General features: G+C 38.1%; 1 protein-coding gene across 1 annotated transcript; it reads left to right on the top strand.

Moving 5' to 3' along the window:
* Nucleotides 1–27224: 27224 nt before the first annotated feature.
* LOC5574730 (facilitated trehalose transporter Tret1) lies at nucleotides 27225–58621 on the top strand. The gene is made up of 5 exons (XM_021845018.1): nucleotides 27225–28087; nucleotides 56304–56667; nucleotides 56730–57076; nucleotides 57144–57358; nucleotides 57908–58621. The coding sequence occupies exons 1-5, from the start codon at nucleotides 28012–28014 to the stop codon at nucleotides 58337–58339; spliced, it is 1434 nt and encodes a 477-aa protein (XP_021700710.1). The 5' UTR covers nucleotides 27225–28011; the 3' UTR covers nucleotides 58340–58621.
* Nucleotides 58622–72089: the final 13468 nt, after the last annotated feature.

Below are 72089 nucleotides of genomic sequence, written 5' to 3'. Positions count from 1 at the left end.
TATCTATGATTGGCGCGCGTGGTGAGGTGTTGAAATCATGTTGCTGCAAGAGCGATGGCCCTCTTGGACCGTTCAAATACCGTGTTGTTTGTCGTTAGAGCTGATTTTTTTCCATCCTAGTTTCAATATCGAGCTTGAAGTGTGGTTTCGATATCGAGCTTTGGAACATCGATTCATAGAGGTATTCAACATGTACAAAGTTATTCGAAAACTGTGTCTCATTTTCAGGTTGAAACGAAGACTGATTCCCTTGAGGACATGGCTGAGAATGTCGGCGAGGAGGAGTTGGTTGCGCGGAAGCGTCAAATTCCGAAAGGAAAGGATTCAACATTCATGACGAGTCCTCAATTACTTCGGAGCTAATCGCCGCCGATGGCCAGGCCGCTGCTTCCGATAGATTTGGCTGTACCGTCGAGTTCAAGATCGGTCTCAAATCGCCTTCTAAGGAAGTGGATACTAACTCAGGAAGCAAATTTACTGTTGAGGTGGTTACAGTCTGCAAACCAGGAAAGTTTCCACCATTCAAAGGGTTGCCGGTACTGTATCGAGTAGCACTCGCCACTGGTTCGCAAAATCGAGAAGTGTTTGGTGGTGCTGGTAACCAAGCACTGCCATGAGGAGTTTCTTGCGACGTGGTATTTTGAACGGCACGGAATGGGAGTTGAAATCCATCCGCGGAAAAAATTTACTCTTGAAGCGCGTTCAATTTCGGCCTGCAAATTGTTCGGAGCTGGCAAGCGACTGTCCATCGAGTGATTTTGGATGATCTGATCAGCCCAGGCCAGACGATGCTCACGGTACTGGCCGGCTTCAATCCGATTTCCAATGATTGATTCCCGTGAAAATTCGGATTCTCCCCTCGGAGGTGTCACCAAAGTTCTTTGGGAGTTAGAGGTCAAGTTCTGGACCATACGGTCGTCCATGTTGGTCTGTAAATATCAAAATGCAAAGCAAATTCAGTGGTATGTAAATATAATAATAATAGTCACTTAAGAAAGAAAAAAATAAAAGAAAAAAAAACTTATGTCTATAGATAGAACAGCACAAATAAACAAAATTTAATCCTAGAATATTAAGCTCACGAATTCAATAAAGAAACTGAAAGAAAAATCCAAACTAAAACTAAACCAAATCCAATAATATAGTTTCCAAACTAATTCAACGAATACGAAATTTACAAATTTTCAACTTATTCCGAAAAACGAAACAAATTGCCCAAATATCTCAGGGCCCCACGTTGGGCGCCAAATGTAACGCTAATGTTGTGCACACAACGTACAGCAGTTTAAGCGCCACTCCCGGGTTAGGAAGACTGCTGACGCTTTTCACAGGTCCGGCTATGAGACTCTGTCCAAGGGCGAGTTTTACTAGTGGCTCAAACACTCGGTCTTATCCGACAACCCCAACCAAAACACTAATTTTGAAATGAAAAAAGGATCTCCGAATAAAAACAAGTGTAAGCTACAATCAATTAGGTAAAGGAAGCGATAGTCTATTCATGCCTATAGGGTGATTTTACAATTAGTTTACAATTTTGTGTGGGAGGGCCCTACCTTGAGCTCAAAGGATCTAATTTTAAACTTACGGTTCTTAACAAATTGTGTGCTGGCGATGAATTCAACTGTGTAGCACCGGCGTTGGTCGTGCGATGGATAAGCCGCACTGGATGCAACAAGTTTTCTTTCCGGCGGTGTCACGCGCCAGCTTTTGATACGATCAAATGTTGCGTTGGCTCTCCTCGTGCGTGAACCGTGTAATGCGACGAATCTGTTCCAGTCAAGAGCGTTCCACTTGAGCGTACCCTGGCGCCGAAGGACGAAAGCACGGGTGAGCGAGGATCGTCAGCGTGACGAAGGCGTCGGAAGGCGTATACACGTGGGCAATGGGAATAGTACGCAGCGTTGCTGGCTGAGGCGCATGCGGCCCGAGACGCTTGGTGGTGAGGATTATACGCGTAACACTTGATGTTTTTTTGGAACTAAAGAAAAAACCCTTCGTTGAAGGGAAAGCTACCCGACAACGATATTAGGATTTACACCACTAATGTTTAATCGCTATGTTGCTTACCACAGCTTTTTTAACTAAGCACACAATTTAAAGAGGCTAATTTTCGTATGTATGCTGGTATCCTGTGTTCTGCAAACTACACAATTTTATTTTGTGAGATATTATCTGACCAGAAAATTATCTTCTCACCTAAATATGGGGAACTAAATCCACTGAATAGGTTTAACTACGGATTACCTAAGTTATAATAAGCCACAATAACTTCAAGGCACTAGCAAACTTTAAATCACTTCAGTCTAGCTCGCTCGACTTCACAAAACTGATTGAGGGCTTCCACCCAAAAACTACCTCATCTAGGTTCAACCATCAATTCGCGGCCCAACGGATTATCGTGCGATGCATCGGATGATCCTAATGCAGACAAAAAGTGGCCAATCATAAACCGCCACGTGAAACCACGATCCGGGGATTCTCTTTTTCTCCCAAGAGTAGGTGCCGCGATCCCTATTACGATCCATATCGTTTGGGGGTGAGCCATCTCATCTAGCAAGCACTCATACTCAATCCGTTATGCTACCTGAATTTGGGGTACCGGAGAATTTCGAGTGGAGCCATACATTCCGTAACGCGAGCGTAGCAATCTCCCCCTTTCTTGAGGGATAGTACTCAAAATGCTGTCAGTCGTATTTTCTGCGGGATTCCTATGGAATCTCCAGGCGGATCAGTAAAAAGTCGTTGCAACAGTATTTAGAAATATGGCGTTTTCTGTTCTCTTTACAAATTGTGTTGGATTTTTCTTGAAACAAATTTTTATAAAATTCGTCCTTCTTTTCATTTTAACATATTTTTTTTATAGAATCACTTTCCGAGTTGAGTCTTCGTTGAGTCTAGTACATGATATTGAAGACGGGCTTACAATGGAGATCAAAATACGCGTATCTGTCCAAGGATACACACTCTAGTGGAATTAAACGATACAGTACTAAATTCAGCTTTCATTCACTTCAAGGTATTCTACTACACTACTTGAAATTTAAGATTATCAAGAAAGTAGGGTTTATCCACAGAACTTGTTTATATAGAGAAGCGCGAATACTGGAATCAAAGAACTGTCAAACGCGGTTCCAATCGAGCAATAGATCTTTTCACGAGATGTTTCAAATAAACTAATTCGGAAGGTCTTTGACAGTCTTGTATGGAATTGACGATCCCGTGTATACACCAGTCCTCCACCGATAGAAACGAATGGAAACACGGACCTGTCTCATGAAAAGGCCTGTCTAACGGGCGGCAGAAAGCTGTTACATAAAAACAATTGGGTGTGAGTTAGTGCAAAGCGATATGAAAGTGACGTCACCGGCTAGCTTGGTCTATTATGGCAACTCACAGGATGACACGCGCACTACAACATTGCTCGAATCACCTCGAATGTGATAGAAGAGTGCATGGTAATATTTAATTCCTCTTTTCTGTCCATCTCTCATCACGCTCAATTGACTGTCATGCTCTTTGACATTCACTGCTGGAATTGTTGACATATTTTTTATATGGAGTTTTTAAGTTATGTCAGACGTGCAACGATCTATTGTTATTGCCTGTGTTGTTTATAAATAAATTCAAAATGCTCTCAGCGCTTCTCTAGTATAATCATATTCTCTGGGTTTATCATTATAGTCAACGCTCCATGATTGCTCTGATAATTGAAACGATGATCGACTCATGGTAATATCGCGTTATGTACAGTAATACCTTGGAAAGCTGTTGTTGGGGATAATTACAGTGACTCATGGAGGTTTATAACTGTGGAAGTGCTCATAAGAACACTAATCTGAGTAGCAGGCTTTGTCCCAGTTGGGACGTAACGCCAGAAAGAAGAAGAAGAAGTCATGGAGGTTTCACAATATACCAGTGCAGAGATAGTTCAATGTTATTTATGTAGTTATAAACCGAAGCATGTCAAAATTAAACGATCATTTCATGACTCATTTTTGTATTGAGCAATTCTCGCTGAAACCAGGCCGCCATCGGCACCCATCGTTAGAATTCCAATTTTATGTCACTGATCGCTAGCTTTCGATAAAACTTAAGGGTGGTCCTTTTTGTTTTCTCAAATTGGTGGACCCCTCGTACGCCAGCTAGCTAAACAGTTTGCAAAAAAGCCCATTTTTCGATAAATCTTGGGTATTTCTTCACGTGATATGTCTCATATTTCCCTTGGAACACATACCAAACTTAATGGCATCGTATAGAGAAAGGATATAGCTTTCATTTGAAGTTAAAAAAAATCCGGCGGCCATTTTGAATTTGGCCGCCATCTTGAATTTTGTTAGAAAAATCGTTTTTTCACCATTAGCGCACCGCTCGTTTTGAATTCTGAGATCACCATCAGAAAGCTGAGGAAAAATTACGTAAGATAGGCTACAGAAACTAGGTGTGCAATGGTATTTACCCTATGAAATGAACGATTTTCTAAAACATGTTCCACGATTTTGACGTATATGGCGAGTGCAATCAATGCAAACATCATTTTTGGTACAACAAAGATACAAGTTTTCAATAGTTGGTGTACTTTTCGAGTCAGATGAAGAATAGGAGTATTATTTAGAGTGACAAAATCTGGCGGCCATCTTGTATTTTGACGCCATCTTGATTTTGACTAGTAGAATGAATTTTTCACCTTCATAGCACTCAGCATGTCGAATTTAGAGGTTACCAGTAAAAACAAGGTTACGTATACTCTTCTTCTTATTATTCTTCGTTTCCTGACGTTACGTCCCTAGTGGAACCGAGCCTGATACTCAGCTTTATTAGTTATAAATACAGGTTATTAAATAGGAATTTTCTTTTATAATACGATTTTTAATAACAGAATATTTCTTCGACATATCATTGAATTCAGTTATTATGAATAAATAAATTTAATGAATAAAAACCGTCCAAAAACATTGATTGAAATAAACAATTTTTTTTTACCATATGCTTTTTTTGTCATCGAATGAAGTTTATAAATTGTGCATTGGGACATTAGTAAGTTTTGTGTAATATCTGTAGTTTTAACGTAAAACATTTCCAAAAGTGCATTCATTTAGAATGTAAATCTTAAATTTTTAAGAAAACAAAATCCTTGATTTTCTGAATCATAAAGTATTGTTTTTACTAACACCCAACATGCATGTGAAAAATAGCGAAATTGAAAGGTGAGAAGCAGGCTTTGTTCTAATGTGGACGTAATGCCGAAACTTAGGTGAATCATTTTGAGTTTGGAAAATCTGGTGGCCATCTTGGATTTCGACGCCATCTTAGTTTTTAGCAGTAGAATGATTTTTTACCATCTCAGCGCTCTTCATGTTTAATTAATTAAAGATCTCCATTAGAAAACAAACAGATTCTTTATTTCTTATCTTATTTTAGCTGTTCAACAGATTGTTCATTTCTATCAATGGTTTTAGACCAAATAAATGAAAGAATTAATGCTATTTTTCAACTTGCAGATATGCAGAACAATCATTCAGGTGGCAAATAAGCGTTAAACAATTCTACTTGTTAATTTATTTTTGAAGCTTAGGGGCTGGCTCTATTCCAGTAGGGACGTAACGTCAGGAAAAAGAAGAAAGAAGAACAAGAAGAATAGTAAGTGCAACGGTGGCATTAAAATTCAACATGTTGAGTGTTATCAAGGTGAAAACTCATTTTACTACTTAAAACCAAGATGGCGTCAAAATCCAAGATGGCCGCCAGATTTTTTCACTCAAAATAATACTCCTATTCTTCATCTGACTCGAAAAATACACCATCTATTGAAAACTTGTATCTTTGTTGTACCAAAAATGATGTTTGCATTGATTGCACTCGCCATATACGTCAAAATCGTGGAACATGTTTTAGAAAATCGTTCATTTCATAGGGTAAATACCATTGCACACCTAGTTTCTGTAGCCTATCTTACGCAATTTTTCCTCAGCTTTCTGATGATGATCTCAGAATTCAAAACGAGCGGTGCGCTAATGGTGAAAAAAACGATTTTTCTAACAAAATTCAAGATGGCGGCCAAATTCAAAATGGCCGCCGGATTTTTTTTAACTTCAAATGAAAGCTATATCCTTTCTCTATACGATGCCATTAAGTTTGGTATGTGTTCCAAGGGAAATATGAGACATATCACGTGAAGAAATACCCAAGATTTATCAAAAAATGGGCTTTTTTGCAAACTGTTTAGCTAGCTGGCGTACGAGGGGTCCACCAATTTGAGAAAACAAAAAGGACCACCCTTAAGTTTTATCGAAAGCTAGCGATCAGAGACATAAAATTGGAATTCTAACGATGGGTGCCGATGGCGGCCTGGTTTCAGCGAGAATTGCTCATTCATATTATTTAAACAATAAAATATAAAATCATCCTTCAACATTGATTTTATTATACACTTTGTTCTTCATTGATGCTATATCATAACAAATTTAGGAAACACTTTGGCATGGTGTGCGAAACGAATCTTACCAAAATCTAACAGTAATTATGTTGTGAAAAATTCGGTTAGCCGACATCTCGGTAGATTATGTTCCGAGATTCGATATTTAAAATTACCGAATTCTCAGCTCTTGGGTACTTGGCGAAATGTTTCGCTGAGTTCGGAGACCTAATATAAGTGTGTATGGATCTTCATTCACCTGTATATCGCGTAGATATAGTGCGTCTTATGTGAGGAGAACTGCTTTGCGTTCTACGAAGTCTTTTCACGCAAACATAATCAATGTATTCATCAGAATTTCGATTAATAGGCTAAATATAAAAATAAGATTGATCAATTTAAATCTAGATTTTGAACGATGATGAACCTTATATCCCTTGTTTTATTTTGTGCTTGCCTATCAATTCACTGGTAGAGAAGTATTTTAACATTTGACAAAACGTGCACTGATAGCCCAAATGATCAGAATCATAAGATGTTCAGAAAATATTACATAATTCCTAAGGTTATGCGATATAAGTATTTTCAATGGCGATACGAAACGAAACGATATGCGGAATTTTCAAAACCGTTCGTAGCGAAACGAAACGAATAGTTGAAATATTCCGTAAGAACCGATACGAAATTCGAATCCTTACGAAATATTTCGAAACGAAACGAAATTTTCCTGAATATTTCGCGAAATTTTTTTGTGTAGTGATAATTTTGGTATACAAACACGTAGCGTTATCAGGAAAGGAGGGTCTTTTTAGAACCCATCGGGCTTTACATAATTTATAAAAACGTTGCGGCACTCGGGCGTAATCTTGACCACTTTTGTAAAATATTTTAAAAATTTCGATTGTTTTTAATTCTATTTTGATGTCATAATACTATGAAAAAGTTCAACAGAGAAAATACTATTTTTTCTGCTACAGCCAAACACACATTGTGTACTACTGCGCAAAATCAGTTGCATAAACGGTATTCAGCCAAACCATGCTAAAGGTAAACGGACCTCTTTCGGAAGAATTAGATGCCCATCCATGAGTCCTCTCGTGGTGTAGAGGTAACGCGGCCTATCTAATGAACAGGGAATCATGGGTTCAATTCTCGTCGAGAAAATGTGTAACTTTTTCGAAAATTTCGAATCAATTTGTTCATTTAATCCAATTGCAAAATATGTGTTATGTTTATTTTTTCGGTAGTTGTTAAACTTCCACTGGACTGGTTAGCCGTAAACCACGAATCATAATTAATTAAATACAAGTATGAAATAATGGTTTTCGGTTTTAGGCATATTGGACATATGTACTTATGCTTTGTGCGTTGAGCAGAGCTGGATTCACAAATGTGGGGGCCACAGTCTTCTTTCTTCCTTCTTTCTTTTCTGGCGTTACGTCCCCACTGGGACAGAGCCTGCTTCTCAGCTTAGTGTTCTTATGAGCACTTCCACAGTTATTAACTGAGAGCTTACTGTGCCAATGACCATTTTTGCATGCGTATATCGTGTGGCAGGTACGAAGATACTCTATGCCCTGGGAAGTCGAGGAAATTTCCAACCCGAAAAGATCCTCGACCGGTGGGATTCGAACCCACGACCATCAGCTTGGTCTTGCTGAATAGCTGCGCGTTAACCGCTACGGCTATCTGGCCCCCATACAGTCTTGGGGGGCCTTTTTCTCAGATTTTTTTTTTGATAGATGCTATGTGACTTAAAAATAATATGCCATATTATTTATTTTGGGTAAGAGTCAGTTCAAACTGCTTTGAAATCCTGATAAATATAACTTCTTTTTAGAAAACTTTTAGCGACGAGATACCATTGAATAATACAATTTTAAATTTAGAACCAAACCGTGTAAATAAAAAAAAAATATTTTGTAAATTTGTGTGCTGAATTCATATGTTCTACGCATTAAATTCAATGTTTGTACATATTGTGTATTTCTTCCACTTCTGATGATGGATTGGCTTTTCAGTCTTGACAAAAATATGTTATTTAATTTTGTCCAACGTTTCGGTTCGTTTGGGCTTTCCTTGTTACAGTTCTCTTGACCAAAACATTGGACAAAGAAAAATAACAGTTTTTGATTTTGTCAAGATTGAAAAGCAAATCTATCATCAACAAGAAACTACAGTCGACCAACCAGCGATATTTCTTTCACTACTGGACGGCGAAGTGCGGCTTCATAAGTGCGGCTATTGGCACTTGATTTTGAAGTTTGTTTAATCAAAATTATATTTTTCGAGATATGAGAAAAAATCTGTAGCTTGAGATATAGACCGTAGAAAAGTTGATAGGAACTTGTAAAAAATGATGCAAATATACCCAAAACATGAACAACATGTTGTAAGAATTTTGCTGCTAGTAAATAGGATAATTGCTGACATCATTTTTTATGACCGTTTCTGTTGTTTGAAACTGAAGAAATCGCTCTGATCAGCGGATGGTTAATCAAATCACTTTCAAAATACAACATGAATTTGTGTTCACGCTTAATTCCTTGATCCAAGCCATGTTTAGACCTTTCTTAATCCAGGAAAGAATAACCGTTCGATATGAATTTCTGAACCAAGTAAATTCCTGTGTTTATCCATACTTCATTTGGCATTTAAAATATTCACATTTTGTATGAAAACATTGCAGAAAAAAAATTGCGAATCATATTGAAAATAAAGGCGTATCAGCCCCAATAACACAGCGTAACAAAAATGACACTTTCGCGTGTCTCAAGGATCAAATTATGTGTCTCTAGTAGATTTTGGGTCGCTGAATCTGATGCCGTTCTCAGAAATGTTCCAGCACGTCACAATTTTTAGCTACAGGTCGCCAAAGTTGTATAAAACACTGGTTTTATTGATGTTTACATGAAATTTTAAGTATGATTTATCAAACTTTTTTGTGATATAATCTACCAAACATGCTAAATAGGACTTGAACTTTCAGTTTAGATACAAATCAGTTGAAATTTTACGATAAAATTTAGGTTAAATCTATTTTTTTCAACATGTTTGCAGTCTTCATATAAAATTCTTCGTTTCTCTTATATGGCATAATACAATACTTTTCTGAACCACCAAAAAATAACATTTTACCATCGAAAATATTATGAACTTTGTTGATAATTATTGTTCAATGCATAAAGTTTGAATTCTGTGACAAATTGAGCAAACGAATTACCGTACAAGTTGGAAAACTTGCATGCAAGTTGGCTGAAACAGTCAAATTTAGCATTTTCAACCGTCAATATCTCAAAAACTAGACGTGCCATGATATTTCTGAAAACGGCAATGGACTCAGCAACCCTCAGTTTAGTAAATAGCGGTGTTTTGGTTCTTGAGACAAAACGGTGTTCCGCAGTGTAATCAATACTAAACATGGCTAATTTTCAAGTTCATATTTTTTCCTGATCAATCCGGCCAGAATATTGTGCATCCCGATAAAATTCAGAAAGAGAACTTCGCTCATTTTCCTCTTCTTTATCAACGAATTTAAGGTAACACACAATAGACTCATCGTGGCATCCATGAACAATCTATGTTCAAACTATCGTTGAAAAGAAAATATTTCTATTTTATATCATATCGGTCATTCGGTGATCTATCGGATCATATGCTTGCTAGCAACAGGCATGTTGATACACTTTCAGTTCATCTCTGTCTGGTAGAACCGATATCACACCCCGAAAACTGCAAAATTGATAATCATTTATGGATAGCAAACAGTTGCACCTTAAGCACCGCCAACACATTTTCATTCGGAAGGATTTTGGCGCGCTCGAACTGACAAATCCTCCGTTGTAGTGAAACTTCTTCCGTCGACGTGATGTTGGACAGTTTTCAAAAACAGTCGAGATAAAAGCCGAGCCGGCAGAGCAATGACAGTTAATTCGTTCAAAACTTCGCTTCGGAAGTCCAACCGGCGAACCATAGATTGGTGCTGCGAAGTCAATAAATAGTCTATGTAGTGACGCTGAATGATGAAACATGACATGCAAAAGTGCACTTAAAATTATTTAGATTTAAGGAAAGGAATATAGTCTTCAAAGGAAGAAAGAAACTTCGAGTGACATTTTCTCAATGCTTCCTTTTTTAAAAACTATTATATTTTCAAGACCATAAAAATTTGAATGTTTTTATTTTCAGTTTTTATTTTGAGATTTTGTTCAATCTTATCTTTTTTCTAATCAGGTTAAATATTTTCAAATTTTTGGAATCACCTCAACTATTTCAAATTTTTTGGTATGGTTAAAAAAAATCCGACGGTTTCTAGTCGATCTTAAAAGATTGGTTATAAATATTTTTTATCATGATTTGTGGTGAGCCTTAAAATGTGAGGGCCCAGGGGCCATAACCCCATCGACCCACCTCTAAATACGGCCCTGGCATTGAGAGAATGTGAGTGGGAGTGAATATGAAGTCCATAAGTGTCCATGAGAACACTCTTTGGAACTTAACGCCAGAAAGAAGGAGAAAATAAAAAGAACGGAGGAATTCACGGAATAATTGCTGTAGTATTTGCTGAAGTATTGAATTAAATTAAAATTTGAGGAATCAATGAACTACACTTGATAAATCAATCGAGATAAATTTGGAAGAATTGCAAGAGCAAAAAATTCCAAGAGATATTGCAGGAGGAACTTAACAAGGATTACCTAGTCGAGTTTAATTGTGAATTAATTCTTGGAGGAATCACTCTATAAATGACTGGGAAAATAAATGAAAAAAAAAAACCAAGAAAAGAAATTTTTTAGAGTAGGGGAAGGGGTGGTAAAATGAACACCTTAAGGAAATCATCTTGTTTCTGATAGAAAAACGAGGAATTTGTATAGTTCAACCGCACAATATCAAAAATAGGGATATAATCTATAGCAGCTACATGAATTCAGACTAAAATAGCTAAATTTTCACATATTTTCATCGCTATCAAAAAGCGATGCAAATGTTCATTTTACCTGCACTTCTCCTAATCCATGTGGAAAGAACTAGAGGTATTTCCGGTAATATTCTTAAGCAAATATTATATAAATGAGCCTAAAAAATGCACTTTTTTTAATTGGGGACCGCGTAAATTTTGTCACGCAATAAGAGGGGAAGACGTGAATAAACCTAGCTTGATTTTTTTTATGCAAAATAATGTACGCATCTCCCATGTTTGAAGTGAAAATGATTCGAAGGCATACCTCAAAATATCAAGAGCACATATCTAAAGAAACAGACAGTGGTTTGTCGTACAATGTTGTTATCGATTTATACCACGGATTTGGTTAGGCATGAATATATCATGGAACGCATTACAAACCATAGGTGACTCCCAGATCCTTATCCCACTAGCCCAATATCCTTTCCAAGACAGCTGTGAAGATGCAGAATATTCTTCGGTCTTGTCTAACTAACAATACTTCCCTTCCCCGATCGCCGTAAGGACGTAGCCCGCGCCGTTGTTGAGTTTAAAGTTTGAGCTCTCGATTTGTGCACTTTGAGAATGGTTATCTAATCCCAAACCCCATTCATTCAATCTCTGTGCAACTTCGATTGTTCTGGTCAATCACGGAGTAGAAACTACGAATTGTACGATCATCTGTACTCATGCTCATGCTCAACATTGAGGACTCTTGACCCGCGATAATAATGCTAAAAGGTTTTTTTTACACTTCGGTGGGCAATATACTACATAGGAGTAGAAGCGTGTGCTATGCCGTTTTTGTTCGAAACAAAACTTGAAATTTCGCGAAATTCCGTTTTATTCCGTTTGTTTTTAATTTTCCGCGGAAATATTTTTACAATTTAACGAAACGAAACGAAATCGTAAAATAAAAATTCCGCCTGTATGCGTTCCGTGGAATTCCGCGGAATTTCGTTTCGAAGCTTGTTTGACGGAATCATTCGGTATTTCGCATACCCTTAATAATTCCAAATATAATTGCCCATAACATGTCAGCACTTCACTTCAAACACTAAGAGAGCGTCGTGAATATGCAATGATTTCATTTATAAACGATATTGTATCCCATAAAGTTGATTCACCAGAATTATTATCTAAATTAAACTTTTATGTACCATCCAGACGTTTACGCCATCGAGAACTATTTGCAATCAACTATCACCGTACCAATTATGCAAAATTTGGGCCAATGAACCAAATGATGACTACTTATAATAAACATTATGATTTAATTGACTTAACTTGGTCCAAAGCGAAGCTAAAACAATACTTCCGCACATTATCTTAAGAAGAAAAAGTAGGTAATTGAATGTAGTAGTATAACTAGCGCATAAAAAACTCTCTGTTACGGTCTACAAACATGATTGACGACAATAAATAAATTAATTTCTTTTTAATGATTGCAGGGCTATAATCCCGTATGAAGCTAAATAAAATCAAACAAACTCATGAATATCTCTTCTCCTATCCGTTGGAATGAATTTATCTCTTCAGCAAATTACTTTATTATAGTTTGAAGAATGAGTTTTTACTATGTGATGATAAGTTTGTACTTACAATGTAGTATTAACGTGTGTGGAACATTTTTTAAAATTTCTCCATAGTAATTTGCATATAAACCTACATCGTCTTAGGGCCACCTTTTAATAACCACCTAGATAACTGAAAATTTCACAGAACATTATATTTATGGCAATTGTAGTAACGAACATATGCGAGATTGGATTTTCAAACTTTTTTATATTATGAACCGCTCTAATAATCATTAACACCGTGTTGTGGAAAAATTGCGAATCAAACGTCTCATCACATGTTTAGTCCTTGATCTACTTTACAGCTTGCCCCGATCAAAATACAGCATGTTCACAAGCGCCATTTGTTGGTAGAATTTCAAGTTGGGTGGCCTATCACATGGCATATCACCTACTCAACACTTTTGCTGAAGACGTCAACTTTCTAAGTAATCGGGATCCTGAGATATCTGTGTTCAAAAAATGGCATACTCACTAGTGCCATCTGGTGAAAGAATTCCGAATTAAATAGATCATCACATATTACTCCTTGAACTATCGAACAACTTTGCCAAAAACACCATATTTCTAAAAAATCGGGATTATGAGATACTCGTGATTGAAATATTGCATGCTCACTAGCGCCATCTGATGGCAGAATTTCAAGTTAGATGGCCTATGATATGATAGTCCTTGACCTACTAAACAACTTTGTCGAAGACCGCATCTTTCTAGGTAACCAGGATCCTGAGATATCCGTGTATGAAAAATTACATGCTCACTAGCGCCAACTGGTGACAGAATTCCGAAACAAGCAGCCTATCACATGTTAGTCCTTGATTTACTGAACAACTTTGTCGAAGACACCATCTTGCTAAAAAATCTAGATCCTGAGATATTTGTGATCGAAATGTTTCATTGCGAAATGTCCACTTCATCGGTTCCCCCGGGACATATTCCGATGGCCACTGAAGGGTGAGGATGTTTTCAAAGTTTCATTTGTCCACTGACCGATTGGTACAGTTGAACTGAAGAAATTTGCCGAAGACATCAATATTCTATCTTGCCTAGTTTTAGATTTATAATTAAAATGCTCCGCGTGTACTCAGTACACGATGCGACCTCTCGTGTGACGGGTTAGGTAAAAATAAGTTACACGAGCGGTCGCACTGGTGTACTGAGTACACGCGTAAAAACTTAGGTTAGAAACACGAAGTTTTCGAATACTTTTCATTGATTTTTTCGAAAAATGTCTTCCCTACAAGCAAGAAGAAGAGTAGATCTTGGAATAGGACCAACACCCGGATCAATATGAAGGGGTTTTCATCGTGTTTTTCGAGTTTTCGCAAAGTGCGTGTACTCAGTACACTAGGGCGACCGACGGTGGGTTAAAGAATAGTTTCACATTTTGTTTCTTATTAGCCTTGTGAGAATGTCTAAGGACTATCATTCCAGAAATAGTATGATCGGTTCTCTATCTGAACATGTGATTTTTTCGAAAAAAAGGAGATTTCTTGATTTTACAAATACAGAGTTCCATGTTTGCCATTTTTCATTGGAATTGACCCTCAAAATGACAGAAAAATTAGAAAATTTCAGGTACAGAACAATCTGAAGTAGGCAGATTTTACTCGGATTGTGGTCGCACCAGAAAATTTGTTCATGATTTGCGTCCGCTTCTGGTACTGAGGTTTCGGGCTTAACAATAACAATATCTAACCTAATGTTGTTTACTTGACAATCCAGATAGATCCTGTTGCTTGCAGATTTTACAGCGATGCACTGCCTCGAAACAGTTTATCTCCCCAGCCAGCGGTAGCAACTGGTGAATCAAAAAGCCGCCCGATATTGTGTTTATTTACCTCATTAGCCACTCACATCGTATAGGCCCCGTCGAACAAATGGGTTACTCGAATTCAGACCTTGTCCAGTTATTCATAATTATACCAAGATAAGGCAGATTTTCAATAGTAGAGACGGCGTGGGAATTTCGAGTACCCTTTCTCAAAGCATTTCTTGTTTCGTTTACTCTGCGCAGATGATATAAGCTCAACAAGGTTTATATGTCCGCTTTATTACGGTGGATTAAATGATAAACTGTATTGTACTACTAAACAAATATTCAAGCCGACCACAACAAGGTGAATCCTTGATAGAGAACCACGTTGAAAGTCATTGAGCTTCTGGAGAAGATACAACTGATTATCTTTATGGACATTCTGCTTGCGTTACCAAAACTTTCCATGCCCCAGTGGATATCTATTTTTGGATAAATTGTGTTTGTCATTCAATCACACTTTACTTGCAAATTGAAGGACAAATCTGTGGGTTTCATGTACAACACCAAAATCAATTACGCCTTTCTGTAACACAGACCATATTAATTTAACAACTTCAAAGGATATGAGTGATATTATGACAAAATATTGTGTGTAACAGAATTTTCAAAATTAGAACTCTAACAATCGCTTGAATCTGAAAAATTGTAAGGATTTGATATTCAAACTAAAGTCATTAAATCACGATAAGAATTCTGAGCACCTGACGTTCTAGGCTCAATAGTGTCGGTGTGACGTCAACCAGTGAAGAGATCAACTCGGTCAATTTACTTTCGCTTTCTTGTCCACATACCATGTAGCAGAGGTTTTCAGACCTTTTTGCTCGCGGAGCACTTTTTATGACTTATTTCGCTCATGTCATTTTTTCGCTTAAATTGTAATAAATCTTTTTTAAAAAATATTTGGTTCTAGAGAAATAGGCAATGGAACCGAGCAATCAATCTATTTAATTTACTGCCTGAACAGTTAATTTATGCTCAAGCTTTGTGCTCTAAAAATTCAATATGTGGTTTGGTTAAGTTCTTATTTTTAACACAATTTGTGATGTATTTTCGAGCAAACAGTTATGGTATTAAGAACATAGGTACCAATTTTTAGAAGTGTCGTTGAGCACCTACCAAAGCTTTGCAGAGCACCAAGTGCTCCAGGGAGCACGATCTGCAAACCCCTCCATATAGGAATGGCTGATAACAACTAATGACATTGGTGTCATGCTCTATTGTAAACTTGCTAAAGTGTTAGGTGCGAATCAAGTGTGAAATTGTCCTCGGTTTGCATTAACTGGAATGTATACCTAGCACAGCCAGCAACGTTGCGAAACTAGAGCTACGGCAATTTGGTCATCGCTCCTTAAATCATTCATGATGTGGGCTTTATGGAGCGGTGTTATTATTTTGTGCTTGTCGTGGACACTTGGAACTGGATGAGCGATGAAACATCTAAAAATAAGCCAGTTTAATGAAAGTATAATAGCCAACTAGAATGACCGTGGCAGTCATGAAACCTGAATTAAAAAACGGCTTTCTAACTTTGTTTATATAAACAAGGCCGTTCAAGAGACACGAGTGCTTCCAAAAGGCTGAACTTTGTCCTAACAAAATACTTGCTATTATTTACTACCGAATTTTATTCAGGTCTGTGGTGAGCAATCAGTAGTGTTCAAGCATAGTGAGTTTCTATTCTTTTATGAGTTCTACAGAAAGCTTTAACATATCCCAAACACAGTATAGTGCAGTATTGATAGTATAAGAATCTCAATCTTAAAACAAAGACAATATGAATGTAAAGCTCACATTACGGTTGCAAATTATCATCGCATTAACTAATTTTGATGACATTAACTTTTGAAATAGAACAATCTCGATAAAATTGTGTTTGGTCCTTTGGTTGTTCGACTGTAATTTTTAGAATCAATATTGTTTGAATTGTGATTCACGTACTGTGGTGAGCCAGTAACATCACGAACTCTGGATACATCATGGACAGTATCATCAACCACAGTTGACTCCTTGGTCTTAACCTTATCACATTAATCTTGTCCAACGCAACAGTAGAGATAAGCAGATTCTTCGGCCTTTATTTATACTACAAATATATCAAAAACAAGCTATCAATCCATATTATGCATGAAAAATATTGGAGCTGAACTGAAACCCTTTTTTTGTTTTGACAATCATGTTGGTCATATAAACCACCAGAGCCAGTATCGACCAGAGATTTAGATTTGGTTCCAAAATTGGCCAATCACATTGATTTCTTAAAATAGTGGCCAAATTAGGAATATCCTGGTAGGATTAGGTGTATCGGAGTTGAAATTTTAAGAAAAAAGAATTATTTTTCTTATGTTTTGAATCCATTCGGACGAGCAAATGAATGTATCTCTATTATGTGAATGTGATCTACTGAACACAAAACGTTTCATGCTGAAAGACTTAAGACTTACACAGTTTTAGTAAAATACATTATGGCTACGACTGGCCAAAACCCTACCCTAATATTAGTTGTAAAAACATTTTTTTCTTTCCTTCTGATCACCACAAAGACATGGCTATTAAATTATTTGCGCTCGATTTGAGCACATAAGAAATGGTTAAGTAACCCGCAAACCCATTAATTGGATCTCTGTGTAAGTCCTATGGGGCCTTCTTTAGCCGAGTGGTTAAGAGTCCGCGGCTACAAAGCAAAGCAACGAGGAAGGTGTCTGGGTTCGATTCCCGGTCGGTCCAGGATCTTTTCTTAATAGAAATTTCCTTGACTTCACTGGGCATAGAGTATAATTGTACCTGCCACACGATATACAAATGCGAAAATGGCAACTTTGGCAAAGAAAGCTCTCAGTTAATAACTGTGGAGGTGCTCATAAGAACACTAAGCTGAAAAGCAGGCTCTGTCCCTGTAATGCCAAGAAGAAGAAGACATCTGGGATCGCATCACCAACCATTGGTGATTCCCAGAGCCTTACCTTTTTCCACTAACCCAAAATCATTTCCATGACAGGTGTGGAGATGCAGAAGATTCTTCAATGGTTGTCTAACTAAAATTTCTACGCTTCTCCAATGACTGTAAGGACGTGGCCGGCGCCATTTGAAATTTTGAAGTTCTCAATTTTTGCACATTTAGATGGTAAGCTAATCCCAAGTCCCATCAATTCTATCTCTATGCAACATTGATTGCTCAGGTCTATCACGGAGTAGCAACTATGAAAGTCAGACTTGGTGATCTTTCGGCTTTACCTGCAATGGGGAAACATCCGCAAAATTTCACCTAGTGTAAATTGAGAAAATCTAATAAAATATCACGAATTGGCCGATAAAACTTCTTATCGGGCGAAGTCTATGACACTTATTATGTCATGCTTTCATGGTCAACATGCGGTACACATTCTTGCCATGAAATAAATTGATTTGACAATCTTTTTATTTGCAGGTATAATCGTGAGACAAACAAGCATCCTCTGGCCGATAATATTTTTTATTGTGTTGTTTTGGTTTCCGATTTCTCGCTAATTAGGAGCAGAAATTAGAGGCTTAAATAGCAAGTCAGCAATTGGCGGCACATTTCGGCGCCTTTATGGCAAACAAAGAATGTAAACATTGCTTTTCACATCCTGTCCTATAAATAACTAGCTGAACAAGCATTATTCGATAAATATGAAAATCAATGCATGCTGTATAAGATAATTCTCACGGAACTTTTCAAAAGGACGGACGTACCGTAAGACGGAATAACTATGGTAGTCTTTGAAAGAATTTTTCTTATATCTGCATTTTGCTTTAATGATTTTTATTTTATACTAGTGGTCAGCCTACTTGATAGCAAACTTCGTCTTGCCATCAAGTAGGCTGTTGAAAACCGCTATGAATCGGCCATACAAAATGACAGTTCCGTTCAGTCCTGTTTTTCCTACTTTCCCGGTGAACATCCTGGAACTTTTATACACACAAACACGTCGGAACCCTTGACGAACAAAATGGAAAAAGATTCATCCAAATCGGTTGCCCCGTTCATGAGCCATTTCGTGACATACAAACACCATTCCATTTTTATTCATATAGATTTTTAAAATAAGCACTAGATTCTTAGCTAACAATTGCAAAAAAGGTTGCATAACGATTAATTTTGAATGCGCCATTAAATCCAGAGTTGAACAACTGTTTGTCATCATTGCAGTTGGAACTAGATGAAAGAATGTTAATAAAGTACGTGAATTGAAAAATACTCGTACAAAATTTATAACAAACATCACATATCAATGTATTTTAACACTTCAGTCGTCGCGCTGTTGTATTTTGTACAACACTGCTGAAAAAAAACCTTGCTTTACATTCACAATAGCAGCGCGGTGCTTCTGACGGTGGCAAACCACGCGACGACTGGAAGGTTAATGGAACCAAACTTTTTTTTCTTCTTGGAATTACGTCCTCACTGGGACAGAGCCTGCTTCTCAGATTAGTGTTCTCATTAGCACTTCCACAGTTATTAACTGAGAGCTTTCTTTGTCAAAGTAGCCATTTTCGCATTCGTATTTTCGGTGGCAAGTACGAAGATACCAGGGAAGTCAAGGAAATTCATTTTACGAAAAGATCCTGAATCAAACGGGAATCGAACTCAGACACCTTCAGCTTGCTTTGTGGCTGTGAACTCTAACCACTAGGTTAAGGAAAGGCCAAAATTATCCTCTTTCATTTAGTTTTAATTGTTCTATTGGTGGGAGTAGACCACTGTTTAGTTTATTCACGATTTCAAAAACAAATTTTAAAATAGTAGCGGAAAATTTTGGAATATTCCGGATTTTTTGTTCTTTTTAACATGGACATCGTGAATTGACTTGAAGTGTAAACAAGTTGAAGCTCAAATAGGTTTCTGTTATAACAGCTACAATAATGAACAAAATAAAGTAAACACTGCCTTGTTATCGAATATGTTGTCACACTGATAAAAATATTTAAATTTAAATTTAAATGTAGTGTAAACTGAGATTTGGAATCGAGTTTTTAGATCGTCTCACGCTTCCAAGATCCAATATAGAGCTTCGATCTACTTGGGCACAAATAGCGCTTTCCGTCTCAGACTTGAATTGTTCCACTTCGGCGGATATAAGAACTTACCAACAATATAGATTCATTTTCCAAGTGTAATTTTGTAAATGCTGTTATGATTCATGATTGTACATCAAAAATTCAATATAACTACTGTATGTTTTTCTATGCATAATTTTCGATCAATTATCACTTTCCATTTTTGACCAAAATTGTATTTTTGACCAAGCGAAATCCGTCTAGAGAAAGAATAGTTTGGCATCTTTTTGTACACTTAAACCTCAATTTACGAAGTCTTATTTAACCTCCATTCAAGTTACTTTTTACGAAGTAAACTCAATTTACGTCACAACTTATGCAATATGGATATTTTCGGAACAGGCAAGACGAGAGGGATGACGAAAATCGATGTCTTACGACATTTTGGAATCCTAGATGGCGACCTCTGGTTTAGAAAAATCATTAGAAACCCATGCAATATGGGTATTTTTGGAACGGGCACAACAAGCGATTGACGAAAATCGATGTCTGACGCCATTTTTGAATCCAATTCACTAGAACCTCAATTAACAAAGTCTGTATTAGGAAAATTTATTTGACGTCTCTTTTTTACGAAGTAAACTCAGGAACATCAGTACAGATTAGTTAATTGATCCATTTGCTTAAATGAAGTTTTTATGCTATATTTTAGTATCATCAACATACAAATACTTGCGTTTTTAGATACTCAGGCCTATATTTCGTGGAGTCATTGGAAGTCCAAAAACATCGACACAACTCAAAACAATACTTTGTTTGTTAATATGGTAAGTAAGGGGCCTTTGAAATATTGAAGAACTATCTATTGATCACGTTTGTAGATTCAAAGGCCTATTTTCGATTAAGTATTTGAAGAACCAAGGGTATCGCTAGGGGCCTTCCTTAGCCGAGTGGTTAGAGTCCGCGGCTACAAAGCAAAGCCATGCTGAAGGTGTCTGGGTTCGAATCCCGGTCGGTCCAGGATCTTTTCGTAAAGGAAATTTCCTTGACTTCCCAGGGCATAGAGTATCATCGTACCTGCCACACGATATACAAATGCAAAAATGGCAACTTTGGCAAAGAAAGCTCTCAGTTAATAACTGTGGAAGTGCTCATAAGAACACTACGCTGAGAAGCAGGCTCTGTCCCAATGAGGACGTAAATGCCAAGAAGAAGAAGAAGAAGGGTATCGCTACAAATTATAACAATACTCATTCACTGCTATGAATAGATAGGGGCCTGTGTCATATCAAAGAGCATCCATATTAGATATAGATATTGGAGGAACTTAGGACATCCACACAAATTAATACATTACACCGTAAATTCACAGGAATGGTTACGGGCCTTTGAAGTATTTGAAAACCAACCTCTAATCAGTTATTACTGTCGTAGATTACAAGGCCTATATTCTATTGAGTCCTTGGAGGACCAAAAACATCCGTACAAACAAATAAAATATTCCAATGACTTAAATGAAGTCCTTGGAGGAGCTAAGATATCGGTACAGATTTTAACAGTACTAATTTAGTGCTATTAATAGATAAGGCCGTAACAAAAAAAACATCAAAGGGTCGTATTTAGCCAGTACATTGCAGGTATGTATTCCAGGAAGTTTTTGGACGAATTAGAACACCTGTTGCACTCACTTAGTTACCAAACTCGAACCTGACAATACAAACTCTTTTTCAAAATATAACAATCTTCTAGGGACCGGTATTGTGAGACGTTAGTCTACATAGAAATAATTGAAATTGATCTCCGTTAACTCATGTAGAATTATATGCCCAAACTCCAAAGAATTCTTGGAAGACCTTAATTTGTACACAGGAGATGAATGCAGCGCAGGCGGTCATGCTGCACCAAGGGACCCGACAGAACATGGAACGATATAGACGGAAACAGCAACAGCAGACAGGGGGGCTTTGGGGAGAAAATACTCTGCCTGTTGGAGACGGAGTGATCGAAAGGTAGAATCAGCACTTCGAAGAACACCTGAATGGCGCTGAGAGCACAGGCAATGAAGGTCAAGACAACGCACGAAATTCCTTCATCAATATTGTGGACGATGGAAAACAACCAGCCCCACTTAGATGAAGGTTAAGAATGCAATTCATCAGCTCAAGAACAATAAAGCTACTGGTAAGGTTGGTATGACAGTTGATAGCCACCGCTCACAAACGTCGGACGTGTTCCTTTACCTCGCTTTGTCGTTTTGGATATTTTTTTTCTTCGCTATGAGTTCTTCTAACACTATTATCGTTGATTTCAATGTGCTCCCAGTGCGTCCGGATACATCAAAAGTCCACCAGTTTCTGGAGAAGGAAGTGAAACTTCAACTTGCGGACGCGAAAAGCATTCAATTGCATAATATTCGCAATTGCGTGTACATAGAAGTGAATGATAGCGAGACTGCTGCTCGCTATCAAGAGCTCCATAACAATAAACACCTTATATATTATGGAGACAAAGGCTTCAAAATTCCGGTATTTGTGGATAATGGAGCGGTGCCGGTTCGAGTCCAAGATTTACCACCGTCTATGAAACACGCTACCGTGATCAAATTTTTGCTGCAGTACGGCGACGTTATATCCGTTACGAGAGAACGCTGGAAGAACTTTTTCCCTGGCGTCTACAATGGCGTCAGAATTTTGTACATGAAGATCAAACGGCCCATCCCTTCATTCGCTACAATTGGCGGATTTCAAACGTCAATTGTTTACCCAGGGCAGATCAAAACCTGCCGGCTGTGCCCTAATGCTGCCCACCCAGGTCAGAAATGCTTGGAAGTAGCGAAGGCAACATGCAGCGCTGTTACCCCTGACCAAAATCCAGCACCAAAAACAACTTCATCGGGAAGCGACAACCAATCACTCTTCAACAACGAGGACTTTCCACCTATCCCAACGGAAAAAAATTCACCACCAGTTGAACCAGCACGACAGGGAGAAAAAAGTTCCACAAGCGTACCTACTACGACCGACAACCAGATCACAACTTGCAGTAACGATAACAACGACGACAGCAGCAGCGACGACGACGGGAACGATAGCTCATCATCGATCACAATTGAAGCCAACAACAAGCGGAGACTATCGGCGAAAAAGGAAAACGAAAAGAAGAAGATATGTTCGAATCCGTCTTCTCTGAACGCCAATTCGATCAGTGTGGATAATAGATCACAGGGACCAACTCTTCGGTCAAGGAAAAATCAAACTTAGTTTTTTTTACTATACATTGTTAAATACTAGTAAACATGTTGCGCGGCTCCGTAATGCTCTCGAGGGCGCCCGAGCCTTTCAAATAAATGAATAAAAAAAAAAAAAAGGTTGGTATCGGAGCTGAACTCATTTGTCTGCATCGGCTGATAGGCACAATCCGGTGAACATAACAGCTGTTGGAGGAGTGAAGAAAGGGGTTATATGCCCCTCTACAAGAAGGGCGGCAAGGAAGATTATGAGAACTTTCGAGCGATCACCATTCTAAACTCGGCCTACAAAATGGTAAGCCAGATTATCTTCCGTTGTCTGTCACTTATGTTAAACGAGTTTGTGGGAAGTTGACTAGATCTTTACTGTACGGCAAATCCTCCAAGAATGTCGTGAATGCCAGGTCTCAACGCATCACCTTTTTATCGAATACAAGACAGCATTCGATAGTATCGACTAAACAAACTATAAGCAAAGAAGCGAAATGTTCCAATTGGAATTCCAAGTTTACTGTTAATATCATTCCAATCAAGCAGGAGACTTGTCAAACACTTTTCACACAAGCTGAAAACGGCTCACACAAAAATGTTACCGCCCACGAAAATTTTGCTTCTTATGAAGTAGCATATTTTCTGAATACACGAGTGTCGGTTGCAATTTTCATGCTTTGCATAAAGCATGCTCTACTCATCACATTAGTTTTCCACACATTCAGTCAATTTTTCATTCGTTACCCAAACCTGTGTAAATTCAACACAAAAAACCTGTGACACACTTTTAGCGTGGGATTCAACATTGGCAGTGCTGCGTAATAGATTTATCATAGTTGCTAACTGATTTATTTTGAACATGATTAGATTTCGTCTCTTTGAATTTTAGACTCTTTAGTATCGACCACGTAGAGCTATGGAAAATCATGCACGAGAACAGCTTTCCCGAGACGAGACGATAAGAGGGACGATGGAGGGTGTACAAAATTATGTGAAGGTTTCAGGAGAACACTCCAGTTCGTTTGGATCCCGCCGGGGACTACGACAAGGTGATGGACTTTCGTGCCTGTTGTTCAATATTGTGCTAGAAGGTGTTATACGGAGAGCCGGGCTCAACAACCGGGGTATGATTTTTACGAGATCCAGTCAATTTGTTTGCGTCGCGGATGATATGGACATTGTCGGCCGAATATTTGAAAAAGTGGCAGACCTGTACACCCACCTGAAACGCGAGGCAGCAAAAGTTGGACTGGTGGTGAATGCAACAAGACAAAGTATATGCTAGCTGGTGGGGCCGAGTGCGAAAGGGCTCACCTCAGAAGCAGTGTTACGATAGACGGGAATACGTTCGAGGTGGTCGACGAGTTCGTCTATCTTGGATCCTTGCTGACGGCTGACAATAACGTTAGCCGTGAACTATGGCCTCCACAAGAAGCTGTGGTCAAAAAAGATTCACATTTCAGCTTTTTTGGTGGTGATTTGAAGACCCAAAGACGATGAAGGTTTGTATGCAAATTTCTATGCAAACTTTTAAAAAAATATACCAAACACGGGAATACTGGAATGTAAGTACATATGGTGAAAACTTATTCTTCAAACGATAATAAAGAAAGTTGCTGAACAGAGCAATTCAATCAGATGGACGGGAGAAGATATTCAAGATTCATGAATTTGTTCACTAAGGGATATGGGATTATAGCCCTGCAAACATTTGCAAAAATCCAAAACAAACAGATCTCCAAAAGCATTTGATTCTTCTGGTACATCCTTCGTTGAGATTTGAAGAATGTATTTTCACTACGAGATTAGAAATTTGTACTAACATTTTTTTTATTTTTTTAACGAGATTTTTAGCCCTGGGCTAGTTCATCTCGGGACCAACGGCTTTACTTCCCTTCCAAAGGAAGTCGTCACTACAACTTTTTACGTCATAAGTGACTATCTCGGGGATGAGATTCCATCCCAGGTACTCGGCGTGAGAGGCGTGAGAGGCGTGAGTTCTAACCACTACACCAGGCCCGTCCCCCTGTATGTACTAACATTACAGTACTAACGTGTTTGGAAGATTTTTTAAAATTTCTTCAAAGAATCTTCCATATAACCCTACATTGTTATTGGGCCACCTTTAAATCACCACCGAAAAAGCTGAAAATTTCACAGTACACTATTTTTATGATACTTACTTACTTGATACTTGATGGGCAACAATTCCTTGCTATTGCGTTGAATCAACGCCGAATGAAGAAGCCTTCTCCATTGGACCCGGTCCTGGGCCAATCGCTTCCAGTCGCCCTGAACGTTAAGCGACCTTAAATCCTCCTCAACTGCAAAAAGGCATCTGGTGCGCGGCCTTCCACGGAGGTGACGGCCTCTCCCTGGTCTCTGCTGAATATTAGTTTAGCATGACGTGCATCTGACATGCGAGCTACATGCCCAGCCCACCGCAGCCTGCCGTGTTTTATACGCTTAACAAGATCCATTTCATTATACACTTGGTATAACTCGTGATTCATGCGACGCCGCCAGATGCGATTGTCCAATTTACCGCCGAGTATTGTTCGCAGCACTTTACGTTTAAAGACCTCAAAAGCTCTCCGGTCGACCTCTTTCAACGTCCAAGATTCGTGACCGTACAGAGCTACCGGAAGAATAAGAGTCTTGTACAACGCGAGTTTGGTCTTCGTCTGTAAGCTGCGAGACTTTAGCTAGTTACGAAGTCCGTAAAAAACCCGACTCGCAGCTGCAATACGCCTTTTAACCTCGCGGGTAACATCATTATCACAAGTCACTAGAGTTCCAAGGTACACAAATTCTTCAACTACTTCAAAAATATCACCATCTATCACCACCTCACTACCAACATCACCTATGGACCCACGACCTATGTCTACCATGTACATGTCTACCTATGTCTACCAGCGACCATGTACTTTGTCTTCGTGGTATTGATAATGAGCCCAATTCGCGTTGTCTCCCTTTTAAAAGGCACGTATGCCTCTTCCACGGCTCGGCGATCAATCCCGATTATGCCGATATCGTCCGCAAAACCAAGGAGCATATACGAACGTGTGATAATAGTGCCATTCCTATGCACGCAAGCTCTCCTTATTGCTTTTTCTAACGCTATGTTGAACAATAGGTTTGAAAGTGCATCGCCCTGCTTCAATCCGTCTAAGGTTACGAAAGATGTGGAAATCTCATCCGCAACCCGTATACTTGATTTCGATCCTTCCAACGTTACACGAATCAGTCTATTGAGCTTCGTCGGAAAACCATGTTCCATCATTATTTCCCACAACTCATTTCTTTTAACTGAATTGTACGCCGCCTTGAAATCAATGAACAGATGATGAGTCTGCAAGTTGTACTCCCGGAATTTATCGAGGATCTGTCGCAGGGTAAACATTTGATCCGACGTCGATCGGCCCTCACGAAAACCAGCTTGGTATTCGCCGACGAAGGACTCTTCAAGCGGTCTCAATCTGTTGAACAGAATATGCGACATTATTTTGTACGCCGAATTGAGGAGTGTTATTCCTCGGTAATTGGCGCACTTCAATCTATGCCTTTTTTTGAAGAGAGGGCAAATGAGGCCATCCATCCAGCTAGCAGGCAGTTCTTCTTCCTCCCATATCCTTAGTAGTATATGGTGAATTATTCTATGCAGCTGCTCACTACCGTGCTTGAGAAGTTCGGCCGGGAGCTCATCCTTCCAAGCAGCTTTGTTGTTCTTCATGATAAGGATGGTGAAAAAGAAATGGGAGATTGGATTTTCAAACGTTTTCAAATTTGGAACCGCTTGATTTTTCACTCGCTGGTGATGTCCAATGTATCATTTTTTTTTTTTTGGGAAGGTTAAGCCACTGCGTCCATTGGATTGAACTTTTGTTGGCTTGAATTAATCTTCATATTAAATATGTTTTCATTTTTTTCCTATAATGTCCTCATATTCTTCATTCCAGAGCTTTCTAGAAGATTCGAACTAAATTTAAACAAACAAGTCCGTAGTAAACCGATTTCCTTCGCTTTATGTACAAGGCTTTACCCGTTTGTATGTGGATGTAATAAATGGCTTCCCGTGAAACCGCTGGAGATAAAACGTTAAAAATAAGGAAGATTCTTCCTTCCACTTACAGCGCATCGTAATCAGTAGTAGATGTACCTGTTTACCACGCATGAAGTGTATATAAGCGTCCCAGATTCTGCAGCCTGCCTCAATCGGAGCTCAATATATTACAATCAGAACTTTTAGTCGTTCCTCAACGTTCGCAACTCGAACCACCTCTCGGACCAGCTTAATTCAAGCGATAGCCAAATTAAGTTACCATTAAATGACGTTCAGTGGATTCACTATTCATTGTGCTCTACCACTACTGCGGATTACTTAATAAATTTTCGCATTTGCGATCTGATTCCTTCGCCCGCCGCCCTAAGCGACTAAGCGACGCTGGAGAACTATCACAATCATTCGTTTGGTACCCGGTGTCCGAGAAGCATCATCTCTCGCCAGCAGCAGCGCTCGAACCTCGAATATCGCAAACTCGCAAAAACAACTCCAGAACATCCCGGTGCGCGAAGTGCTAATCGGTAACATAAACGTTATATTTCGGTACCAAATCGAACATTGTTGTGTTGATCAAGTGATTCTTATCCGGTTGAAGTGATAATTTTCAAGAAATCGAGAACAATTAATCTATTCCATGACACATAGTTATTCGAACAATGTCTACTCAGTGACAACCGTTCGATCGATTGAGCTTCTGTTGATCACCATATAGACGAATCTGATCACGTGCTAAAACCGAAAAGTGATTTCACCGCAATAGAAGAAAGAAATAATCACCAGTGCCTGTTGCAGAAACGACGGAAGTGTTGTTATTTAATTGCTACGCATTGCGCGCCAAACCGCTTTGCGGTGATAGAACACAGTACCAGTGAACGGATACAAAAACCTAACAAAGTGATCTGAGAGCAGTTCGATCGCCGATACGCCGATAGCTATCAGCAATGACAGAAACAAAACTCCCCATTACGATAAAGGCGAATCGAAGACTCGTCCATCAGTACCTGGCGACTCTTTGCGGTATGTAACTGAGGTTTACAGTGAAGGTGGTTTTCTATCTTTTATTGTTGAGGTATTAGATTATGCTGATTCGATTATGATGCCCTCATTGAATGTGATTAGTTCCAGATTGATTGCTGTTTACAATTCTCGACAAACGAAACCATAAAACTATCACACTAGAACAGTTATCCAAGTTAACTGAATGCAATTTGAAATTATTTAGGGTCACTTGCGGCCTTGTAACTCATATCGTGAGGCCGACACAACTGTAATCAGTACCAAGGGAAGCCGACTAAGGAAATTCAATTATTCTTGATTTGACTGGGGCATTTTCGGCTTAGTTTTGCTTTTTACAATGTTGTTCTGAATAGTACCATGAAGATTTTCATACAAAATGCCGAAATTGACATGCTATAGTTTTGTTGTCTTTCAAAAAATCGAGCTTATTTTTTTCTCACAACACTATAAATAAACTTATGTTTAATTCTGTAACCACTAAATCTCTTTTCCATGCCCCTGCCGGGAAGTGAGATATGTACTAGGTGAAATTTTTCAAATTATGGACAAAATATTTGCAACTTTTTTGATTTTCCATACAAAATGGTCAACTTAGAGGGTTGTATCTTAGTCATTTATGGATCGAATTGAATTAAATTTTCACAGTTCCTTGGAAATAACTTAAATTTTAACATATAGTTTTGAGTGATTTTTCCAATCACGAGTTCAAAAGCAGTAACGATTTGACTGAAGAGATTTTTTTGACGAATGTTTTTAATTGACGTATCTAAACAAATTTAAGGAACAGCTTAATGCTACGTTCAGCAAAGTTGTAGATTTTAACCTTCCAGTCGTCGCGTGGTTGATAACCTTGAGAACCACCACGCTGCTGTTGTGAATGAAAAGCGAGGTTTTTTTCACCAGTGTTGTACAAAATACAACAGCGCGACGACTGAAGTGTTAACAAGTTGAACAAGTTTGCTGAAAGCAGTTTTTGTGCAGGGCTATTATGTTTGAAGATAATAAGTTTCGAAATTTTCTTCGAAAACTTTACTTAAGTTAAATTTTTACTACTTTTCAAGTAGTGATTCGAAAAAATATCTAAATATATATGTTAAATTCAAGTTATGATTGATGTTAGGTGTACATTTCATTCGAATCAGGTCATAAATAATGGAAATAAAGTTTTTCAAAATTGATCATTTTGTATGGAAAATCGAAAGAGTTGCATATGTTTTGTCCAATACTGTATGTTTCTTAATTAGGTGAAGGTTGATAAGTGCTATAAAATTTTGGAATTCACTGAAATTAGAATTTTTAAAGCTGCTATTATTTCAAACAATTTTACCTAGCAGGGTGCAGAGCTACTTGGGTACATCCATGGTTCACTTTGGCATAGGAGGTTTTTCTCGGCCGAATTGTCCTAAACTTTGCAATAAGAAGCACTTTAACCTGACGCATGTTGTAGTCAAATATGAGCTCAGTAGCTTTTGAAAAACCCTACAGCCGAAAAGAATCAATAGTGCCAAAAATTGGATCTGGCTCTCTATCCAACTTTCCATCAGGAGCTTTAAAAAGAAATTAAATTTTCTGGTTACAAAATTGAACATGGAATTTGCGTATTTTCGGCAGTCTAAGTCAATGCCACGCTTCTTTTGTAATTTTCTCGGATATCAGCAGAAAAATTACGTGTTTGTATGTTTACATTCTTAATCAATTCACAGCGACAGACATGTTAAAAACTTTTTGGACACGTTTTTACAACGCTTCGAACAGGTCTTGCCAGTCTGACTATTGTCGGCAACCTCATTCTCTTCGGCAGCTTTCCAATAGGCACTGCTGGTGAATCTCTTCGAAAAATCCTAATCAGTCGCATTTTAATGCGTGTTCATTTAAATTGATGACATCTCTGGCGAAATTTTTGTTCAGAAAATCTCGTCAGCGGGAAGCTGACAGAACATAGAATCATCTGAATGTTTTCATTGGTTTGTTTGATTGAATGAAATTTAAAACAGTATAAATATAAAGAACAGCCTATTTTTAAAAGAAGGCAAAATTTATGATTAAACCACTAGAAGATTGGACGCCAAAAAATATTGCGGCATAATTAAACGAAAAGACATCAAAAATTGCGTCCAGAATCATCGAAGTGATTGTGCTACTTTTCCCCGAATGTTGTTTCTCCGAATGTCGGTTCCCCGAATGCCAGTTCCTCGAAAGACCTCTTTCCCCGAATGACCCGTTTTCCCGAAAAGTGGTGCAGTTTGAATAGGTGCTATAAGAGTCTTCAGTTTCTGGATGGTGAACGAGAAAGAACAATAAGCAAACAAAACAAGGAGATATTCTGTCATTATCGGCTATACACATGTTGGCAAAAATGCTAAAAACGGTAAAACTCAAAATAACCGCCAATTAAATAAAGAAGGGTGCATATCAGATGGCCAGTTTGTTCTCCACCCTGATATGTATGAAGTTACGACAATTATGAGTGACACAAACTTTTTGGGGGAAGCGAAATATTGGGGAACTGGCATTCGGGCGTTCGGAGTAACGACATTCGGGGAACCGATATTCGGGGAAAAGTAGCATAACCCATCAAAGTAACTGCAGTAATGATTTTTCTTTTCGCTCATAACTTCAGCAAATTGCCGCCCTTTTGTCAGTTCAAAACGTAAAAAAAATATTTTAGAAATATGACATAATTATTTGAATAAATATAGCTCTTTACTGTTCTTTAAGTCTATGTATAAAAGAAGGTGATAATTTTTTAATTTTCAAATCAACAGTTTATATACCTATAATTATGGTAACATCAAATTTATAAGAAAAAAACCTAGAATCTGCTTTCAACATCACTAATTTTAAAATACACTCAAAATTTTGGCCACGAAATTAATATTACGATTAATATCGCATTATGAAAAGAAAATCATTAAATATTAGAAAAAACTCAAAAACACCAAAATATACCTCTCTGAAAATTTTACGTCCGTTTCATCAAGTATTGTTCTACGTTGCCTGAAAATTTGAGCTTGTGATTTTTTGCGCTTTTGGAGATATTAAGGCTCAAAAATTGCTCTATTTTTCAAGTTTTTACATAATTTCTTAATTTTTATGCGACGTATTATTATTTTTTTCCATCCACCAGAGCTTGTGTTTGTTATATACTTATCAGCAAACAATATTATATGACATGGTTCTTAGGAAAAATGTCAAATTCGGTGAAAAAAATCATTTTTTCATTCATTTTCTCTAATTTTGCCAATAACTCGAAAACAGTAGGCTGTGGAATTTTGACGTCTTCGAGAGTTGTTTATTTTATCAAAATAAACAACTTTGTCGAACATGCCAAGTCTCTAGAACATCACAGTAAAATGTTAGATTGTGGCGTCATCTATGCGGACGATTTACGAACTATCCGTTTATGTCAGTGAATGGTCCTCGTTGTTACAAAAAACTTTGCTGAAGACACCTAATACCGGAAACGCTTCGTTACCGAGTTATTAATTTTGACCCGCCAGATTGCGTTCCTGGCCCATAGTTGCACTGAAAAAGAGTAGAATTAGTTTATGGAGAAATACACTTGAAACTTATCAGAGGAATCTCTTGAAAGCACTTGGTTGAATACTCTGAAAAGCTTGTGAAAGGCGAGGGATATTCCCTGTGAAATCTTGAAGTATTTTTTTTTTAATTCATACACTTACATTGAATATCTTCCGTACTGAAAATTCAAGCTTATACATATCGGTGATGTGCAACGATATGAGACAAAATCATTAATGAATAAAATTTCTTAAAATCCATGCAAACCACGAAATTTGTGAAAATCTTGATTTTTGCGTTACTTCCATAAAATAAGATTTTGCTAGGCTCCATTCAGAAAAAAAAATCCTAGCTCCAATGACGAAAAAACACGTGTCAATTGGTCGGCGTTAAGTCAGAGGGGACCAAGTACAAAATTTGGGAAAATTGGATTATCCTATCATTAGATGCGAAATTACCTTAGCTTCGTTTCACTTTGATCAGATTTGATAAATGATGTATATAGCGAGAGATATGCAACAAATTTACTTTGAATGATCAATAAAAATCGATAAAAGTGTGCAGTCAGAGTAGACCAAGTGCTTATTACCATATCAACGAAAATGATCAGCGCGCTGAAGAATGCGAGGAAACGAAAAACATTTCAAGAGATTTGTCATATTTTTGGACATCGAATGATTCTTCTACTATCAGTAGGAATTTATAAATATTACTTAATTCGATGCATTTGATTTTGATTTTTGATTATTTACCATATTTGGATGGGTGGTCAGAAATTGCCACAACTTCTGTGCAGATAGAGTGGACCAAGTGTTGAAGAGCAATAAACTGATTTATTATTGCATTTTTTGAGTCAATTCCAGAGTCCGATAGAAGTTTAGGGTAGTTTTATGGTGTATGTATGGAATGTGCTAGAACCCGCTTATTGGATCAGTATATTTCGGTCGGTACTCAAGATTTTCACTTGGTCCACTCTGATTGAATACATATTTGAATATTTTTGGCCTTCAAAACCTTAATTTTCAAGCTATCGTAATGCCACTGATTTCGGTATTGACGATATGGATTATTGAAGAATTTACGATACTGGTGTCGAAGGGTCTTGATAATATGCTTATCTAAGAGATATGCACCCTGTTTGACCATGCAAGCATTGAATGAATGTTATTTTCCTAGAAATTGTTCAGTCAGAGTGAACCAACTCACTGAACGGTCGTCTTTAGTTCAGTCAGAGTGGACCAAGTACACGTAGTCCATCAGAAAATCGTTCTAGCAAAGGTTCGGATTATGATTTTTCATGATTATCACTTCACATTATATTGTTTGAAAGTAACACAAAGATGTGTAGAAAAAATCAACCAAAATTTAAACGGGTTCAAATATTACAGAGTGTTAAACTTCAAACCCATTTTTCTCAAAATATGAAAAATGTCACTTGGTCCACTCTGACTTAACGCCGACCAATTGTACAAATGAAAATTTAAACTGCGAAAATAAACCACGTGTGAGTGAGAGATAACTTGCTTCTATCTTCAACTCTTAATCTATCACACTCAAACTTTCGTTCATAGTAGGGTAATTCGGGTTGGCGCATTATTGAACCATGTAATACGCCTCATTTTATTTTCAAGGGACTGAGACTTCGTTTTCACGTAAATATTATAACAAACCTTATATATCCGCGAAAAAAAATAGCTTTGACAATTCCCAAACATCACAATATTTATATTTGCTTCCGTTATTCATTACATTATATCACACACTTATGTCAAGAAAACAATTAGAGGGTTTTCTTCAAATACAATTTAATTTTAGTATTTGAAAAATTATTTCTTTGTTGAATTATTATATAATGTATTTTAACAGAAGACAGTTATTCACAGAAAGATCAAAATAATAATAATTTTGTGTATCCAAAGCCCTATTTTCGCATCTTAGGAAACTAATTGGCAGATTACTAAGCGATGTAGGATTTTTTCTCCATACAAATGTATCACATGATATTTCGATATATCGACATTTTAAATCAATATATCGGTGGTATCGAGACTTTTATTCGATAATCGTATCGAATCAAATACCGATACCTCGGAATATCGGAACGACTCTAATATAGACCTCCACTTTTGAACTAATATCTGATATCGTATGCGACTGGGCACTTTTGTTAAACTGAATTAGATAACATTCTTGAGAAAAACCTTTTGTAACCTTTAAAGTACAAGGTCCTCTGTACAAATGTTAAGGTTTTTTATCATAAGTGTAAATGTATGCCACTTCCTTCAAGTTGTTATAGGCAGCATCCATAAGTTACGTAACATTTTTTGGACTATTTTTGACTCCCCATTAGCGCTGTTCAAAATTTAAAAATGTTTGAAAATCCAATCTCCCATATCTTCTTAACCATGTTTACCATGCAAATAGTATTGAACCAATGTTGGCTGAGCAGTCTTCAGGGAATTAAAAAGGTCCCAAACGGACCGAAACGTCGAAAATCAAAAATTAGCATTTTTAATTCCCTGAAGACTGCTCAGCCAACATTGGTTGAATAACATAACTTCAGTCGAAGCTCATCCAAACATGCAAATAGTGTTCTGTAAAATTTTCAGCTTTCTAGGTGGTGATTTAAAGGTGACCCAAAGAAGAAGAAAGTTTGTATGGAAATTACTATGGAGAAATTTAGAAAAATGTTCCAAACACGATAGTACAAATTTATCATCCCATAGTAAAAACTCATTCTTCAAACCATAATAAAGGAAGCAATTCTATCCGACGAATAGGTGAAGAGATAATCATGAGTTTGTTTGCTATTATTTTGCTTCATATGGGATTAAAGCCCTACAAACATCTACAAAAATCCCAATCAAAGTTTGCTTAAACGCGTTTGGAACATTTTTCAAAATTTCTCCATAGTAATTTCCATATAAACCTACTTCTTCTTTGGGCCACCTTTAAATCACCACCTAGAAAGCTGAAAATTTCACAGAACACTATTTTCATGATAAAGATGGTAAGAAAGATATGGGAGATTGGATTTTCAAACATTTTTAAAATCTGAATCACCCTACTCCCCATCCATCATGTTTGTGATAATAATCATATTCAATGAAGATTGGGAAGTGACATTTTAAGATGTATTTTTTCAAGGCGGTGTCCAAGAAGAAATATCACCACCAATGAAAATTTAATTCCTTCAACGGATTGATTGTGGGATTCGTACTAGAGTTTGCTAGTTTGTTACCATATTGAGTATTGCAACTGTTCAAAAAATAAAACTCAATAACAAATAATTTAAATTAAAATCTCCTCATTTCTCATTCAATGTTTGTAAGAAAATTGAATGGCATGTTTGTAAAAGCAAATCAAGTGGGTCATGGATTTGAATGAAACAGATGCATTCGAAAGTTGTTTTCGTTGTTGGTACATAAAAAAGAATGAGGGTGTTTTTCCCGAACCATTGTCGGTTGGTATTGGGTTTCGCTTCGAAATATAATAGTGGAATAAAAATATGATCAAAAATGATTATGATTGCATAACATTATTATTTGCCAAGAGCAAAATATTTTTACGTTACCATAAGGTTTGATGGGGCCTTCCTTAGCCAAGTCCGCGGCTACAAAGCAAAGTCATGCTGATGGTATCTGGGTTCTATACCTGCTCGGTCCAGGATCATTTTGTAATAGAAATTTCCATGACTTCCCTGGGCATAGAGTATCATTGTACCTGCTACACGATATACGAATGCGAAAATAGCAACTTTGGCAAAGAAAGCTCTCAGTTAATAACTGTGAAAGTGCTCATAAGAATAAGCTGAGAAGCAGGCTCTGTCCCAGTGAGAACGTAATGCCAAGAAGAAAAAGAAGATGAAAGATTACTAACGTAACGCCAATCGGGATTGATTTAAGTACTTCCTACAAACCTGAATAATTCTCTAGGAGTAGCTCGCGCAATACCTCTAAAGCTCCTTTAGAATTTTTGAAAAAAATCTTTTCGTTCTTGATCTTACATTCCCCTGGAAGAGTCTGCTTCTCAGCTTAGTACTTTCACAATTCTTAGCAAAATTTCGCTTTCCAATATAGCCATATTTGTTTTCATATATTGCGTCGAAATTATGGCGATACTATACGCTGAGAGAAATAAAAGAAGCATAATAATTACAGAAAGATGTTTAATCAACCGAGAATCAAATCTAGACATCTTCAGCTAGGATGTGTTTCATACCCACATACATAACCGCAAGGATACGGAAGGTCTTTAATGACAACTTGTTGAAATTGTAGAGAAAATAATAAGACATTCGTTTTCCAATGTTAAACTTAACTACTGAAATGAAGAAAAAAGGAATTTTTGAATTTATACACGATTTAGCATCACAATCATCCATAAGTGATTTGAATATATATGTTATAAGTATAACTAAGCTAAGAAAGAATTTCAGCTAATGACAAAATTCAATTTAAAGTTCTAAAATGCGTTGCCTTACAACTGCGAATACTAATAGCCTTATTTTAGTCTAACAAAAAAGAACTAACACAGAACACCAAAATAAAAAAAATAATGTGATGTTTGAAATGATACTGATACAGGAATTCAAAATATGCAACATCTAAATGGCTTTCCGAATTAAATATTCATGAGCGTAGAATGATTTATTTATGCTCTCAGCTTACAGTTTCCAAGTAAGCACGTCATTTTTGACATTTGCTCTGATAAATTTAGAATCACTCACAGGAATCTCCTCCCAGAGATCAAGGTAAACCATGACGTTGGCGAGAATCCAAGATACCTTTAGGAAGCTTTCGGAGAGAGTTGGGTGGTTTTCAAGCAGGTCCAGAAATGGTTAGGGGGATAAGGGGTAAAAAAATGGCCAAATTTATCGATACATAGTTTATAAACGATCCCTATAGTTATGATTCTATTCCAATTAGTCACGATTTTTCTACAACTCAGTATCAAAAATATCCAATGGACCAAAACAGAAGCCGGCGTGTGTTAATACTCAGTTACCCTACTACAATACTTTCCAACTTTCAAGCATACATTGGATCGTTAACCCAATATCTCATTTGGTGGTAAAACCCAATAAAACCGAAACATTGGAGCAAGATTAAAAAGCTTTTCACTATTTGCTTGGCCAAGACGATAAATACAACCACCCTCTTCTACACATATTTTGGGGAGCAATTATTAATCGACTTCCACTATACCTAAGCATGCCCTAAGAATCAGAAGGATCGTTGTACATAGAAAAAAATCAAAACAGATCCTGCAGACTAGTAAACGTTGATAACTTTTGTTTGCATCTTTTTTGTGCTGCAGTTGTTTTGACTCGCCAGGATTGGGAAGTACCTACGAGGACCGGTTTCACAATCTGGTTGATGTTTTTTTCGCTCATGGACCAAAACAAGATAATTTGGTGGGAGCGAGACTTTTAAGCCTCGGAGTGAATGCTTCGCAAGCATTGCCGAACTTCGCCAAATGCTCATATTTATGCCATTTTAATGCGAGCGAATATTTGATAGTGGCTACAAAACAAATATGTTTTTGTTTTGAAAACGAAGAGCCGAACGGCTTGTCGCAACAACAAAAAAAAAACCTACCTCAAGACTTGTTTTGGAATGCACCACGCTTTTGCAGGAATTGTTGTGTCGCACAAAGGTCAAGGAGCAAAAGCGCGATACTGACCTATCAGAATGTAAGGCGCAATTGATCAGCATAAGGCGGGTACACTTACACTCAGGGTCAATTTTATATTCAGGAAGGACAAATAGTATTTTGTTTTCGATATTTCTAACATTTAAAAAATTGAAGAAACAAATTCATTTTGTTTCATTCATTCTCGAATAGAAGGTAAAGTGGAAAATATCCCAGACACCCAGAAATCGCATGAAAGTTCACGTTACAACTCGTTTATTCATACTTATTACATCAAACTCGCTAAACACCGTGGATAAACTCGTCAGATTGATGAGTTTCTTCGCATAAAACACTTCTTTTCTGAGTTCATTTGTACATTTTGTTTCGTCCCGTACACACGTACAAAGTAAGTCGAATCAATCCGTAGTAGCTGTCAAATCATCATTTGCTATCATAAGTTAAGTCGCATAAGATCACAGGTTAGTTCGGTAGAATATTTATACACTCGCATTGTTTGTTATTATTCATCACATAATATATGCACGCATATCACCTCCACTTTTGTACGTAGAAGGCCGTTTCGCAACATCTTATTAGTAAAATTTTGCACATATAGAGCCTCCAGGTGATTTCGTTATACGTACATTTTGGTTACCTGGGATGTACTTTACGTATATTACAATAGGGCGATTCAATTTTTTTTAAATGTTTTAAAATCCAATCTCCCATATGCTCCATACCATTCTTACCATAAAGATAGTGTTCTGTGAAATTTTCAGCTTTATAGGTGGTGATTTAAAGGTGGCCCAAAGACAATGTAGGTTTATATAGAAATTACTATGGAGAAATTTCGAGATATGTTCCAAACACGCTAGTACTGTAATGTAAGTAGAAACTTATCATCCCATATTGAAAACATATTCTTCAAACCTTAATGAAGGATATTGCTGAGGAAACAAATCCCTTTTGAGCTAATTTTGTTAGGGATTTTTGTTCATGTCTACCGGGCTACAATCCCATATTAAGCTAAATAATAGCAAATAATGGATATCTCTTCTGCTATCCGTTGGATTAAATAAAATAAATAAATAAATAAATAATTTCTTGTTCTCAAATATCCAGAAACCATATAATGGATTTAATGATTATCAGAACCCCTAATCTCCCTTCATATCAATACATGTATATATTTATTTTTTTCTTTCTGCCATGGCGTTCCAAATGCGATACACCCAGCTTCTCAGCTTGCTAAACTTTTCTTTTGATCTTTCACAGATATGAACAGAGAACTATATCTCTTCAATTGACGATTTTTTTAAAAGTAAATGGATTCAAGTGACAGTTTGATCGAGTTGTACGTCTAATAGATGAACAAACATAACTTATTAAATAATGACTAGCTTTTTGATGCCCATTCAATTAGTATGGAGTAAAATAAGCAAAAAAAAAAACTTGAAGGCTGATTTTCTTATATGTAGTGTTTTGTCACCTTTTTACTTAAAGACACTTCATTTGTTAATGAAAAATCAAGTGAATTTTCAACCCATGAGATATAAAATTACTGCCTTTAGCATGGTCCTAATGAACAGCTGTGCGCTTCCCGAGCAGAATAGGATAACTGGATGATATCAAAATGATAACATCTTTTATTATCGCTGTTATCATTTTGATATTATGGTTAAATATTTCCTTATATTGTTGGACCACCCTAATATCACTTAATGTCAATATGCAGTTCTCACTATATGTAACAATTTTGCAGAAAACAGTTTTGTTCTAAAAAAACATCTTCATAGTCAAAATATTTTTTTCCTTCTAATCTTGCGCTCTAGCCCAATGTGGAGTGGTAAGAGTCCGTGACTACAAAGCACAGCCATGCTGAAGGTGTCTGAGTTCGATTCCCGGTCGGTCCAGGATCTTTTCGTAATGGAAATTTTCTTGACTTCCCTGGGCATAAAGTATTATCGTACCTGCCACACGATATACGAATGCGAAAATGGCAACTTTGGCAAAGAAAGCCCTCAGTTAATAACTGTGGAAGTGCTCATAAGAACACTAAGCTGAGAATCAGAGCAGAGAATGCATGTTGTTTTGAATGAGCTCTGTATATAAGTTTGTGCAAAATTCTTAAAAATCGATCACATGTTTGTATTTTTGGTCACTATGTTTACATTATTGGCTTGAAAATCGGGAACATTTATATGGTTCCAAGTTATTTCAAGTAACTACCTCTCGTAGCAGAGTATTTGAGTAGCATGACAAGTATAAGTAAAAAAACGGTTTCGATCAGCTTTCAAATGTTGTTGGCTCTCCTCCTTTTATTCAACTTGTTTTTTGAGGCAAATTCGAATGCCATTCTCACATATGTTCTGCAAGTCATTGAAGAATTTGTCGAAAAATTAATCCTAAACGAGTTGCTTTTATAAGTGATCTGATATACCTAAATGTGATTAACATCCATGCATCTGCTTAAGTGTTTCCAGTATACGTTTAAAACTAAACACCGGCATATTGACGTCTACAAACTACTCGATGATATGCGCTTCTAAGTCAAGTTTAGACAAAAAATATCATGCGAATAAAAAAACTCCACCAGATATGTGTGCATCCCCCAGCTGTCATTATAGTATATTTTTAGAACGGGCAGGTAGCTTCCAAAACTGCTCTACTGCGTTTTATATTCATCAACATTGAAAATGTTCCATCTACATCATCGGATAGCCAAACGACTGGATCAAGCGATATTGTGTGCTTGCTATTCTCAAACCCCGCTTTCCTCAAACTTTGCCCATTATGATTGTTTGATCGTGCTGCTCCTAACCCTTGGCGTGGGGCTTCCCGCTTCTTGGCATTGAACTTGCAAGTAGACGAATTTAAGCAAATCATTGCATTGTTGTTCCTACATCTACACCTAGGTATGTGAATCGCAACCAACGAGGCAAAAGTGCTCGATTTCGCGGCCAGATTATCGCGAGAGCTGTGTTTATAGTGGCATTCGCGTTTAGATACGCGCGCGGATATTAGTTAACATCAGTGTGAATGCTAAAGCAGTGCATCAACGTATGATCTAAGCTTCTAATCAGCGCAGTGAGAGTTCTTGTTACGAATGAAATTCCTCACGTTCACGATTTGATGGCTCTTTACTTTCAATTACCTTGATAGCATAATAATAGATAAATACTTGTGCGATTTTCTGTGTGCCATTAAACTATTTCTCAATATGAATACCCAAGATTTCAGCCCACGAAGCACTTTTCGATAAATGTACATAGATTAATGATTAGTTTTAATTTTTATTTTATCGAAATTTTGTGTCAAGAAAGGTAATTTTTTGAATTTATTTATTAGTATCATTCCAAACATTAAATTCACTTCTTATATTTCGGTATTCTGTGTTACAACACTATATTATCCTGATTGAGTAAAATTAAATCAAGCATTAATTAACATTTTGTTAACAACATATTACATTTCATTTGCCGTAGCTGTTCAGATTTAATACAGCTGATTTGATTTCAGTCGTTTATAAGAGAACAACCAAAAATGCATTTAATTATCTTAACTAGATACATAACGCATTTATCGTGGCAATAGAAAATTGCAACAATTTTTGTCTTAAATTGTTAATTATTTTATTCGAAATTTGTTCCAATGTTTCAACACTAAATATTCTATGTAAGTCATTAGTTCTATCCAGGGAGGGAGATTCAGAATCATTTTCAATTTTTTTTTGAACTCTCTCCAGAGCTTTCTTTTTAGTATTGCAACAGCTAGTCCATATTGGTACAGCATACAACATGGCTGGCCTGAAAATTTGTTTGAAGATCAAAAGCTTGTTCTTAACCTTCGGGCTGTCGTGCTGTTGTACTTTGTACAAAAGTTGTGATTTATATGCTATCATTTTGTAACAAAGATATCTATCGACACCAAACCAAAATGTTTTCCTCAAGAATCTTCTTAAGAACAATTCTCGACAGTTTTTGTTTACAGTATGGCCCTTTATAATACGATAAAATCAATAAATGTACATGGAAGTCGCATAATAATGAACGCACTATGTACGCTTCGAGGAAATCACAGTTTGAAATCGTCATATCTTAAAATCCAGATAATATAGAAACTTGGGGTCTTTAGTAAAGTTGTTCTGGATGTGAAGCGCTATCTGATGATACCTCATTTAATTCTGGATTTGATCGCTAGTTAGCACTAGTGGGCATGGAAGTTTTACTTTTGTTTTGCAGATATTTCAGGATGCTGGCTATTTAGAAGCATGTCGTCTTCGGCAAAGTTGTTTAGTAAGTTTAGGACTATCATTTTTCGAGCTAGTTGATTCATAATTTTGCCACTAGACGGCGCTAGTGAGCATGAAACTTTTGTTTGCAGATATCTCAGGAGCCTAACCACTTAGAAAGATAGTGTATTCGGCAAAGTAGTTCAGTAGCTCAAGAGCTATCATTATTTGTGCCAAGAAATAGGATTTTTTGTCACTAGACGGCGCTAGGGAGCATGACATTTTTTGTTTTGTGGATACTAGAGAATCTCGAATTTTAAGACAGCCTTCTTCGGCAAAGTTGTTTAGAAGCTCAGGGATTATCATTGTTTTGCAAAATCTCGAACTTTAAGGATTAAACAAAGAAAGAATTTGAGAAGCTGAACAACTCTGCCGAAGACACCATCTTTCTAAGTGTTCAGGTTCCTGAGATATTTACGAAACAAATGTTTTATGCTCACTAGCGCTGCCTAGTGGCAAAGTCCCGAATTTCTTGGCTATAATAATAATAGCCCTTAAGCTACTGAACTGAAGAGGCCGGCGTCATCCGCAAACAAAGATGTTTGACATCCCTGAGGTAACTCAGGTAAGGTACAGTGGGGGAAGTGTATCAGTGGGGTAAGTGGATCATTTGTCCATATTAAGCATAAATACTTGAAGGTGTTGAATGTTTTCGCACCATTGCTTCGTTTTAGTTTTTTCAACACATGGTGAGCATTTCAGTTCTAATTTAATGAACATCGATAAAAAATCTGTGATTTTTATGAATAAATACAGATATATTGGACATGGTACTCTTACCCCTACTTCTTCATGGGGTGGGGTAAGTGGATCAAGTATTATTATCATTTGTTGGTAGACTACTTATAAGAAATTAAAAGAGTTTCAATATCCACAAATTTTGTTTTCCTTTAACTTTGTCCATTCCTAGCTTGAATTTGTCAAATTGGCCATAGAAAATTTGAATTAATCCACCTTAAAGGTATATCAATCTTTCTGGTATAAAAAATATAAAATAATGATTATTGCAAAATTCAAACAAAACTTTGTGTGGTATATCTTTTGTTTTATTGCAAAAAAGGCAAAGTATACAAATTTTTCAATTGAAAGCATATTAAGGAACCTTATTTGACCATATTAATTGTTCTAGACAGATGGAAATAAAAATAAAGAATAAAAAGATTTCAGTATGTTAATCAAAAGTAAATGTAACTTATATTTTTAAATTATGAATGTTTTTCAAAAACATCGTTAGGAATAATCCTACAATACTTCTGTACAACTTATGAGTATTAAATGGATGATTTTTCTCCAAATTACTCTAGTTACAATATTTTTTTTGATCGAATTAGTGTAAAGTAATGTTTAAATATTTTTCATGATATTTTGGTAAAATAAAGTTACCTTTTTAATTTTGAAGGTATCAAAATGTAACATAAATAGCACTAATAACAATAACAAGAGTAATGTCATTCATACTATATATAATGACACCACATTTGTTTTGAGAATTGATTTTTTTATTGGTGATCCACTTACCCCACCATGGTGGGGCAAGTGGATCATTTGGCGCAAATTTTCAAGTTCCTCATACTCATTACATAACAATAAAAAAAAATCAAAATATGTGGTGATTTGAAGTATATTAGTCCCTCACTTCTCATCCACAGAAAAAAGTTTGATTAACATTATTGACGCTAGCTGTACATAACAATGAAGTTGGCTATTGATTTTTCTGTATCCACTTACCCCACGGTACCTCATGTGTTCGCCACCGCAAACGGAACAAGGCTACAACCCTGGAAATAAAATTCACTTTCGGTTTCATTTGTCCTTGACCGACATCAACCACCACAACACAGCAGAACGATTACAGCATCAAACAATCATGAAGAGCTAGATCGTAGGTAGCAGATCATCATCACCATAGCATCGTCCGTTATCAGCCTGCGCGATAAGGAGAGCTGAGAGATGTGGTTGTCGGAGTTCGTCCGAAGCAGTCCACACTGAGAGACACACTGGCAAGACGGCCTCAACTGAATTGCTCTGCGAGACGATCGGCAGAATCAATCATACCTCGGTCCGGGACGGAGCACGTCCAGTTTCACGGTCGTCCTAATTTTAAAGTGGTAGATTTAAGTGTACATTAGATTTAGAATAAAGTTTGTCCAGTATGTTGTGTGTACGTGTAATAAAATGAAGTGTAGTTTGTTCGCGGAAATACATGTAGTTTTGAATGTGCTTCTGTGTTTGGTGTCCCAAGAACGGAATTTCTGGCATCTCTCCGAAACCATAAGGATGGCATTGGCAACATCACCCATGGCGAATGTTTGACCGGCTAAATAGAAGCACCGCACCCTACACCTATCTCAACTCACCTCTACTCTCGATGTTCGGTGGATTGTCCCTCATCAGCAGCTATCAAGGAGGAATTTGGAAAAGGTAAAGGGACACAACCGTTCATTTTGGTCCTTCGAACCGGATTCTGGACCGTCATCAAGGTTGGCCGATAAGCACCATCGTACAATGCTTCGGTTGAAAGAAGACTCAGACCGCCATCGTTGTGCTACATCACAATAAGGTCAATGAACATAAGGTCACTACACTTCAACTACTGCCATCGCGCTTCTGGATAAAGCCCTCAACTTTCGATTACGGCGTCGCTTGGGCTTGAGCGCCATTGTGTATAGGCTTGGCTGAGGATAGCCATTTAGGAACTGGACATCATTTATATTCGCATGCGACAACATCTATGGGGCCATTGCATGATACCCACCACTGCACCTAAGGATTAGCTATACATATTTCGGAATTCAATTACGGCTTTCACAATCAACTCGGAGGAAGACCACGCACACCGTGAGGACTGGGGATAACTCGAACGCTGGACTGGCGCAACGCTTTCTTTCTAAGTAAGGGAAACCGTCACGTCGATGAACTTGGTATTCCGCCAAATTCGGATTGGAGCTGGTGCCACAGCAAGTGAACATCTTCGAGATACTGGATTCGGTTTTCGGCTATAGTCTCTTTGCTGGAATGGAAGCATTCAACATCCAAACGCTGTGAGGAAGGATTGAACTGCCTGGTTGGTAGAATTCGTCAACGAAGGCTGCATGTTAGACCACCTAGGATTACCGGCATGAAGAGGTAGCGCCATCTACAGTTTTCTCGGGTGAGTGAACATATTAGTATACTGCCGAAGCTAGACGCAGAAAATACACGATTGTAAAAAAATATTATCCTCTTCGACTTTGCCATTTTATCGCTGAGCCCTGAATATACTTTTGAGTGAGCTTTTGGATTCGTAAACGTTGTTCGGACTTCACCGGGATTTGCACAGCTGCTGGTTCCTCCAGGTGAGTTACCGCAGTATATGCCCGGCCGAAGCCGACATTTATTTGGTTATTACACTCGAATTCTCCTCTTCGCATATCTCTCTGTTTGAGTCATTGCTGGCGCAATCGATTGGACTGACGTCACAAGGTTGTTATTCGGAATATCATGATGTCACTGTACTGAAGCGTAGCTGTTTGTTCTGTCGGGTAATATAAAACAGTATATGCCTTGCGAAGCTAGGCCTGCACTCTGCCTACTACACCGACCTTTTTCCTCTTCGAATCACATATTTCCTGAGTTGTCATCGATCTGAAGTTTTGAGGTGTGGCGACAAATGTATGCTGGCATATTCTACGAAATCTTGGAGCATCAGTACTCGTTTTTCCGGGTAAATTTATGCAGTATATGCCTAGCCGAGGCTAGGTCAACTCGTAGCGTACTACACCACACCTCTCTTTCTCCTATGGTTCGTTTCCTGTTGGCGTGAATGATGAAAACGATGAAACCTGACATCAAGAAATCACCGACGATGAGGGCATTGACTGCGAGGCTGAAGGAAATTCAATTATCCTTCAGTGATATCGACCGTTTCGTTAGATTGTATAAAGAAACCACCACAGCTACCGAAATTGAGATTCGACTGGGTAAGTTGGACGAGTTTTGGGACAGCTTCAGTGAAGCTGTGGTGGATATCTTCTCTCACGAGGAGTACAACCCGGAAAGTAGTTCTTTGGAGAAGGAGCGCATGGAGTTCAGCGATCGATACTACCAGTTGAAGTCCTTCTTGGCGGACAAACTTAAGGAACTACAGCGGCCACAGGAAATGGAAAACTCAATCCGAGTAGGTGACGGATCGGCGCATGGGAATATGGACCACGTTCGTTTGCCCCAGATCACTCTACAATCATTCAATGGAAATATCGACGAGTGGTTAAGTTTCCGGGACCTTTTTACGTCACTCATCCATTGCAAGGTGGAACTACCAGAGGTTGAAAAGTTCCATTACCTGAAAGGGTGCCTTCAAGGGGAACCAAGGGCACTAATAGATCCTCTCCCCATCACAAGGGCTAATTATCAGGTGGCTTGGGATCTGTTATTGAAACGGTACAACAACAGTAAGCAATTAAAAAAACGGCAAGTACAGGCGCTCTTCAAATTGCCAACTTTGTGTAGGGAATCTGGTACAGAACTTCACATTCTTCTCGAAGGCTTCGAGAGAGTTGTGCAGACTCTCGATCAAGTTATCAATCCAAACGACTACAAGGATCTATTGTTGGTGAACATACTTACTGCTCGTTTGGACCCAGTTACTCGGAGGGGATGGGAAGAGGTCTCATCTACCAAGGAACAGGATACACTTGATGATTTGCGTGAATATTTGCAACGTAGAATTCAGGTTTTGGACTGCTTACAGTCGAAATCTTCTGACACCAGAGGGACCACGTCAATGCAACAATTGAAGTCAAAACAGCAACCAATGAAAACCAGCTACAGCTCCACCCAAGCGCCTAGGACTCGATGTGTCGCTTGTTCATCAGACCATTTTCTCTTCTATTGCAAAGAGTTCCAACGATTGTCAGTGACCGAGAGAGATAATCTTCTGAAATCCAATGGGCTCTGTCGGAACTGTCTCCGGACGGGGCATCAGGCCAGGGATTGTACCTCCAAATACAGCTGCAAAAATTGTAGAGGTCGCCACCATACTTTAGTGTGTTTCAAGCTGCAAAAGGATAAGGACTCCAAGGTGGCAGCATTTGTGGAGGGCAATATGCCATCTACTTCGCAGGAAGGCCAGGAATCTTGCAGTGCATCTTCTGTACAAGTATCTAATATTGCAACCTCAAGGTCTGTAGTATCCGCTACAGCTCATCAACATTCGGCACAAGTTTTGTTGGCTACAGCAGTTGTTTTAATTGAGGACGACAGCGGCTATCGTGTACCAGCTCGCGCTCTGTTGGATTCTGGGTCGGAATCTAACTTCATCACGGAGAGATTGAGTCAGAAGATGAAGGTAACTCGAGATAGGGTGGACATTTCTGTTCTTGGAATCGGACAAACTGGAACCAAGGTGAAACACAGAATACATGCAGTGGTAAGATCTCGTGTGTCTACGTTTGCACGCGAGATGGATTTTTTGATTCTTCCAAAGGTAACGGTGAACCTTCCAACAACTTCCACAAATACGGACAACTGGGTGTTTCCTAGTGGGATTCAATTCGCAGATCCTGCATTCTTCGAGCCCAACGGTGTGGATATCGTGCTCGGCATTGAACATTTCTTCGATTTCTTCCAAACTGGTCGGAGGATATCCCTGGGTGTAGGGAATCCAACCCTCAATGACTCGGTATTCGGATGGATAGTGAGCGGTGGCATTACGACTTCAAACCGCTCGCTACAGATCAGCTGCAATGTGTCAACATTGGAACAATTGGATGCACTGATCTCTCGGTTCTGGTCTTGTGAAGAGGTTGAATCCAGCAAGGCTCTCTCATTGGAAGAAAAACGTTGTGAAGAGAATTTCATACAAACAGTTTCCCGAGGCATAGATGGACGATATACCGTCTCACTACCAAAACAAGAAGATGCCATTTCACGGTTGGGCGATTCAAGGGACATCGCATACCGGCGTCTGCAAGGAACAGAACGGCGATTGGAACGGGATCCATTACTCAGAAAACAGTACAACGGTTTCATGGAAGAATATGTCAAGCTTGGTCACATGCGATTGGTGGAAGCTTCCGAAATGGATTCAACTAAACGGTGTTACCTACCACACCACCCTGTAATCAAGGAGGCTAGCACTACTACCAAGGTGCGGGTAGTTTTTGATGCCTCATGCAAAACGGCCACCGGTAAATCCCTTAACGATGTACTTCTGGCAGGGCCAGTTGTTCAGGAGGATCTTCGATCTATTATACTGCGAAGTCGCACGAAACAGATCATGCTTGTTTCGGACGTAGAGAAGATGTTCCGGCAAATCAACATTGATACGAAGGACCGTCCACTGCAATGCATTCTGTGGCGTTATTCACCTAGCGATCCACCTCTCTCTTACGAGCTCAATACGGTGACATACGGAACCAAACCAGCGCCGTTTTTAGCCACCAGGACTCTGCAACAATTGGCACTGGATGAGGAGAAACGTTTTCCGCTCGCGGCAAGAGCAATCATCGATGATACTTACATGGACGACGTTATTACCGGAGCGGATGGGGTTGAAACGGCCAATGAAATGCGACGTCAGCTAGAAGCAATGTCTTCAAGTGGAGGATTTCGTTTGCGTAAATGGGCATCGAACTGTCCTGCTGTGTTGGATGGAGTTCATGAGGAAGATTTAGCTATTCGCACATCAGAAGGAATCATTTTGGATCCAGACCCTTCAATCAAAACCTTGGGATTAACTTGGATGCCTGTTTCGGACACTCTAAGATTCCAGTATGCGATTCCGAGTCTGAACCCTGACAACCCACTCACCAAGAGATCTGTACTCGCAGTGATCGCTACTTTATTCGACCCCTTGGGGCTCTTAGGGGCAGCTATAACGTCAGCAAAAATCTTTATGCAACTTTTGTGGACCTTGCAGGACAGTGACAACCAACGTATTGGCTGGGATCAGCCACTTCCTTCGACGGTGGGTGAGATTTGGAGAAATTTTCACCAGCAACTTCCTTTGCTCAACGAAATCCGAATTGATCGATGCGTCATCATCCCGAAAGCCGTATCATATGAACTTCATTGTTTCACAGACGCATCAGAAAAGGCATATGGAGCTTGTCTGTATGTGAAAAGCGAGAATGTAGCAGGCGAAGTGAAAATACGGCTTCTAACCTCTAGGTCGAAGGTAGCACCGTTGAAATGTCAAACTATTCCAAGGTTGGAGTTATGCGGCGCACTACTAGGTGCACATCTCTTCGAGAAGGTCGCGCAATCAATCCGATTTACGGGAAAATCTTATTTCTGGACGGATTCAACTTGTGTCCTGCGTTGGATCAAGGCCACTCCAACCACGTGGACCACTTTCGTCGCCAATCGAGTAGCAAAAATACAGTCCATTAGTCAGAATTCTCGGTGGAGTCACGTTCCGGGCGTAGAAAATCCGGCAGATCTCATCTCTAGGGGCATTCCACCAAAGGACATCGTAGATAATACGATTTGGTGGCATGGACCTCCGTGGTTAGAAGAAGAAGAAGAGAAATGGCCTTGCTTGCCAGATGGAACGACAGCATTAGAAGAAGATGGCGAAAAACGGCGTACAATAGTCACGGTTACAAGCTCATCCATCTCTGACTTCAATCAAGCATATTTCAACAAATTCTCGTCATACACCGGTCTTCTTCGCTGTACCGCATATTGGTTACGTCTTATGCGACTCCTACGAACTCCAAGGATGGAAAGAACTAAATGTTTATTTCTTTCGACAATGGAACTAAAGAATGCTGAGGATAGTTTGGTCCGCTTGGTGCAGAGGGAAGTTTTCGCAACAGAATGGAAGGCGTTGTCCAACAATAATGCTGTCCCGAGAGGATCATCACTTCGGTGGTTCAACCCATTTATAGCCAAGGATGAATTGATTCGATTAGGCGGCCGACTGAAACATTCTATGGAAACTGAAGAAACTAAACACCCTGTTGTACTTCCAGCTCGACATATCTTCACACGCTTGTTAGTACGCCACTACCATGAACGACTTATTCATGCAGGACCGCAATTGTTACTTAGCGTCATGCGGCTCCGTTTCTGGCCGTTAGGAGGCAGAAGCGTAGCAAAGCAAATTGTACACCAATGCCTAAAATGCTTCCGTTCAAAACCTAAAACAGTCCAGCAGTTAATGGGAGACCTACCCGTATCGAGAGTTACTGTGTCACGTCCGTTTCTCAGAACAGGTGTTGATTATTTCGGTCCATTATTCGTCCGACCCGCACCTAGACGTCCACCAGTCAAGGCGTATGTTGCCATTTTTATCTGCATGTGTACGAAGGCGGTGCATATGGAGCTTGTCTCTGACTTGTCTACGGACAGATTTCTCCAAGCATTGAACCGTTTCATTGCCAGAAGAGGTCGATGCACGGATATATTTTCCGATAATGGCACTAATTTTGTCGGTGCTCGCAACAAGCTTCAAGACCTGCTCAAGGTGCTTAAGGACAGCAAACATCACGAGATAGTCGCTAACGAGCTAGCAAGAGAAGGAATCCAGTGGCATTTTAATCCACCAAGCGCTCCACACTTTGGAGGATTGTGGGAAGCTGCAGTACGGTCAGCTAAGCACCATATTGTGAAGGTGATAGGAGAAAACCCTGCATCACCTGAAGACCTGTGTACATTGTTAGCTCAAATTGAAGCTTGCCTGAACAGTCGACCCATCACTCCTCTTTCCGATGATCCAAATGATCTCCAGCCTTTGACGCCTGCCCACTTCTTGATTGGAGAATCTCTACACGCTCTTCCTGAACCAGATTACAGCAATATTCCCACCAATCGACTCAGTCTACTTCAACTTTCTCAGCGACGCTTGCAAGATTTTTGGAAACGATGGAGGAGAGAATATCTTTGCCAGCTTCAGGGTCGTGCCAAGCGATGGAAGCCAGCGGTTCCAATAGAGATTGGAAGTCTTGTGGTAATTCAAGACGATAATTTGCCTCCTATGCGATGGAAGTTAGGGCGGATCGTACAAGTACACCCTGGAGATGATGGAGTTGTAAGAGTAGTCACTCTTAAAACCGCTACAGGATTACTTACTCGCCCCGTAGAGCGAATTTGCATATTACCTGCTTCAGAAGAACATCATACCAGCGAAGCCGAACCGATTGCCTCAGAAACCCAAAGGTGATCACATCCTTTCCCACTCCCAACTCCGCGAAGAGGATTTCTTTTATTTTTCTTGCAGAAATTTACGAACTTTCTGGGTGGGTGAGAATGTTCGCCACCGCAAACGGAACAAGGCTACAACCCTGGAAATAAAATTCACTTTCGGTTTCATTTGTCCTTGACCGACATCAACCACCACAACACAGCAGAACGATTACAGCATCAAACAATCATGAAGAGCTAGATCGTAGGTAGCAGATCATCATCACCATAGCATCGTCCGTTATCAGCCTGCGCGATAAGGAGAGCTGAGAGATGTGGTTGTCGGAGTTCGTCCGAAGCAGTCCACACTGAGAGACACACTGGCAAGACGGCCTCAACTGAATTGCTCTGCGAGACGATCGGCAGAATCAATCATACCTCGGTCCGGGACGGAGCACGTCCAGTTTCACGGTCGTCCTAATTTTAAAGTGGTAGATTTAAGTGTACATTAGATTTAGAATAAAGTTTGTCCAGTATGTTGTGTGTACGTGTAATAAAATGAAGTGTAGTTTGTTCGCGGAAATACATGTAGTTTTGAATGTGCTTCTGTGTTTGGTGTCCCAAGAACGGAATTTCTGGCATCTCTCCGAAACCATAAGGATGGCATTGGCAACATCACCCATGGCGAATGTTTGACCGGCTAAATAGAAGCACCGCACCCTACACCTATCTCAACTCACCTCTACTCTCGATGTTCGGTGGATTGTCCCTCATCAGCAGCTATCAAGGAGGAATTTGGAAAAGGTAAAGGGACACAACCGTTCATCATGTAAGATGTTAAAATATTGTATACCATTGGCCTTATGCGGCCCGCAATATGCAGCAGCTTGAGCACCACTGACCTAGAACAATAATATCTTGATCAAAATGCTTCATTTCCCCGTTCTCTACCTAGTGGAATGTGTGACGACAGATCGTAACAAAAACACGATTAGGTGTCAGCGCGGTTGTTGATACAAGTGCAACAGTGGAACGGAATTCACGTTCGAGCATTATCACTAACAAGGTAAAGCAGTAAAAAAAATAGCCGGACGGTTTATTGAGCATCATTATTGCCATTGTTAGAAAAGTACGCCATTCGCGAAGTGATAACTTCAGATGAATTGTCGGAAAGTTCAAAGTATGGACACCTATTAAAGATAAATTACGACGATTTTCAATTTCGATACAGACCCGTTATCGCATTGCGCTAATAAATGATGCAAGATTCCGCAAAAAATGGGATAGAGGAATCTAACTGTTTTTTTTGTCAAACACAAAAATTCTATCTCGGTGACCGCCTCCATCAATTTGCTTCTGTTTTACTTTGAAAAAAAAAAAGCAAAACTATTCCATTAAATCAATTCTGTTCATGCAAAGATGACAAAAATGAATAGTCGACTCTCTACATCTCGATGTTCTACATCTCGATCTCTCCTTATGTCGATGATTTCCTCGGTCCCTTCATTCTGCATATAATTTTTCTCTCCATATCTCGATATCCTCCTTATCTCGATATCTCCATATCTCGCTGTGATTTTGTAGATTTTTCGTTCCCGATTTTCTCTCCGTATGTCGATAAGCACTTCATCAAAGGATACTAGACCAGATTTTCGTGCTTAAAAAAAATCGAGGAGCATGAAATGATGTCTGCTTGTTTTTTGTTATTCTTTTTTTCCTAATAGCGGATCGGTTTTTAATCCAGTATTCATTAAATAGTTATTTATGCAACTAGTTGCAAAATGATGATTTTTTCAGCACGAGTTGTATATTTATCCAACGAGGCTCGCCGAGTTGGATAAATACAACGAGTGCTGAAAAAATCGAGATTTCTTAGCCACCATTCTTTCGTTTGCTCGATATGCAGAAGGTAATGTTGATTGCAGAAGGACACCGAGTGCACCGCGTGTGTCAGCATAATAGAAATATTAGTAGCAGAACGCTAATGGCGTAGTTGTCACAAAACTGATTTCAATTTTTATTACCTTAAATTATGGTTTTTTATTGTTTGTTGTATACCATGATGTTGTTTTGGTTCTTAAAATTAATCTGACACTTTGAAGCCCGGTACTCACGCTGTCAGTTCGTGGCAAACTAGATGTTGATAACACGAACAGCAGCGACATTAGCATTCTTTGGTTAATGCTTCTACTGTCAGCATTGTGGTTCGAGCTTCCATCTTCCTATTCGCAATCGATTAATTCACCTCTGCCTACTATGCAGTGCCTAGCCTGTTGATAGGTGCTATCTGCAATAGCTGGTCAAGAAAGTGGTAAAGAGCTTCATTTCTTGTCACCGTATATTATGATGCTCAGAAACAAATTCGTACATATTCCATCACTTGAGCAATCGTTTAAAACAATCAGATTTTGTAAACATTTTATACTTCACTGGAAGCTGATTTAAGGGAATAATTCATTCCGCATCGTGATTTCAATATGAATAACATATCGCGTAACTTCTCAAAAGTATCGATTGAAAATTGAGCAGCTCTCTTTATGTACTTTCTCTCAATAACTGGGGCATATTAATATCTCCTGCTGCGTTTAATAGCAAAAAACTTCTCAAAAGCTTTAGTATTTAACTGTTATCATCGAAAGAGAGTGAGAGAGGAGGGTTCTCAATATTACCTAGCATGGTTAAAAGAAATAAGGTATTTTATTCCGAAAAATGACATTTGATAGTGGCGTCATTTTTATCGCAAACCAGAACGAGTACAAGAGAAAGCAAGGCCTGCTCTCTTTTACTGTCTTTCTAGCCTCATGCTTGACGATAGGAATGACGACACATGTTTTCATTGAAAACCGTTGTTTACACGTGGGAATAGCCTACTTTGTTGTGTATACCGTGGTTATATAGGCTCTTTAGTAAAGTTCAGCGAGAATTACTCATTTTTCTCTATCCCCTCTTCAAGTCGTCCGAATATCACTTGGATCCCTCAGAGAAGGGTAGAGGTTACAAAAAGTGCATTTTCATCCATGGAAAGAGGTAGGGGTAGGGCTTGAAATAATAATTTAAAATGGGTTACATGCATGCCTTGATTCGCTATTCGTCACACCGTAACGCACATGCGTTAGTGCCTATGCACGCTAAAAGGTAAAGCCTGGTATCCACATCCTAAGTAGAGCGGTCAAGTACAATAGGGTCCTAAAGCCCTATCTCAATTTTATTACCAAACGCTTAAGTTTAGGGCAGAAACACATGTTTACTCAATTTTTGAATGATTTTCATTGGTTTAAGTACAAAAAACATTTTTTTTTATGATTTTTGAGATTTTGTCACACCCCTTGGTTTAAACTCGAATTTTGGGTATATTTTGTTTTCCGTGTCCCTTCCGAAATGTCAGATAGGAACAACCCCAGTGTTAAAACTATATGCCCTGTGGCATTTTTGTCGAAAAAGTGAATGTCAAACAAGATCACAAGTGTCAAGGTTGATATTTGGAACCATTTTTAAAATTGAAGTTAAAAAATGATATAGCCGTTATTTCAACGGGAAAACTTGCTAAAGTAGTTGCAAGAACATGCTCTTTCGTATTATTGAATAAAAACGAGAATTCATTAAACATTTTAGGACCCAATTTGTTGCTTATTACCAAAGTAATTTTGACAGCTGATCCAGAATGAGCAAAAAGTCACTTTTACTTGCGGAATAATTGAGCGGCACATTTTTCCGTACGGAATAGTGACAGCTCCATTTGATTTGTACGGCAAGCGTTACCGATGTTACGAAATCAGCTCTACTTGTCAACTGGATACAGCTCAAGTAATTTGGACAGCTGAAGTATTTCTTGGCCATTACTTGTCCTATCCTTTTGCATAGTACTTACGAAGTGGATACTACGCATAACCCGAAAAATATTTGCATGGCAAAATGCATCTAACGAATTATTTCTCAACTATTTTCGAAAAAATATTTGGTACCAGTTCACAGTGATTTTTTTTTGCCGATTTTGTGATCGTAATAGAATATCGCCTAAACCGTTGGTTTTAGCGAAAAAGATTGTTCAGGAAAGTTCCTTGATTTGTAAAAGCGCTTCTTTTGATACTAGCGGCCAGGTGATTAAATCACCTAAAAGTGAGATGAAAAAATATTTTTTTATCTGTTGAAGGTAGATGGTTGGTGTCTTTGTCGAAGACTTGGGTGAAACGTTATGACACAAACAAAAATAAAAAAGAAAAACATTTCCATTTTAAATGAAGTCTGTAGGTGAGGGAGTGAATAAAAAAATAATGAAAATTACCATAACGTATCAAAAGCAACATGTTTCATATGAAATAACGTAATGAAAACGATAAAATTTCGTGGAACCGCAATTAAATGCATTTTTATGGTTTATCTAGTTAAAACATAACAATCAATAGACCACTTCTGGCCAAAAGTTTTTAGTGTCAATTGAAAGTCATAAAACAGCCCTTTCAAAATCACAAATCGCCAAGTGCGTCAATCTGAGTCCAAACTAGTGTCCAAAAAAGCCCCATAAAAATCGATTATTTAAAAATAACTATTTTACCATAAGAGATAGCAAGTTGCAATTTTCAGCAAAAACATGTAGTTTTGGTAGTTGAACAACTTTGTAGAAGGCACAAAAAATGTCAAAAATGTTAGAAAAAAGTTATACTAAAATTTAAGAAAAAATGACATATCTTGTAATGTATAAAAGATAGAAATTTGGTGTCTTCGACATAGTGTCTTGAATTAACATGTGCTACAACTTTGCTGGAGACACCAACCGTCTATCTTCAACAGATAAAAATATATTTTTTTTATCTCACTTTTAGGTGATTTAGCGCTTTTACAAATCAAGAAACTTCCCTGAACCAACTTTTTCGCCTTTTTCGAACCAATTTCAATCTTGTCGCTCCCTTGCGACGCCTTTGCTCCTTTTGATTTCTGTCATTTGAAAAAATCTTCTATAGACTCCCTTTTCCTATGAGTCGCATGACCGATATAGCCATAAAAAAAAAAATAATATAGAACAATCACGCTCGAAACCTTTCTCCGTTGTTTTTTTTTATCCAATCATTCATTGACAGGCTTAAGCGCTCTTAGGCATTACGGCGCCGGATTCTATCGATTTTATTTACAAAATCATTTTTGCTTCTTAGGAAACAAGATTGGATTTTGAGAACTGTAAAACTCGTGGTTTGGTCGAGGTTAATGACTACAATAATTTTTGGAAGGGATGGGAATTTTGGATTTCTCGTTGATCTCCAACAACAGCACATTGTAGTGGCATTATTGTTGCTGAAAAACGTAGAGTAGACATGACGACAACCTGTGACGGTACAAACAAACATCATGTTATCAAACAATATTGTTGATTTACTTCAAAAATTCGTAAACAAAGAACATGCACTCAAAGTCCAGTCTTCCCAACAAATCTCTCATTTCTTCTTTGTCTGGTTTTCGTCGAGCCCAGTTTGACTTTGGTAAGGCCCCCTTATTGGTTGAGCTGGGCGCAATGGGCATGTTGTAGGACTTACTTGTAAGCCTTAGCTAAGAGGGTGGCTAAATATTCTGTTTTTAATCTGTTACTGATAGTTCCCCTTACAAAAATATATTTATTAGTTTCTTAAGTTAATAAAACCTAATCAATTTCTTAATTTGTATCATCTACAGTTAACATCATCTCGCTAGCGCAAGGAACGGCCATCGGATGGCTGTCGCCGTTTCTGCCGCTACTTGTTTCCGCTAATGCTCCCCTGGAGGCCGGCCCTGTGACGGATATTCAAGCTACGTGGATCGCTTCGCTGCTCTGCGTAGGTGCCATCTTTGGGACGGTCATTTTCGGATGGTCAGCGGACAAATTCGGGCGGAAATTTTCCTTGTGCATGGCAGCCATTCCGCTGCTCGGATTTTGGGCATGCGTTGCTTTCGGTGGATACGTGGAACTGTTGTACCTGGGACGGGTACTAGCAGGTTTGGGCGCTGCCGGAGTATTTTTACTTGTACCGCTATACATTACTGAAATTGCGGAAGATAGGTAAGATAGAAATGTGTTAACTTTGCACAATACCCTTATAATTTTGTTTCATTATCTTACAGTATAAGAGGCTCACTAGGGTCATTTTTCATCCTGTTCATTAACATGGGCACGTTGGTATCCTTCGTCGTCGGAAGCTATTTATCCTATCACATCACGTCGTACATTCTCATGATATTGCCGATCGTTTTCCTGCTGTGTTTTATACACTTTCCCGAAACGCCACAGCATTTGATTCGGTGTAACAAACTCGAAGCTGCTGAATGTTCGCTGAAGTATCTTCGTAGCTTCACGACCTCTCCGGAACATGTGGAAATGCTGAAAAGTGAAATGACCACCATGATCAACCAGGTTCATCCAAACGGAAAGGACTCTAGCGAAGATTCGTCTATCAAGTTGGCTGACTTTGGTAATACTGAACCCACATTTTCAATAAAGTATCCATATCGGTAACAACAATTTCCTTAACATTTCAGCGCCATTTTCCACCAAGAAGGCTATACTCATCGGAATGGTTCTGGTTACACTAAATCAGTTCTCTGGATGTTTTGCGCTCATAAACTACACCGCAAACATTTTCGCAGAATCAGGTTCGGACCTGGATCCCAATGTGGCCGCCATCATTGTGGGAGTTATCCAAATCGCCGGATCTTACGTTTCCACGCTGGTAGTTGATCGTTTCCAGCGAAAGGTAATTGTCTCATACAGTCACCGCCAAAATAAAGGGAAATCTTACTTGCGATTACGCAAATTTCAATGATCGTATGCCGCAACTTGAAATTTTATTGCTAAAATGTTTGTTCTTCATACATAGTTAACATGTGTTACCTGTGATGCACAGCAAAAAAGATTTTATTTGTGGATAAAATGTTGGTTTTTGCATAGACAAACTAAGCATTAAGTGCCCTGAAAACCGCTGAAGAAGAGCAAGACCAGTAGAGACTGTGGAAAAAGAAAGTGACATAAACACCTAGTGGGCTCTCAATTTTGACAGAGCTTTTAAGTTATTTTTTGATTTGAAAAAAAACGACATTTCATCCGCAAATAAGGTTTTGTTTGCTATATCATCAATAATATTTCTTTTCTATGAAGGACAAACATTTAACCAAAAGAATTTCCCGTTAAGACTTACGATTTTCATGAATTTACGTTATTTCAAGCAAGTGGCCACTCTATTTTGGCAGTGACCTTTAACCAATCTATCAAATGATTTTATAATCTTTCTTATCCAATCCATCAGGGACTGTACGTCGTGACGGCATTCGGTTCAGCCATAGGTCTAGCTGCCATGGGAGTTCATGCCTACCTCAAAGGCTCGGGATACGATGTCAGTGCGATCAACTGGATTCCAGTCGCTAGTTTATCATTCGTAATTTTCATCGCCTCGTGCGGAATTCTGCCACTAACCTTCGTGATCCTTTCGGAGATCTTGCCCCAGAAACTGCGAAGTTTTGGAGGATCTATGTGCACCACGTTCCTCTGGGTAGTAAGCTTCATAGTGATCAAGTACTTCCCGGTTATGGTCGAGGTGTTGGGAATGCATGGCTGCATGTGGACCTTTGCGGGATGTTGTACGTTCGGAATGTTCTTCAATGCGCTGTTCATTCCGGAAACGCGAGGCAAGAGCATCGAAGAGATTACGCTCGCAATGGAGGGAAAGAGCAAGAACTGAAATGTGGCTGAATGTTTGTGGAATGAATGAGAGAGGAATTGCAAGATCGAGTGCCATCAGGAGGTTATGTCACCTAGCATAACATGATGAAATTATGTAAACACATGTATGTGGAGAGTGATGAGTAAGTGACGGATTAGTTAAGCGTAAAACGCGATGTTTCTATTAGTTTGAAGTTTTCTCATTAGCTTTACTTAGAATAGAATACGTTATAGGTTATCTCAACAAATTGTGATTGATGTGATAGTAATAAATTGCTTTCAAAAATAAATTATGAGATTATAAAAAAAAATAGGGAATTGTTTTTTTTTTCTATTCGGTGTAAATACGAAGTGAATAGAAGGGTTCGATACGAAAAAAAATTGAGAAAGTGCTCGTCAGTCGTTTTATGTAGCAAGGTTGCGTGTCTGGGAAAAATTCAAAACAAAATCGTAGTACCCGTTTTGAAGTTACGCTCTTTTGATTGTATATGTTTACTAATTCAAAGGAAATCTGAGATATTTAAACGGATTTTCATTGGCCGTGATTATACCATAACAATTTGGTTCAGAGTTGGTTTGTTTCGTTATTTGTATCTTCTTGGTGGAGTTTTGAATAAGAAGATAGACGAAATTTTATAGTTACGCTTTTTTGAGGTATAGCCATTGAAAACACTAATTTTAAATAGATTAATTAACATATTAATACCGTTAAGTTAAAATTAGGGTGACCCTTTGTAAAAAAAGATCATCAAAACTTTTTTTTTTTGGGAATACCGGTATAGTTTGTGCAACGAAGTTGAAGATCAGAAAATTTTTGGCTGATTTGACAACAAAAGTTTTTGTTTCCTCTTTAGGTGAAGATAAATCGAAGCCAAACATCAAATTTTCAAAAGCAAAAATCTGGAGAGCCAAACATCCGTTGAGGCTGAAAATTTTATCGATTGGTGACTTGCTGGTGGTAACCAATCTATTAAGCTTTCAACTCAAACGGGTATTCAGTTCATCAGAATTGTACTCTGGAAAATTTGAAAATGTTTTGCTTCGATTCATCTTAGCCGTTATAGAGCATTTCACAATAATTTCGGTAGGGTGGCCCATCGAAAATAGGTTTAAGTGTTTTATTTTTCTCTATTTCAATGTTTTCAGCAAAGTTGTCTGCCCATCACCTTAACAAATAATTGAAATGCATTTTTAAGCCTGAAGATTGATACAAGGATCATTTTGTAACGGACATATATTGACTCTCTTGGACATAGAGTATCATCGTACCTGTCATACGATATACGAATGCAAAATGACAACTTTGGCTAAAAAAAGCTCTCAGTTAATAACAGTGGAAGTACTCATAAGAATAGTAACCTTAAAATCATTCCCTGAGCTAGTGGTGAAGTAATGCAAAAAATATAAGAATAAGAAGTTTGATAACAAATTCCGATGAAGAGTTATAAACTTTTATTACAAATTGAGAGCTATAATTTTATTTAAATTATTATCAACTTACAATGGTGTTTATCGTTTATTTTGACTGAAAACATATAGGAGAAAAGTACCAATTTTCGACCTAGTGCTAATTTTCGACCCATTCATACGATTTTAGCCTACTTTGTATGTAAATCCGAAAATTGGCACAGATTTCTTGTAGGTCGAAAATTAGTGCTTTTCCCCTAATTTCTGTAATTCAATCAATGATTTTTTTTTCTGTAATTCAATCAATGAGATTTTTTTTTTGCTCAAATATATCTACATGTTGAAATAATTTTTATTTGTAAAAAAAAATGGTTGTAACTATAAAACCGCAAGAATTATATGAATCTACAGGCCTCAGAATATGCCTTTCAACTAGCACATATATAATACACGGTGCTCCTCTGACCGTTATTATCAGATAAAAATCTCCATCAAATCTGTGCTAATCAGTCGTTTGCTATAGCTAAGCTGCATGTCTGGGCTAATTTCAAAAAAATCGTAGGGCCCGTTTTTGAAGTTATGCCTTTTTGATTGTATAAGTCCACAAATTCAAAGCAAATCTGAGATATTTGTACGGATTTTTGTTGGACGTGATTATCAAAAGAAATAAACCATCATCATTTGGCTCAAAGTAGGTGTTTTTAGTTATTTGTAACCTCTGGACGGAGTTTTGAATGGGAAGATCTTCGAAATTTTGAGTAACGCCCTTTTTGAAGTGTAACTTTTAAAATCACTAATTTTAAATAGATTTATTATAGGCATTCTAATACCGGTAAGCATGTTCAAATGCTTTTAATGACACATTGCACTTACATGTCGTCAAAATCTTTCACAATTGACAGATTTTTCATAGGCTCAAGCAATATAAGGCATTACGGAGCTCTCGGCTATTTGATTAACTTTGTACTGCCCCAGAATTTCAACTTCAATTGCTGAATAATGCTCTATTGGCCAAACTAGACTACTAACACTTTTGTGATCATTTGTAGCATACATTACAACATTCGGATTTTTCACAGAGCAATTCTCACTGAAACCAGGCCGCCATTGGCACCCATCTTTATAATTCCAATTGTATGTCACCGATCACTAGTTTTCGATAAAACTTAAGGGTGGTCCTTTCTGTTTTCTTTGCGAAAAAGCCCATTTTTTGATAAATCTTGGGTATTTATTCACGTGATAAGTCTCATATTTCGCTTGGAACACAGAGCAATTTTAGTTACATCGTATAGAGATAGGATATAGCTTTCATTTAAACTTGAAAAAAATTTGGCGGCCATTTTGAATTTGGCCGCCATCTTGACTTTGGATAGAAAAATCGTTTTTTTCACCATAAACTTAAGGGTGGTTCTTTCGGTTTTCTCAAATAAGTGGACCCCTCGTACGCCAGCTAGCTGAACAGTTTGAGAAAAAGCCAATTTTTTATAAATCTTGGGAATTTCTTCACGGGATATGCCCATATTTCGCTTGGAACATATATCAAACTTGGTGACATCGTATAGAGAAGAGATATAGCTTTCATTTAAACTTGAAAAAAAATTGGCGGTCATTTTGAATTTGGCTGCCATCTTGAATTTTGATAGAAAAATCGTTTTTTCACCATAAGCGCACCGCTAGTTTTGAATTCTAAGATCACCATCAGAAAGCTGAGGAAAATTATGTAAGGTAGCCTACAGAAACTAGGTGAGCAATGGTATTTATCCTATGATATGAACGATTTTTAAATCATGTTCTACTATTTTGACGTATATGGCGAGTGCAATCAATGCAAATATAATTTTTTGTACAACAAAGAAACAAGTTTTTAATCGTTGGTGTATTATTTGAGACAGATGTGGAAAAGGAGTATTATTTTGAGTGAAAAAATCTGGCGGCCCTATTGGATTTTGACGTCATCTTGGTTTTAAGTAGCTAACTCCCTTGTTAGCACTCAACATGTTGAATTTCAATGCTACCGTTACACTTACTCTTCTGCTTGTTTTTCTTTTTCCTGACGTTACGTCCCTACTGGAACAGAGCCAGCCTCTCAGCTTAACTAGCTTTAAATACTAATAATCAAATAGGATTTTTTTTAACATTTATTTGCTACCTGAATGATTCTTCTGCATATCTTCGAGTTGAAAAATAGCATTAATTCTTTCATTTATTTGGTCTAAAACCATTGATAGAAACGACCAATCAGTTGAACAGCTGAGATAAGATAAGATAGAATCTGATTGTTTTTTTTTTAACGGAAGCCTCATAATTCAACATGATGAGAGCTGAGGTGGTAAAAAATCATTCAACCGCTAAAAACCAAGATGGCGGCGAAATCAAAGATGGTCGCCAGATTTTTCAACCTCGAAATGATACACCTGCGTTTCGGCATTACGTCCACATTAGAACAAAACCTGCTTCTCATCTTTCAATTTCGTTATTTTTCACATGCATGTTGGGCGGAACTAAAAACGATACTTCATTGCTTCAAAATTTAAGATTCCCATTCTAAATTGGGGCACTTTTGTCAATGTTTTACGTTAAGACTACAAATATTACCACAAAATTTACTAATGTAACGTGACGTGCAATCTATAAACTTCATTTAATGAACAATAATGCACGTGGTAAAAACAAATGTTTGTTTAATACAATAAATATTTTTGGACGGTTTATTGAATTTATTTATTCATTATAACTGAATTCAAAGATATGTCGAAGAATTATTCTGTTGTCAGAAATCGCCTTATAAAGAAATTTCCTGTTTAATAACCTGTATTTATAACTTATATATCTAAGTATTAGGCTCGGTTCCAGTAGAGACGTAATTTCAGGAAAATAAAGAATAATAAGAAGATGAGTAAACGTAAAATTTTTATTGGTAGCCTCTAAATTCGACATGCTTAGTGCTATCAAGATGAAAAATTCATTTTTCAACTTAAAATCAAGATGGCGTCAAAATCTAAGATGGCCGCCAGATTTTATCATTTAAAATAATATTATTATTCTTTATTCGACTCGAATAAAACACCAAAGGTTGAAAACTTGTTTCTTTGTTGTACAAAAAATGATATTTTCATTGATTGCACTCGCCATATACGTCAAATAGTAGAACATGATTTAGAAAATTGGTCATATAATAGGGTAAATACCATTGCTCACCTAGTTTCTGTAGCCTATCTTACGCAATTTAAAACTAGCGATGCGCTTATGGTGAAAAAACGATTTTTCTAACAAAATTCAAGATGGCAGCCAAATTCAAAATGGCCGCCAAATTTTTTTCAAGTTTAAATGAAAGCTATATATCTTCTCTATACGATGTCACCAAGTTTGATATATGTTCCAAGAAAAATATGAGACATATCCCGTGAAGAAATACCCAAGATTTAAAAAAAAATTGGCTTTTTCTCAAACTGTTCAGCTAGCTGGCGTACGAGGGGTCCACTTATTTGAGAAAACCGAAAGAACCACCCTTAAGTTTTATCGAAAACTAGCAATCAGTGACATAAAATTGGAATTCTAACGATGGGTGCCGATGGCGGTCTGGTTTCAGCGAAAATTGCTCAGAGTCATTACCCTGAACGCATAATTATGCTGAATACTATTGCCTTGAATTTATAACAACCTTGAATGACATTGCTCGGTGATAATGGAATTTGAAGTAATGCCTAGAAACTGGAACTCTTCAGGTTCATGGTATTCCGGGTAATGGAACTCAGAGGGGTATTAAAAAAAATCCATTTTGTTACCCTTACTTTACTTTTGCTGGCTCTACGTCCTTCAAGACATGACCTGCGCCACAATGTTACGCCAACTAACTCGGTCCATGGCTGCTAACCTCCAATTCCTCGATCGCCCCGCACTTCCAAGATCCTGTTCCACTTGGTCAAACCACCTAGCTCGTTGCGCTCCCCTTCGTCTTGTACCGGCCGGATTTGAGTTGAACACCATTTTTGCGGGATTGTTGTCCGGCATTCTCACAACGTGTCCCGCCCATCGTACCCTTCCAGCTTTGGCGACTTTCGTGATACTGAGTTCACCGTAGAGTTGCGCAAGCTCGTGGTTCATTCTTCTCCTCCATACGCTGTTCTCACATACTCCGCCGAAGATCGTCCTTAGCACACGTCGTTCAAAAATTCCTAGCGCTTGCAGGTCCTCTTCGAGCATTATCCACGTCTCATGCCCGTAGAGGACTACTGGTCTTATTAGCGTCTTGTACATGGTACACTTAGTACGGAAGTGAAGTTTACCAGACCGCAAGGTCTTGTGAAGTCCATAGTTAGCACGACTTCCGGCGATGATACGTCTTCGAATTTCTCTGCTGCAGTTGTTATCTGACGTTATCAATGATCCGAGGTAGACGAATTCGTCCACCACCTCGAACTCATCCCCGTCGATCGTCACGCGTCTGCCTATGCGAGCTCTATCGCGCTCGGTTCCTCCAGCCAGCAGATATTTCGTCTTCGACGTATTTACCTTCAATCCAACCCGATCTGCTTCACGTTTCAGCCTGGTATACTGTTCAGCAACCACCTGGAACGTTCTTCTGACAATGTCCACGTCGTCAGCGAAACAAATGAACTGGCTGGATTTATTGAAGATCGTGCCCGGCATGTTGGAGCCCGCCCGTTTCATAACACCTTCTAGCGCAATATTGAACAGGAGGCAGGAAAGACCATCGCCTTGTCGAAGTCCTTTGCGTGTTTCAAACGGGTCCGATAAAGCACCCGATATCTTCACACAGCACTGTACACTATCCATCGTTGCTTTGATCAGTCTAGTCAGTTTCCCGGGAAAACCGTTCTCGTCCATAATCTTCCATAACTCTTCGCGGTCGATGGTATCATAGGCCGCTTTGAAATCGATGAATAGGTGATGATGAACTTAAGCGAGGAGATTTCGACTGATGTGGGAGAATTGGAGCTACTAGTTTCGGCGCTGCAGTCTTGGGTAATCAAAACGACTGTTTTAGATTTTCCCGACGTTTCGACTCAAATTCGAGTCTTCTTCAGGGGAGAATTCTAATACGACTAAACAGAATTCTCCCCTGAAGAAGACTCGGATTAGAGTCGAAACGTCGGGAAAAATTTAAAACAGTCGTTTTGATTACCCAAGACTGCAGCGCCGAAACTAGTAGCTCCAAAAAAGATGAATAGGTGGTGCGCAGGGACTTGATATTCATGATCCGAGTTTCCAATCGTTAGTCCGTTTTCGATGCCTGGGTCTATGCCGATTGTTCCGGTCCGAATTTACATTGTATGCTTCCTGTACTGATGATTTTTACGGCTGGCTTGTAAGGCCTGCACCAACCCCCTGTCTCGCCGGAGGATCATCGTGCACAGCACTGTTTAGAGTCCCACGCTGGCACTAGGACGATGATCAGCCGCTCCTAACATGGAGAACAGACGCTGTTTTGAGCCGCCCCTAACATGGAGAACAGACGCTCTGATAAGCTACACCCTCAGAAGAGAGGAGCCCCCCTTCCCTGTCAGCATACGACCAAGGTTCCACCAGGGTTGGTTACCCGATCTTCCCTACGGTTACTCGTATCCCAGGCGGCACCACGGGGAGGTAGGGATAGGAGTTACTGGACAAGAGGCTAAGGACCACAAATGGGGTCTATTTTATACCTGCAGGTACGTGAAGTACCAATGGTACGCATTGTCCAGTCATTTATCACCCCGAAAATGTTAAATTGTTTTGTGGCCGTTTTGGTTACCTGCTAATCTATCTACCATAACAGGGTTTGAATCCTACACAAACTGATGATTTATCTGTAAACTTTTTTTTTCGATCGCAAACTGTGTAGTTAAGTCTCACACGCTGCTATAATCAGTGTAGACTAACGAAAATAAAACATTCTTGGCTAAACAACATTTTTATAGGTGACAAAGACAAATATTTCAAATTAAGCTCTGTAAGTGCAACGATTTCAAATTTCATTGAACAAAATACTGCTGTGTGCGTTTGAAATGCAAATATCAAATACGGAACGCAGTGAATTTTTTCACAAGAAATGCAGTGTCATAAATAGATTTTTCTTGTGGTGATTTATGTTATCGTTGCTAGGTGTCCTTTGATTGTTTTGTGTTACCGCATTTGGAGGACGTTTAGTCAAGATTTGCATCTCAAATGCAAACAGCAATAATAACGGATGTTCAATACTTTGCATTATTATTTTCCATTTTGTATTGCTGCTTTCTACATCGTTAATTTTATTTTATTCCATACCCTGCTACATCAGTTAAATGTAAAAGACTTTTGCGGTATGTGAAAGCAATTTGTAATTGAAAACATTTCAACATGCTTAACGGTATCATAATGCCTAAATAATGTATTCAAAATGAGTGTATTTAAGTGCAACATTTCCAAAAGGGCGTAACATATTTTGTAGATCTTCTTATTCAAAACTCCACCTAGGGCTCCATCCCATTACCCCGAACGCCATTACCCCGAACGCCACTACCCCGAACGCCACTACCCCGAATGGGTCACTACTCCGAAAGCCATTACCCCGAATAGTATGAGATACATTACAGTATCTTGTTTTGCGTGCAAAAATGCGTCTCTAATGAAGGCTGGTAATTACTTCTTCTTCTTTCTGGCGTTACGTCCCCACTGGAACAGAGCCTGCTTCTCAGCTTAGTGTTCTTATGAGCACTTCCACAGTTATTAACTGAGAGCTTACTATGCCAATGACCATTTTTGCATGCGTAAATCGTGTGGCAGGTACGATGATACTTTATGCCCTGGGAAGTCGAGAAAATTTCCAACCCGAAAAGATCCTCGACCGGTGGGATTCGAACCCACGACCCTCAGCTTGGTCTTGCTGAATACCTGCGCGTTTACCGCTACGGCTACCTGGGCCCCAAAGCTGGTAATTAATGGCACGTAAAATTCGTCGGTAATATGTTCATCATATATTTTCCCTTCTTTTATATGCCAGCTATTCTTTCGAAATATCTTGATGGCAACTATATTCTTCTCATTCTTTCTGAGACAGTGCCTGTTTATCAGCTCAGTGGGCACCTTCGCAATTCAAGGGTTCATTCACAATTTTCATTTCGCCAAAAAATGCCATTTTTAACACCTACCCACCCCTCGTACTTTTTTTGTATGGAAATTCTACATATTGTGAATGGGCTGTAACATTTTGAGGACAACCACCCGCAAACTTTTTTGCTCTCTTTAGCGTTACGAAGTTTGTGAATGGGCTTTAATAAAATAAGCCTTTTATTGACAGAAAGGAATTTGAATCCATAACCCTCAATATGGTGTTGCTTAACAGATACGTAATCACCGGTATTTGGACTTGTTGGTGGTGTTCATATTTAAATTTTGTTTTTGAACAAATATTTTTCTTTCTTATGAATATAGGTTGTGTCATAGCATCACGTTGTTACAGTGATCATTCACGTCATAGCTGCAAAATTTCACTAGAAATTTCCCCTTCTTTTTTATATAGGCTGTTCTTTCACGATTTTGTTGGATAAGCTAGTCATTAATATTTCCATATAGAACAGCTTTTTATAAAGGAATATATCTTGAAGGCATTCACTAAAGTAATTCCTGCTATAATTCTAATCGGAAATTCTCCCTTTCTTTTATCTTCTTGTATTAAAACAGATAGGTCTCTTATGGATTTACTCACCACTTTTCTGCCATCATCATTTCTTCATTCAAGTGTACAAGTGCGATAGCGGAACGGTCGTCTATTAGGTTGGTTTTTAGGCGGGTTCCATAGAACAACACTTGCAGTGACTATCTCAGGGTGAACTTCCATTACCATCGTTTATGAAACAAAATCTTTAAGAAGATGTTAATCTAAATGCCCGACACCTATAAAAATGAGTAAAGGAAGTGGATACCGACGTCCAATAAGAGACTTTACTACATCCTAATTTTGTGCATATTATAGCTATCCTTCTCATAATAAATTCACCCTTCTTTTCGAAATAGGCTGTTCTTCAGAGCATCGCAATGTGGCTGTGTGAATCTTCCCAAAACTAGAGGACAAAACTTAGTGTGTAAAAATTATTTGCTGAACAACTAGCTGCTTTTTTATCTTCTAATATTTGAAAAATTCATTTTTGACCCAAACTCGTGAAATACTCAAAAGGAATCGTACAATTATCTGCCCACTCTCTAACTAGAATATGTCTCAAAATGTTATCCATTCGGGGTAATGGCGTTCGGGGTAGTGACCCATTCGGGGTAGTGGCGTTCGGGGTAATGACCCATTCGGGGTAATGGCTTTCGGGGTAATGGCGTTCGGGTAGTGGCATTCGGGGTAGTGGCGTTCGGGGTAGTGTCATAGAATCCCACCTAGAAGTTACAAATAACTAAGAACATCATATTTGTAACAAATGCTGATGATATATTTCTTCTGATAATCACGGCCAATAAAAATCTGTTTAAATATCTCAGATTTCCTTTGAATTTGTGGACTTATACAATAAAAAGTAACTTCAAAATCTAGGGAAAACAATTGGTGAGCACAGATTTGATGGAGATTTTTTTCTTACAATAATGGTCAAGGGAGCACCATGTATTAGGTAGACAACTTTGCTGAGAAACTTGAAATAAAAAATAATAAACACAAAAAACTATTTTTGATGGGCCAACTTACATCAATAGTGGTTATCACGCCCAATGGTATGGGTGCCCTAGTGTAGATATAGTTGTAGGAAAACAATATGTACTCAGTCTAGAAAAACACCCAGAAACCGGGTGTAAATTTTTCAAATTGGGTAATATTTGCATATGCATTCTTTGAGGAAAACAAAAACAAACTGTGTATGACGAGCGTATGTTAGTCTACGTGTGTTCAAATGTCACTAAGCTCTATTAACAAAAAATGCTCTATAACGGTCAATTTAAGAGCTAGAAAAAACTTTTCTTGTCAAATCAGCCTAACATTTTCTGATCTTTAAATTTGTAGAACAAACTATACTGCTATTCCTTAAAATAAAAAAAGTTTTGATGATTATATATTTTTACAAAGGGCCACCCTAATTTCCGACCAAAATAATTATTTTCAAAATAACTTCGACTTTGTAGAACATCATTTTTACGTAAGGGATGGTACACAAATTATGTCACGCTAAATTTCAACTTTTTTGACCACCTCCCCCCACCCCCCTTGGAGCGTGACGTAATTTATGCATGACCCCTAAAATTACAACTAAAGGTATGAGTTTCATCTTTCCTCCTAGAACCCCAATCCGTCCCACTGTGAATCATCAATTGACCAGTTTGGATTTTAATGAAACAGTGAACTCAAAAATTTACTTCTAGTCAGGGCTCTTAAATGTCATGACTTTGCATTTGAATTTTGCTAATATCATCGATCGCCGTGGAAAAAGTCATCGGAAAAGCATTTTTTCGGTGACGTTTTCTAGAGTACTATCGGTTGGCATTATGTGCTTATGTGATGTTTCGCATAGGAGGGTGCTATGAGCATTCTGATTTTTCCAAAATTTTGACATTTAACAGCACTGCTTCTAGTAGATTTTGAGCTCCAATGAAACAATATCGCTGAATAAAAGAATCTAACAGAACTCATGCCGTTATGAACAACTAGAAAGTTAAGAACAAGTTCGAGTCGAATTGTATGGTAAACATCATTCTATTTAGGCAACTAAAGTGAACTCTGTGTGAACGTTTGGTTAACCACTTGAAAAGTGAGCTACTAAAGCCCAAACATGCCCTTTAATCTGAGTCTTTGATTAGTTGGGACGGTGATCGGTGTTTTGAATAATTTCGACTAGAGTTCAAAGCCTTGAATCGAACGTGCTGATATTTTACCGTGAATTTCTATGCGCTATTAAAATAGGCGTTGTGTTCAAGCTTTCTTCGATAATTTATTTTCTCTCATGTTTTGTAGTAGCTTTTAACACCTGGAAACCAAATTATTTTTTGACTCATTCTCACACATTGTCGCCTCCATCGCTGGTGATTTTGTTTATGAGTGTACGTTATTCATTTTAAAATGTATTTTCCTATTTGCTGTATTTCTCACATTCAATTAGGCATTTCACGGCGAAATTCTCTCTCTTTCACACTTCAACAAAACGGGAAAAACAATGGTGACAGTACCTGTCAACTTTGACAGGTACTGGCACCGTTGTTTTCAGATTTCTCGAAGGAGGGAAAGAGAGCGATTTTCTGATGACGTCACCGTGCAATGGACAATTTCTTCTCAGCGTAAAGCAATCTGACGTTTCATCAGTTTTCTCTTTCCGGCACACGCACGCATGTGGAATGTTTTTATCTGTTCTTAGGAGATGAACCAGCCTATAGCTGGAAATCTCGATAACACAGATAATAATAATAATAATCATCTGTTCGTGTTAAGGGTATGCGATATGGATTTTTTCCATGTCGATACGAAACGAAACGATACGCGGAATATCTTGCGCTGATAATGACGAAACGAAACGAAATTTAAAAATGTTTCGTGTAACTCGATACGAAATCAAATATCTCACGGAATTTTTCGAAACGAAACGAAATTTTTGAATTTGTTTCGCGGAATACACGTTTAAGTTTTTTTTTCTTGTCAAAAGCTGGAATAAGCATAAAAATCGTATTTTTAAATTCTCTACCATATGGAAACCTTAGTGTTGCTCAGCGGAATTCTTACATGTTTTAGTAAGACTCTTTTCTGTTTGTTTGAAATTTTCTTAATAACTTTATAAGGTTTCATTTCAACATATCTTACATTCACACAAGGCAATGAGTGGATTTAATTTAAGGCGAAGTAGGCCGTCATTGAAATTTTTACGCGTCGTTGATGATTGTTGCTGATTCATCTCACGATTTCGAATCAAAGAAAACCAGTTGGTTTTGAACTGACACAGCTGAAAAAGTATCAGAATACTTTATTCATGTTAGCACGTACAGTGATACTTTTTCAAGTCGATATAAACTATCAAGACTTAGTTATATCACTTTGAAAGGCAAGCTGAAAAGGCATCATTGTTGCCAAAACGAATGACGGGCTACTTAGCCTTAAATGTTACAACTAAGAAGTGGGTCGAAAAGCAGTTACAAACATTTAAAACAATCTCAAAAATATTGAGAGGAGCCCAAAATTAATTTGATTTTTAGAAATTTGTTTAATCATGTGGATGTGATGTTATGCTAATATATACCATGAAACATGGAATAATGCCATTCATTTTTTTTTTTTGCTGTACTTTATGCTTTGTGGCATGAATGAATGAGATTGGGGACACAAGTCGATAAGTGATCATGAAAACACTAAACTGAGAAGCAGACTCTGTCCCAGTTGGAACTCAATTTCAGAAAGAAGAAGAAAAATAAGTAGAACAGAGGAATCACTGGAATATTTGCTTTAATATTTGCTGGAGTATTGAATTAAATTAAATTTTAAAGAATCCATCAACACATACCTAAGAAATCAATCAAGATAAATTCAAAAGAACTGCAAATGAATTCCAAGAGATATTGCGGCAGCAACTTATTCAGGATTGCCTGTTGGGGTTAATTTAAAAGTTCCTAATAAATTTTCTGGAAAAGCCTTGCATAAACTGTGAATTAATTCTTGGAGGGATCAAATCTGGACGAAATCAAACTTTTAGAGTAAACCTTGTAGAAAATACTGAACAATCGCATGTAGAGTTTTATGACACAACAACGAAATCGCGGCGATTTTTTGTCGCCATCGCGGAAAAAATCGCGTTGACATTTGTGTACAAACAGTCTTTGCGATATATTAACGGATTTGCTCAACAGGACACGCGATGTTTCCCGGAGGAAACCGTGGTTTTGCTTTCTTCATTCTTATGGAAGATAACATTTTTTTTTTTTTTTATTTATTTCTTTATTAGTATCATTCCAAACATTACATTCATTATTTCTTATATCTAGGTGTTCTGTGTTATTAGACAACACTATCATCCTAATTTGGTAAAACAAATCTAAGATTTTATTAACATTTTGTTAACAACATATTACATTTCACTTGCCGTAGCAGTTCAGATTTTTTACAGGTGAGTTGATTTCACCTGCTTATAAGAGAAAAAAAAATGTTTTTAATATACTTAACCTAACTTAACCTAAACATATAACGCATTAATCGTGGCAATAGAAGATTGTAACGATTTTTGCCTGAAATTATTGATTATTTTATTTGACATTTGTTCCAATGTTTCAACATTGGATATCCTATGTAACTCATTGGTACTATACCAGGGAGGAAGCCTCAGAATCATTTTCAAAATTTTATTTTGAATTCTCTGCAGAGCTTTCTTCCTGGAATTACAACAGCTAGTCCATATTGGTACAGCATACAACATGGC

The sequence above is a fragment of the Aedes aegypti genome, chromosome 2 (assembly GCF_002204515.2).
Source record: "Aedes aegypti strain LVP_AGWG chromosome 2, AaegL5.0 Primary Assembly, whole genome shotgun sequence".
Taxonomy (NCBI): Eukaryota; Metazoa; Arthropoda; class Insecta; order Diptera; family Culicidae; genus Aedes; species Aedes aegypti.
This window is presented reverse-complemented; position numbering and strand designations above follow the sequence as displayed.

Bases quoted from the DNA above. Each gene is read 5' to 3' on its own strand.
- LOC5574730 (XM_021845018.1), top strand. From the start codon at position 28,012: ATGACAGAAACAAAACTCCCCATTACGATAAAGGCGAATCGAAGACTC. The intron at 56,668-56,729 runs GTAAGATAGAAA...ATTATCTTACAG, and splicing joins ACTGAAATTGCGGAAGATAG to TATAAGAGGCTCACTAGGGT. The intron at 57,077-57,143 runs GTAATACTGAAC...TTAACATTTCAG, and splicing joins TATCAAGTTGGCTGACTTTG to CGCCATTTTCCACCAAGAAG.